At 39.5% G+C, this 72,089-nt stretch overlaps 1 protein-coding gene across 1 annotated transcript; it reads right to left on the bottom strand.

Moving 5' to 3' along the window:
• Positions 1 to 34,573: 34,573 nt before the first annotated feature.
• On the bottom strand, positions 34,574 to 36,980 carry LOC149186173 (heat shock cognate 70 kDa protein-like). Its single transcript, XM_089412570.1, has 2 exons — positions 36,702 to 36,980; positions 34,574 to 36,457 (listed from the first exon to the last, which is right to left on the bottom strand). The coding sequence occupies exons 1-2, from the start codon at positions 36,904 to 36,906 to the stop codon at positions 34,710 to 34,712; spliced, it is 1,953 nt and encodes a 650-aa protein (XP_089268696.1). The 5' UTR covers positions 36,907 to 36,980; the 3' UTR covers positions 34,574 to 34,709.
• Positions 36,981 to 72,089: the final 35,109 nt, after the last annotated feature.

The following is a 72,089-nucleotide window of genomic DNA, read 5'->3' on the forward strand; positions in this document are numbered from 1 at the left end:
CTCAATGCCTTTATTTATAGTGCTGTAAAGAGGTTATTCAGGTCCACTATCAATGGGATCATCCCCCTCTATGGGTGGGATAGCTCCCTTATTGATGGGATAAGTTCCCCCTTAATAGAGATACATGAACCAACTGGAGGCGCATCCATTTCATCAAACCGACCTCTAGAATGTTCTAGAAGTAACCACAAGTAACTTTTTCAAGATAAAACTCGCGCATTTTGCCTTTTACAGAGGGACGCACCTGTCCCTTAACATACAGAGCGTCCATGGACGCAGATTTTGTGAACATGGTCAGCGTCCCCGCAGGTAAGGCTAGAGAGAACCTGCGACCCCAGAGATAAACATAGTTTTTACAAGACTTTCTCTCTTCTTTGAGTTTGAGATGGATAACAGAGGCATGAGACTTGCCTAAGAGGGTAGCATGACTGTTGATTTGAGCCATACTAACTGTAAGTAGTCAAGGTGACATTTTTTAGTGTAACAGATTGCCCCCTAAAGTGCGAAGCCTGGAATAGAATAGGGTTTTGTAATTCTAGGAAGGGTGAAGCGCTTTATCATTTCAAGGATTGCCTTGTGGATGGCCTGGTTGGAACCTGCAATTTTCAACACAAAATACATGGATAAGATTATATCATCACTGAGGTAGGCATTCCCATACTCAGATTCAAAACTTTAACTAATGGACTAACTATTCTGATACAGGAATGATCTTGCAGTACATCATTTTTATAGACTTTTGTAGACACAGTATGGACGCAGCCATCTGTTTATGATTAGTCTACATAGATAATGAATACAAAACTCCTCGCAGCCTGGATGGTAGAAACTAGATCCAGGGTCTTCACTTCTACTTCCCGAATTGGTACGATTCTAGCCATGTGATTAAATGATTCGATGTCGAACATGTTAGAAACCACTTGATTACCAGTCAATGATGTAAACTGTTAACAAGCGTGAGAGAAACCACCAGTAATGTCAATGGTTCTCAAAGTACCAAGCACAACCCGTGAAATGTGAATAGATGTTTTGATGTCGAACACTTCACGGAATCCTCTGATCGAAAGTCAATGATGTAAACTGACGTCAAAGGCGAGAAACCTGCCATTGATGCATGCAGACTTCAAGGTACTGTCGATTCCTAAGTCATCTTTCTAGATAATGTGTCGATGTCGATAGAAAGCGACCCGTTGCAGGCAAGCCCGCAACACGAAATCATTGTTCAAGTTGAAGAAATGTTGCTGTAAGGACTGACTCAGGGATGGTCAAATGGATGACAAGTATTTTGCAGATGAAAGTTTTTGCTTGCAGACCTCTTGAACACATAACGACACAACAGATGGCTTGGTGACGAATAACTCAAAGTTAATCCCCGAAACCCGGTTAAAGACTTTCAAAGTGATTTGGTCAACTGTGAGGTAAAAGATTTCCCAACCCAGGTGAATGAAAAGTGTCGTGTTCAAGAGTGGTAATAAAGTTTCTTCTGAGACAAAAGGTGACAAATAGGTTCATTCTTCTCTCTTTTCCCCCACCATTTCTGGCAAGTACCTCTTTATTTTTAACAAGCTTGAGGAGGATAACATATGCTTGATTATAAGCTCATCCTTCGGACGAGTCCAACCTAGTTTAAATTCGAACCCTAGGAAGGAGTGGTTCGTTCCTGTTTGTAATTGAACAGGTCCTCTACTGTAAAAGTTTAACGAGCCCAGTATAGGAGAAACTCGGCGTTTTTCAATTTTAGAGAGTCTGAAAAAACTAAAGGAGACTCCACGTTGAACTTTTTCGTATATTTGTGTCCCTCAAGCCCGAAAAAGTATAAAATAATACCTGGGGGAACCGCTTGATCTTGCGACCAAGGAGTACTTTCATAATAGTGTCGTTAACCTGAAAAGTAAAAAGCGATCAAGGACACGTCGTTTTATTTCCTTATCGAGTTCGAAACGACAAAAACCCGGCAATCTTTTCCTGATTTTGCGGTCAGAAAAGAGCTAAAAGGGGACCGTCTTTTAATTCCGTTTTAACGAGTGAAAAAGAAACACTCGGCGATCTTTTCATGTTTTAGGAGTCAGAAAAGGGCTTAAAAGATGACTCTGATATTTTTGTTTGTGAAAAATTACAATTTCCCTCGAAATCCCTTTGTCCTGCACAAAAGCAACACATTACTCATACCTGTTTAAAATAGGCAAAAATACATTCAAAAACATCTTTTCATGGTAAAAAATGAACTAATTCATCCAAAAAACCTATAAAAAGACCTTTTACCATGTCATTTTTACCGTTTCACTGTTGAGGTTGAAAAAGGAGCTTTTGACAAGAAACTTCCCGTGGTCGCTGCGGAAAATCTGACCGTCGGAATCGAACGCCGTCTCATCCAGGTATTTTACACATCCTACTCTGCATTTCTATCCGTTTAGAATCAATTTTTAGGTTTTAGTTTCATTTTTTGGGGGGTTTTGGTTTTGGAATGCGCCTCTCGGCGGACGCAGGTGCCCTTCGGGTGACCTGCGTCCCCCGACTTTTTCTCATACGGGAAAACGGTCGGAAGACGCAGCCCGCCTTCAGGCCAGCTGCGTCCGGGCGCCCTGTGCTACAAAGCCGGGGTGCGTCCTCCGAGAAACGCGCATTTCAAAACCCCAACTCTCTCAAAAAACCACCAAAAATTCCCAAATCAATTTCTAATTGCTATTTTTGATATGCAGGGCATTAATCATGTTAGACTGGAGAGAAAGAGAGCATGTAGAGGAAGATGAAGCTGCAATAAATCATCAACCTTCCCTGGATGCCCTAAGAGCATGCGGATTATACAAATATTGGACCATACCGGGCATGAGGGGCCAGGTAAGATTCTTGGAATGGCTGGTTGAGCGATGGAACGTACAAGAACAATGCTTTTACATAGGAGGGCACCAGCTCGAGATAGAGCCCTCGGATGTATACTTTCTCACTGGCTTGCCAAACAGAGGTGAGCAACTCAGTCTTGCGGGGACTAGGCCGGGTGGCCAATCCCTTGATAGTCTCCGCGAGAATTGGTGCACACCTGGGGCTCACCATTCAAAAGGCATAGAGATAAAACACATCACTCTACCGGAACTCAAAGTCATAGCGTTCACGGTTACCAGAATTTGCGGCGCGGCCGCTTTACACATTGCTTCCGGATCCCAAATGCGGATGGCAATTGACTGTTACCAAGGCACCATTTTCAACTGGTGTGAAGCTGTGTCGGCTCATATGAAGAGCCAACTGACCAAGGCAAAGAACGGACGACTAAAGACTTTTGGATATGGGCCTATAGTCGTGAGCTTTGCCTTGGAGAGAATTCCAATGCTGATCCCTCAGCAACTCACTGTTGATATCTTGGGTCCTCAGCAGCCAAAGCTGATACGATGGGTTGCGGTGATGGCCCGGCATCCTGACGAGGGCGCGACAGTAGTTCGATTCTCAGATAGTTATTTTGACTGGTTAGAGGGCCAGCTTTTTGTGATACAGGACTTTCCGTATGCCGGAATGGATTTCAGAGGTGATCCGGACATGGTTCTTCCACAGGGAGAACAATGGGACGACAGAGGTACTTTTTATTTTCACAAGTTTTCTAGTTATGTATTTTTTGTATTTTTTATATATATCGTCTCAAAACTAATAGTAAATCTTTCAAAATGCAGATGTTGGTCCACAGCGTCCAGCCAACCTCCGGCCTTATGATAGACTACATCCAGCTGCACCGGTACCGGCCCCACAGGATGCGACAGCAGAAGTACTAGCTGAGTTGGAGCATGATCTAGAGCGTCTCACGGCAGATATACCTGAGACTACTATGGACGACATTCCTATCAGGCTTCAGCGCTTCGTAGTCGCGGTCCCTGGACCGTTTAGGAGATTTTTGCGTAAGGTAGCCCGCGCAGTGGTGTCGTACAGAGAGCACCACCAGTGATTGACTAGTCACTTTTGTAGTCACATGTGACATTTTTGACTTTTTGTACTATCATTTTGCCGATCATAAGGTGTTTTAAACCTATGATCGAAGACGATGTATATATTTTTTGACACACTTCTATCTATATATATCACTATTACCGGCTTATCTTGTTTAACATATGTGATGAAATGTTTTTAAATTTACTTGCATGATTATCGTAAATGTCTGTCCAACATTCGAGAAGCAATTGCATCTGCTAATGTATTCAAAGACCTTGGAATATGTTGATATTCAATGTAATCAAATTCACGTTCCAAGAGACGCACTCTCAAAAACAACCTTAATAACACAGGATTTCTAATGGCATAAACTCTATTAAGCTGTAATACAACAAGTTCAGAATCTAACCTCACTATCAAACGTCGAATTCCAAATGAAATAGATTCGGATAATAATTCAACCACTGCACTGTATTCTGCAATGTTATTCGTTGTTTGACCGAGGCTTACCCCATGCATAGAAACTAACTCGTCAGAGGGCGAATAGATAACCCAAGCTGCGGAAGAGATATTCCGTGTATTACGACAAGCACCATCAGCAAATCCAATGTATGTTTGGAGAGGCGTCGACATCTACAATATCAAGAGTAAAACCAAGATAAGCCAGAATAATGACGAAAAACCACACTCGCTAAGCTAAGCACACTGACTAAACTAACACACTTGCTAGCTAGAAAGGAAATCTAACCTATCTAAAAATTTCTCCATACCCATCATTTTAAGCATAATACCTCTTTAGGTAAAGTCCATTTCTGGGTTTACCCAAAGAGTCCCCATCAAAATCAACTAACTCATAAGCCCCTTTTGCTAGCTTTCGCTTTACAATGTAGGGCCCATGCCACATGGGAACGAATTTTCCGGCACCTAGCTTATCGTTAGCTTGATCATATAATAGTACTAGGTCTCCTTCCGAAAAACTTCGAGGGGTTACATTTTTATCGTACTGAGCTTTCATTCGTTTCGCGTGAGTCTCGATAGCTAAAGTAGCGTCACGTCGAGTCTCATCTAATTTAGCCAAGTATAATAACCGTTTCTCCTCTTCGGAAGTAGCTGGAAGTAATTCGACAGCCATTTGAAGTGATGGGATTTCGCATTCAATAGGTAACACAGCTTCTAAGCCATAAACTAGCTGGAAAGGGGTGAAACCTGTTGAATTTTTCACTGAAGTTCGATATGCCCATAGCGCCGAAAATAACATGTTATGCCAATTCGTTCGATGGATACCAATGATCCGTCGAATCATGATGACTAGAACTTTGTTGATTGACTCAACCAAACCGTTGGCTTGCGGATAATAAGGAGTAGAGCTATCGTGGCGCAAACCAAGCTGGCTTGTAAGCTCAGTCATCATGACGTTTCGAAAATGGCTCCCATGGTCAGTAATGATTGCTTGTGGGACACCAAACCTAGTTATGATATGATTGAATACGAAAACTGCAGCTGTCTTGCCGCTTGCGTCGAATGTAGGCATCGCCTCGGCCCATTTTGTAAAATAATCAACCGCGAGGATGATATACGCATGCCCCCCGGCCGAGTGAGGGTTACAAGTAATAAAGTCAATGCCCCATTTGGCGAATGGACCAGCGGCAATTATAGGGTGGAGAGGAGCAGGTGGAGCGCGCATCTTTCGATCAAACACTTGACAGTTGTGGCATGTTCTGACAGCAAGGATACAATCTTTAAACATAGACGGCCAGAAATAGCCAGCGCGCAACACCTTCTGAGCTGTGGCATACCCAGACATATGACCGCCACATGCTCCAGAGTGACAATCATTCAAAACTCTCTCAGCCTCTTCGTGAGTTAAACAACGTCGAAAAACTAAGTCTGCCCCCCGGCGATAAAGTGTATCTCCAATAATTCTGTATTGCTGGGATCGAAACCGAATTTTTCGACGGTCTTCCTTGGAAGCTTCAGGCCGAAAGGTTTGGGTTTGGAGATAGATGATTATATCCCCATACCACGGATCTAAAGTGCTAATAAGAAACAAAGATTCGTCCGCAATGGACTCCTCTGCCACAGTCTCTGTGTCAGCACTCGGGAAATCACACATCAATTCCGCAAAAACTAAAGATTTCTTAGACTTGGACTTCTCGAACTCCAAGTCGAACTCTTGCAGGATAACAATCCATTTAGAGTACTTGCCCCCTAGCAGTTGTTTTGTCAAAATATAAATCATAGGGTTGCAATCCGAAATAACTGTAGTCTTGCGGAGAAGAATGTAGTGACGAAAACGCTGGACAGCTTGAACGGCTGCCAGGGCCAATTTCTCCACATGCGAATATTTTAACTCAGTGGGATTTAAGGTTCTACTAAGATAATATATCACATGCTCTGCTTTGAATTCATCTTCTTGAACTAACACCATTCCAATGGTGGAATGCGAAGCTGCGAGGTATAAGAAGTAGTCCTGGTTGTAGTTGGGAGGATGCAATAACGGTGCATGGGTCAACGCGTGTTTCAGTGCATCAAAAGATTGTTGGGCAATCTCGTCCCAAAAGAATTGTGCGTTCTGTTTCAACAACCGTGTAAAACCTTTAGTGACCTCGGCGTAGTTTGGGATGAATCGGCGTAAAAAGTTCGCTTTCCCTTGCAAACTTTGGAGTTGGCGCAAACTCGAAGGAGGAGGCAATTTGATGATAGCCTCGACTTTCGAGGGATCGACGCGAATGCCGGCTTTTGAAACAACAAATCCCAGCAATCGACCTGTTTCTATACAGAAAACACACTTGTGGGGATTCAACCGAATTCGATAATGCCTACACCTCATAAAGATTGCTCGTAGGTGGACAAGGTGATCAGCTCGTTGTAAAGAATGAGCAGGCAAATCATCGAGATAGGGTTGCACAATGTGCTTGATGTCATGAAATGCATAAGACATCGCCCGTTGAAAAGTAGCGCCGGCGTTCTTAAGCCCAAAAGGTAATTTGCAATAAGCAAATGTCCCCCATGGACAAATGAATGCCGTTTTTGGTTGATCGGCAGGTAGAATATTGATTTGATTATAGCCTGAGAAACCATCCATGAAGGAAAACATCTCACTTCCGGCACAATCATCAATAATTTGATCGATATAAGGCGTAGGATAGTTGTCTTTTGGACAAGCTCGATTGATATCCCTATAGTCGATACAGATTCTTATTGTTCCTTGTTTTTTATTGACGGGAACAATATTCGATACCCAATCCGTTAACGGGATCGGATAAATGAAACCTGCTTTCAACAGCTTTTCGACTTCTGCTTTAATCGCAGCCGCTTTTCGAGGGTGAATCTGACGCAACCGTTGCCGAATGGGTTTAGCATCCGGGTAGGTTTTGATTTCATGAACAACAATGGCAGGATCAATTCCCGGCATTTCCTCGTAAGACCAGGCAAACACGTCGCGGAATTCTTGGAATAGGGCCTTGTAAGTTTGGATTTCTTCTTCAGTACATGCGGCACCTATATGAATGTTCTCCTCGATTCCGGGCTTCACTGAAATATCAATGGGAATAGTACGAGAAATATTCCCTAAATTCAGCTCTGAATCAGAATGTTTCGTTGGATCCTGAGCGTCTTTGACATATTCAGCGGTAAAGATAGATGAAAAATCATTTTCAAATGCATCATCCTTAGGTAAAAACGAAGATCTGTGATGGAGATCTTCCCATGGTAGATCATCTACACTTAGGATTTCGCGAAGTTGTTCGTCAGATGACACTTCTTCGGGAAACGTTATCCGTTCTAAGGGTGAGGTGAAAAGTGACTCTTCACTGACCACATTCATTTGGTCGGTTTCGGTTGAATGAAAGTCGGTAAAAGACATAAGAGCTTCATAAGCAATCTCATACGGACTCAACGGCATAACATCACCGAGTGAGTCTAGCTCAGAGTCAGAGGGAACATACCAAGGATCATCATAAATAATGTTTTCTGACGTGATCATATGAATTGTTGCAAACGAAGGGTCTGCATTGAGTGGAGGGAGAGGAAAAGTTCCCAGTAAACCGGAATCCTTAACTAAACCTACACCAATGTCCCTATAAGGGATTGTCGTTTTACCAACATGCTGGATAGTTTCTAAAGAGGTTGGGTCGGATGAAAAGTATGTCAGCTGATCAATAGTCACGATCTTACCGTTATGTGGAAACTTAATGACTCTGAAGACCGATGAAACGACCGCTGTCATAGCATATGACCAACTTCGACCCAAAAGAAGGTTGTAGTCTAGAGGGGCATCAACCACTTCCACATCCAGACTAACGGTTTTACCTTCGACCCCTATAGGCAATTCTTGTAGAATACCAAACGGACGGAACCCACGGCCATCAAAGGCCTTAAGGATGGTGGGGGATTGGTTCAACGAAGGAGAACCAAGCGATCTCCAACATTGAATCGACATAATACACGTAGAAGCTCCCTCATCAATCACAGTCCGATGAATAGGCCTGTTTTTGACTATCACTGGAATTTGGAAAGCCATTTGATGGGGGAGACGCGGTGTACTACTTTCTAGATCAAAGATCATTAGGTTCGGGTCCTGAACATCGACAGCTCCAATAGCCGACAAAAGCAATTTTCGTTGCGCTGGACATGATTGCAGCACTTCGAGTGCCGACATTGCTGAAGGTGAAACAGCTAAGTCTTCAACAATGTTGTAATTCTGGGCTGCTCTCGCATGTGGATTGAAAGCAGACCTTCGAAGTACACCCTTGGCGGGCGGCTTAATCACTAAGTCTGGGTTAGGTTTTTCGATCTGTAGTGGATCGGAACCAGGAGCTGAGGTTGATGGGTTAGAGTGAGAAGATTCTGCTTCCTTACCATCAACAGGAGCCTTACTACCATAATCTTGCGATCGAGTCGCAATCCTGACATGAGACATCATCAAAATGGGTTCTTCACTGGCATTCGAAGAAGAACCTATCATCTTATTCTCCTGCTCTGGAAATGGATTTTTTAACACAGCAGGAGTGGGAGAACCTTTGACTATTTTCACTACCTCGGCCCGATGAGGGCAGTCTCTCGTAAAATGATCTTCTTCACAAATAAGACAAGGATATCGAGGTTTGCGTTTTTCGTCATTGGTTTCCGACTTTTCCGTTTTCTCCTTTGGAGCCTTGTCTGCTTTAGCCTTCTTCTTTCCTTTCTTCTTTCCACCGTTTTTGGATTTGGCCGTAGATGACTCTACAGCGTGAATGTCGGCGGTAAGTTCAGGAGGAGAAGACTCTCCTGTCGGAGAATCAGGCAAAGTGATAATTGGAGTATTGGAGGTCTTGGAAGACTTCTTCTTACTCTTCGTAGTCACGATACCAATCATACCATCAGCGGCATGAGATCCCGAAGGAGCAGCAGCGATTTGGTTTGACTTTGGAAGATCCGGAATTTTCTCGTGTAACGTACCCGACTGAGTGTAAACTAAGTCAAGGTATTGTGCCTGAGCAATGACTTGCTCCTCAGTAACTACTCCGGCCTTAGCTACATCTTCAGTAATTCTTGGTAATAATGATTTGACAAACCATTCAGCTAAGATTTGGTCCGGGATAAAAACTTTCACTAATCTCCTTCGACGTCTCCACTCATGGATGTGATCAGAAATGTACGTGGATGTCGATTGTTTTAGCGAAGTTAATAATTCTGTACCATTATCGTATCTGACTGGTAACTGAAAATGAGTTAAGAACGAGGTAGCTAACTGGCTAAAGTTGTAAAAAGAGGCCCGTGGTAACTCAATGTACCACTTGGCTGCGAGACCAATGAGTGTACGCTGGAAAAGACGTAAGCGGATGGAATCATCTGAGATGGAATTTGATGCACACCAGAGGTGGTAAGTCATCACGTGATTAGACGGATCCTCTCCAGACTTACCTTCGAACTTGGGTATATCGCTGGGCAACTTATTTGGCATTGGCGGCCAGAACTGAAGATATTGAATTGGATCGTTCGTTAGGCGCGTCAAGTCGGGTAAATCTAAAGTCGCAATAAACGGTAACTGCCGGTTAGGATCTCTAAAACTCTGAGTCACAATACCAGCCCCAGGAGGAGGATATCCAGGATAACTAGGAACAGGAGTCGCATTTGGGATATTATATCCTCCTGGAAAACCAGGATTAACCGGACCGTACTGGGGTTGCTGAGGTGGTTGATAAGTGTACCCAGGATACGGTTGATACTGGTAAACCGGTTGTTGGGCAGCTTGCCCAGGTTGATACTGTCCCTGGTACGGAGGTTGAACAAATTGAGGTTGAGTAGTAACAACCGTACTTGTACCAGGTTGGCCTGCAGGCATCTGGACTGTGGTTTGAACCGTGGGTCCAGACAACGGTACAGATGTCTGAGGAGTGGTTACAGGGACAGTAGAAACCGGAGCTGCCGATACTCCAGAAGTAAGCATGGTAGATGAAGCGGTAGTTGCTGCAGCCGTGTGAGGTGGAGTACCAGGTGCAATTGGCGGCTGAGTAACTACGAAGTTACAGGGGTCTGAACACTTGACTGGACAGGTTGCGGTTGCTGGGGTGGACCAGGAACTGCAGGTTGTCCTGCTTGAGGTACCGACTGTATACTTGGTTGCGACATCTGTTGACCCTGTGACGGATCCCATGTTAACATTCCAGGGTATTGACTCGTAACAGGTTGAGGATACTGAGATCCATAGCCGTATTGAGGATAGGGTTGATAACTGTAAGGTGCAGTCCCATATGATTGCCCTTGAGGTGGTTGATAACCTTGACCAGGGTATTGACCCGTAGGTTGATAACCTTGAGGTAAATACGAATACTGGGGTTGACCTTGACCTTGAGGTTGGTATCCTTGAGGTTGATACCCTTGGGGTTGATACCCTTGGGGTTGCCATCCTTGAGGTTGCCATCCTTGAGGTTGATATTGATACTGAGGTTGACTTTGGGGTACATATTGAGGCTGGGGTTGATACCCTTGGGGTTGATACCCTTGAGGTTGCCCCCCAGTCACGAATGAAGTACCTTGAGGTTGCCCCCCAGGCGGTAATTGGCCACCTTGAGGTTGGTTAATGGGAGTTGAACCTGACATCATATAAACGTCACCTATACTCAATGGTACATTACCACTGTTTCCAACTAATAACCCATGATCAACGGGTTGAGGAGATGCTCCCGCAAAGGTACCAGAAAGTGATTGATACCCAGTAGGAACAGAAGGACCGCCATGTAAAAATGATTCAGGACTTTGTGAAAACACAGATGACTGACCAGACATATTTACAGGAGAATGAATTCCTCTAGGTGGAACCGGAGTACGAGGTGTAGAAAAACCTACTGAGTTGTCTAAAAAATTGGTTAATGCAAGGTACCAAGATTCACTTCTAGGAGGACTGTAAAAGATGGATTCACGCTCCCTTAGATCAAGGGTAATTAGATCTTCAGAATCAGAAACGCCTATTTCTTCCTCTGGAACAAGTTCTTCTATAGCAATTAATCCAACAGGAAGATTTTCGGTGATAATTCTTTCTATTCTTGGTGAATCAGGAACACTAGGAGTTGGAGTAACAGGTTCGGAAATTTCAGGTTCTTCGCCTGTTTCACTGGCAGATGAAAAACTACCAGCAAGCTCGGAAACTGTAACAGCTTCGGGATTGTAACCTGTTTCTAAACTTTGGTAATCTGGATGGACTACCAAGGAAAATTCTCCTTCTTCAGGTGATCCTACTCTACTGCCACTAGGAGGAGTTACAAGGACCTTTAACCCTTCTAAATGACCCGGAATGTCTTCAGGAGATTCACCCCGCGATTTACGGAGTTTTCTTAACAAATCTATTCCGGTAACAATCTCAGGAGACTTGCCCCGAAGTCTACGGGACTGTCTCGGTAATTCCGCCACAATTAAAGATTTTAACTACAACACACGAAAACAAAGTAAAAAATTTCAAATCAAACCACCTAAAGTCTTCTAAAGAAGCAAACAAATTTGAAGCACACGCCTAAATAATCTAGAGCGTCAAACCACACACAAACAGTAGTCTTCCGGACCAAAAGCGCTAGTTGGTGATTAGGCCCAACCTCGCAGGATTCAGTACAGAAATGGTGGGTGGAACAGTTACCCCGGCAACCTGCTTAATGAATAGACTGGACCAAGTTCCTCCACTTTAACCGTCTCGAAGTGAAGCGAACCCCCCAGAAAATCCAAGTGAGTATAACCGACGTCTGCTCCAGGTACAGTGGGACCTTCCCTCCACCGTCACCTTGGGTAGAATCCTAGATATTATGGCCACTAAGGTTACCAATCACAACAATTACACCTGGGGGAACAGTCTAAACTCCGACAGCACGCAAGGGCAGAGTAGCAAGCTCCAATCCCCTTACCGGCTCCTTGACAACAATCCAAGGTTTACCGATAAGTGACCCCTGGCTCCTCGACAATGGTTAATCCGAGGTTTACCGTTTGTAATACGTACTGCCTGGCGTCGTTCCCAACGAGGGAGGAATGATCCCCTCACTGGTTCGGACACGAGCTCGTGCTTCTCCTTTAAGAGGAGCTTTCCCAGAATGTAACTGAAACAATTGGATTTGTTCTACTCAAGATAGACTATCTGTTTGGTTTTGTAGTCTTGGAGAGTTAAGTACTCACCTACTCCAAGACCCTAGCCTAAGCTATGTTGGTGCTTCAGAGCCCTAGAAAAATAAAGATTACTAGATTGATTTTAATTTAAGCGTTACTTTTAAGGTTGTTTCTTAAGTCAAAAGGTGATGGAAGTGAAACTAGTGGTGTGTTGACTCGACTCGAAACCACTACAAAATGCACCTAGAATGATTTATCCACTACTTTACTTTTTCGATGAATTGCTTAACTAAAAAGTTGAGAGAATGCAATCTTTATAAAAGCAACTTCTTAATTGAAGACAATCAAAGAAACAATTCGTTTGTCTTTTCCAAGCATAAAAACATAACCTCTCTTTACATGCACGAAAAAACTCTTTTCTTCTTTCGAAAACAAAAAGCTACTTGAAACAAGACTTTTTAAGAAGATGTTTTTGTATTTTTCTTTTAATAAAGCAAATAAATCTAATATAACCAAAAATCAATCTTAACAACTCTTAAAATCTATGAAAATGCACTCATAAGCAAACTAAAGGCAAATTTACTCTAAGCAATCTTAACGAGGCCAAAACTAACAATGATTATTTCTAAGGTGTTTTACTTGATCACAATCAAATCAAGGACTAGCTTATTGCAGAATCAAAAACTAGCCAAAACAAAACTCTAATCTTTTTGTTCTTTTTGTAAAATGGAAATCAATACTTTATAAACAAGTAATTCGAAATTTGACCCAAAACAACTCAAATGGCAAGTTGCTCACAAAAGGAGACTTTACGACAGGCCCGACTTCTAAGAAGGTTGACTAACCAGAGAGATCTAAGGCTGGACAACTTTCTACTATCAAAGTCACTACAAAGCCTTTCCAAAAATCAAACCCTAGGTCTAAACTTCGTTGAAAACCACTAAAACACTCAAAGCTCACAAAACTAGTTCAGGTGAAAATTCTTGACAGGGTACTAAAGGATCTGGGCAGAAAACACTAAGGAAAAACAAAATCTAAAAGCAATTTAAAGCAAAAATGGAATTTTCTTAAGTTTTACAGGAAGACGCAGGCAACCCGTTGTCACAGGTGCGGCCCCGCTCTGTGCAGACGGCAACAGCGCGTCCAAAGACGCACTGTGCAGTACTCAGAGGGTGCGTCCTTCTGGAAAAATGAAGAAAAACCAAATCTAACTAAATCTAAAGCTAAGCCACCCAAATACTAATTCTCACAGTCAAAAACCAGAAAATAAAAATGATTTTCTCAAAGCAAAGTTCATATAAAGGAAAAGACTCTCTCATTAATGGATTCCCCAGCGGAGTCGCCAATTTGTCACACGGAATCTGTCAAGGGTGCGGACACGACTGACCTTCCTAGAAGTCTAAGACATTCTAATGACAAACAAGACAAAATGGAGTGATCTTTCTCTAAATACACCTTTTACAACATGAAAACTACAAGTGTTTAGGCTTACCTTATTCCAAAACGCTGTTGTTGAAGTCCGTTCTTGACGATCCGGATGAGCTCCTCCTTCAAGTCAATTCCTGCAACCACAAACAATCAAACAATTACCAAGCACTTGCATTTCATATAATAAAACATATATTCAACATGCAGACCAAGGAACACATGAAATAACTCATTAACACAAGCTATTGAGAAAAATAAACCAGTTTGTATTAATAACGAAACAAAGAAACTCTTACAACCTGGCCTTGGTGTTGTGCAAGTTCCTCCCAGGGTCCATCAAGGGTTTTCCTCTACTTTGACAAAGCTCACCCTCTCCCAAGTAGAATCAAGTGAAGACAATCTCTCCTCACAAAGGCTCTAATGGAAGACCTAAATCCTGCAGCATTTACCCAAAGAAAATGTATAGCTCCAACCTCCTCTCCTTCTGGCTCAATGCCTTTATTTATAGTGCTGTAAAGAGGTTATTCAGGTCCACTATCAATGGGATCATCCCCCTCTATGGGTGGGATAGCTCCCTTATTGATGGGATAAGTTCCCCCTTAATAGAGATACATGAACCAACTGGAGGCGCATCCATTTCATCAAACCGACCTCTAGAATGTTCTAGAAGTAACCACAAGTAACTTTTTCAAGATAAAACTCGCGCATTTTGCCTTTTACAGAGGGACGCACCTGTCCCTTAACATACAGAGCGTCCATGGACGCAGATTTTGTGAACATGGTCAGCGTCCCCGCAGGTAAGGCTAGAGAGAACCTGCGACCCCAGAGATAAACATAGTTTTTACAAGACTTTCTCTCTTCTTTGAGTTTGAGATGGATAACAGAGGCATGAGACTTGCCTAAGAGGGTAGCATGACTGTTGATTTGAGCCATACTAACTGTAAGTAGTCAAGGTGACATTTTTTAGTGTAACAATCAACAGTTGGAAGCTTAATGTATGCAATGGTCTGCACAAGGCCTGATATTGCACATGCAGCGGGAGTTGTAAGCAGGTACATGAACAATCCAGGAAAGGAACATTGGATGGCAGTGAAATGGATTCTAAGATATTTGAAAGATACCACAAATCAAGCATTATGCTTTGGTGGTTCAAACATTTCTCTACAGGGATATGTTGATGCAGATATGGCATGTGACAAAGATAACAGGAGGAGCACTAGAGGATATGTATTTACTATTGGTGGAACAACTGTCAGTTGGGTTTCAAAAATCCAAAGTGTTGTTGCACTTTCAACAATAGAAGCAGAGTATGTTGCTGCTACAGAGGGTAGTAAAGAAATGATTTGGTTACAAAGGTTTATGGGTGAATTGGGTAAGGAGCATGATATGGGCACGTTATACAATGATAGCCAAAGTGCCATTCATCTTGCAAAGAACTTAGCATTTCATTCCAAGACTAAACACATACAGCTCAAGTACCATTTCATACGAGCAGTGATGGAAGATGGAGAGTTGAAGCTGGAAAAGATATACACTAGCCAGGATCTTGCAAATATGCTAACAAAAGTTGTAACCAGGGAGAAACTGAGAATATGCTCAGTTTCAATTGGTCTTCAAGGATGACAATGAAGATGAGAAACAACCAGGTCCAAAGAGGAGTCATTGTCAACCAAATGAAGTAGCGGTGGAGTTGCTACAATCATTCTCCAAGTGGGAGATTGTTGAGTATGGAGCATGATTATTTAGAGGTCCTTGTTTCAGCCGGATGTATACCCCAGGAAGTTTGTACACCCCTCCACGCAGGGGGGTGCGGGGGGGAATTGTCCCCCCTGGGGTCTGGGGGGGTTGATCCCCCCCGACTGGGGGGTCTGGGGGCTAGCGATCCCCCAGCAGGGGTTTCGGGGGCAGCGTCCCCGAAGCAAAAAATAGATGTAAAATTTCCTTGTAAAAGTATAGTAATTTCTAGTCAATCTAGGCCGTTCACTAGGCGGATGATCTAACGGTAGAACTTATGTTTAGTTTAGGGTTTTTTTCCCTAGAAGGAAACCCCTCTCTTTGTATGAGGGCATTGTATTTGAGGTTGTGTAATAGATGTGTATTCTACGGAGTGAGAAACAGAGAGGTGAGACTGTGAGAGAAAACAAAGGATATTACAGCAGATCTACTGTAGGTTGTGTCTCTTCATTTTGCTAGATAATAGAAAGGAAGGACTGGTTTCTGGACGTAGCCAAAACTGGGTGAACCACGTATATCTGTGTCTCTCTTGATTTATGCATTTTCTGTGTTTATATTTCTGCAATATTTTATGTGTTCCATTGCTCCGTAATATATAATTTTCTAATAGTGAAAGGGAAAGATGAAACTAGGACCTTTAAGAACATGTGTTGTTATTAAATTTTCCTTTATGCTCTCAAATGATTTTTGACATGGATTTGTCGAACAAAACTAAACATCTTTGGTTAGAAGGAAAACAAAGGAGAGGAAATTTTACTAAAATCATTCATAAGCCTCCTATAGTATCCCGAAAGATCTAATAAACTTATGACATTTCTTTATTTTTGAGGTATAGGAAGGTGGTTGGTGATTTCTAACTTACTGGGATCCATTTGAATCCCTTTTAAGGAGAGAAAATGTCATAGAACAACTCCCTCATTCATTAGGAACACAAAACGTTCATAGATTAAGGAGAGGTTCATCCCCACATATTTGGAAATATATTTCTAAGATTGGAGAGAGATTCTTGAAATTCATTCCCATACGGTGTGATGTCATCCATGTAAATTTCTATTGAATCATATAGAATATCATAAAATGTGCTTAGCACAACCCTTTGGAAAGTGGGAGGGGAATACATAAGCTAAATGGAAGGATGTTATAAGAAAAATCCCTCCAAGGACAAGTGAAAGTGGTCTTATCTTGATCTTCAGGGCTAATTTGGATCTAATTATACCCACTAAACCCATCCATGAAGGAAAATATATTTTTCTTGACAAGAACATCAAGGACTTGGTCTATGAAGAGAAAGGGAAAATGATATTTTCTTCTGGCTTTATTAAGTTCCCTATAATCAACACAAATTCTCCATTTTCTATTCTTTTTGGGAATAATAACCAAAGGATATACCCATTCATTATCTGAAATTGGATAGATGAATCCTACATCAAGTACTTTATGCAGTTTTCTTTAACAATGCCCTTTAAAGAAAGATTCATTTTCCTTTGATGTTAGTGAATGGGCTTATGATATTCTTTTATGTATATGTGATGGGTGTATAAAAATGGATGTATACTTTTCATACCCTTGTAATCCCATGAAAATGCATTAATGTGTTGCCTTAAGACAATGAGCAATTGATCCTATTTATTAGCTGAAAGTGAGGAGTTGATATTTAATAGTTTAGAGGGGTTGGTTTCCACCATTTTTATGATGTTCTAATTAGAATCAACAATCAATAATTCTTCTCACAAACTATCCTTGGAAAAACTACGTTTTCCTAGGGATAACCCCTCTTTCAGCCCATTAATTTTCATAGCAATAGGATATTGATTTTGCAAAAAAAAAAATCAATTAAGTCATCTTCACCAACCTGCTTGCTGCTAAGAGATGTTTCTATGGCACACACAAGATAGGGTGACGAAAGGTCACAATCATCATCTTCTTATTATACAACCCATGTAGGTAAATCATCTTCAATGAGACGTTGAGTTGGGGGATATGGTACAAGCTATTTTCGAGACTTTATAAGCAGTTTTACTCTAGAGCTTTATTCTCTTTCTATTTTTTTTTTCCAAACTCAATGACTACCTTCTAGAGGTTTTCAAATAATAAGCATGTCTCAAGTGCCTCAAAGGAGGTTTTCACTTAAGACTATTATTTTTCTTTTTTCTTTATTCTCTGTTGGTCAAGAGATGGATGGATTGAGAGAACTAGTGCTCTCAATAACATTTAGTTAGTTACTTATTGAAATTGTAATTTCAGCCCTAGAAAGGGGCTTCTTGTAAACTTTTAATATGTAACCATTCACTACTAGTGGTATTTGCCCCCAATTTATGGTTTTGATCCTAATCGAGTCATTGTCATATAATGTTTCCACCAGTTAAGATCCCAAACATTTGGTTGTGAACTTTCCTTTAAATTCCTTGAACCTAGATTCATATAAGAGAGCCGAATCACCCTCTTGGAAGTCTCTAGTTCTGATGCATCTATCATGCCCAATTTTTCTTTGTAGTTGCATGAAACGAGGCCTACATCATGTACTCATCCAAGGAATTTAATTGTTGTATCCCTTCAGTTTATGCATCAGTAAAATCCATTTATAATTGAGATTACATCCTCAAATTTTTTATTTAAACTGAATTGATAAAAAAATGTTCTTTCTATAAACTAGCCCATATGGAGTGAAACCAATGGTGGTTTTCAAAGTGGTATTGTAAGCCCAAGTAGCCTCATCAATACTTTCTTCCCAACCATTCTTTTTGCCACTAATTACCCTAGAAAGAGTGTTCTCTAAGGATCAGTAAAATCCCATTAGGAGGAGTGGGTAGGCGACATTTATGGCAAATATATTTGGATATCTGCCGCGAAATATGCATTTATAATCAAGAAATGGAGGGAAGAGTCAGATTTGAATTCGAAATCACCTATAAATCTAGCATGTTGGTCTAGCGAAGAACACTTTGCGTTTTGAAAGTTGTGTATGAGCCCTCTTGTTTTCGCTCTATGAATCGACAGACTTGGGAGGATTTAGTTTCAAGCCCGACATTTGTGAAACTAACTGAGTGGAACCAGAAGATTATCTTTGAACAAATGTCTGAGCCAGTAAGTTTCGAAGCCACTGTCTCTCAAGCAGAATTCCCTAAAGTTCCATCAATGGAAGACACACCATCCGTGCCTACGACATTGCAGTCACCTAGGCCAAAGCAATATGCTACTAAGGTGAAGTAAAAGAAACCATAACCTATATCGGTGAGGCGGTCAACGAGGAAGAACCCTGTAGAGGTTCGACAGAAAGAGAGGAAGGACAAGGCAAAGCAGCGAAAGGAACTCGTGGATTTGGACACAGAAGAACTCCACGATGGAGTTGAGGAATTGGATGCTGATGAGAGCGAGCCTATCACTAGGCTCCCGACGTATATACCTCTACGGAAAGGGAAAGTGAAGTTAACCAAGGACCCAGATTCAGGAAATTTCACGATATCTAGGCCATAATTGACGGAAGAAGTGGTATTTGAGGACACACACTTTGCGCGTATCCTTGTGTTAAAACTAGAGGATTGAGATCTCGTTGATCATGAAAAATTTCTGTATTTGGCCACCAATAAGTACATGACCAAGATTTGCTATGGAGATACTTGGGTCACAAGATTGGAACCGATGAAATGGATAAAAGGCGTCGATCAGGCCTGATTGCTACATATGTTGTGTGTGCCACAATTTCACAGGTCAATTATCAATAGTGTCTGTGTGAGCCAATTGCTCAAGTTAGTGCACGATGGGTGTTTGTGGTTAGGCGAACCCATCCCCATAACAGACATGCTGATCCATAGAATTATGAAGTTTCCCTATAAAGGGGTGGATCCAACGAAGGAATTTGGAGGAAAAAAGAAAGGAGAAGGAAATTGCAGATAAAATAAAAAATGAGTATGGACTGGTCAAGAAGTTGCACAAATACTCTATCCGCTCTATTGCAGACCCAGTGGTGCACTTTTCCGATCAGATTTTGGCTGAGAAGGTAATGATAAAATGTGCGGATGAGGTTACATCACCAGTAATTTCATTGGCAGCACAGTGTGCAAAGGGGGTGCAGTACAACTGGGTATAGTACCACTGCAAGGGATTTTTAGCTAATTGTTGCGAAGTGTTATCAGTCAGAAATTTTCCCTAGAAGTTATCAGAAGAAGCACAAGGCCGAGGTAACTACAAACCAATCTTTTAAGTATAGGCTCTAGCTAAGCATGACTCAGAGAGGGCTCTCTCTATATGTTTTAGCTTTGTTTGCTGAGATTTTAGGCTAGTTCTTAGAGTTCAGGGGGGTTTGGATTTGTATTGGAAGTTGGATGGTGGAATCCTTAAACAGATGGATAGAATGGTGTCTCTGGCTATTGGGCTATGGAGTCAAAGAAGGATAGCAGGACTGGTCTTAAATCATTAAAGGGAATGTTCAATGGGTAAGCTAGCAGAGTGAAACACAGGTTTTCAAGTCGAATGGATGAAATGATCTTAACTAGGGTGAGAGGGCACTTAAGAATCCTCATACTAGGACTGAGAGGAGGAACAGAGGATGATCATGAGAAAAGGGCAGTTAAGAATCTTTTACTATAGACCAGAGGGAAACTATCTGAGCTAAGGAGCACTCAAGAATTCCTTAACTTAGATAATTTTAGCAGAAAACATACAAAATGCCTAATAGTCAAAACAGAGTGCAGTGAAGCAAGTTCTGAGATATCATTCCATATTAAGCACTTAGATTTCAGATACATTTAAGATTATGGAAAAAACTTTTAAAGAAAAGTGACAACTCAAAAGAAGATACTTGTCTGTATTTCGCACTACACATGAATCCAGTGAAATGTCTTTTCTTTATTCAATAATCCAACTTGCTGGTCCAATAGTGGTATAATAGCTTACAGTCTTTGATCAAGAAAACTATAGAAATGTCTAAGAATCCACCCTACATACTTCGAATTGTGAAGTATTTATACAAAAACTTATTAAAAAATATCTCAAAACAACTTCAGATTTATTTGAGGGAATACAAATATCTTCTTGCAAGAAGATAGAGACAGCGAATGAACTGTTTCTTGCTGATGGTTTTGGTCTAAAGTGTAAAAACCAAAATAAATCTCATTAGATTCCACTTAATTTAAAGTGTTATGAGGGCAATTTACTGGAATTGGACGACTGAGTGGGTTTTCCACGGTTAAATACTTGGAATTGGGCGATTTTCACTGTAACTGGTAGTTAAAAAAGGTTTTGCAGGGGTCTGTATGGCTCTGGTATGGATGCATGACTGTGTCGGACTGTCAGCAGCTTCTGTGGAGAAATTATGGAGGTTCATGAGATATTTCGGCAGTTTGCAGGAGTTGCAATGATGTTGTGAGTTCTCAAAGGCAAACACGTGAAAAAAACAAAAAGAGGGGTAATCAGGCTTTTATAGGAAAACAATTAATTTTGGTGGGTTTTTACTAATGGATGAATAGTGGTGGTTTTCGGTTGGAAAGGAGAATCAGTTTGGGAGGTCCAACGCACCGCTTTTGTGGTGAGGGCGTTATTCGGGAGGGGCCGCCTGCTGAAAAATGGCAACAAGAAATGCTAAAAATAGAAGTGCTAAAAATAGCACTGCTAAAAATAACAGTTTGGGTACTAGTGCTGGATTGGGCAACAGGGAATGAAAAATGGAAGTACTAAAAATAACATTCTATTTTTAGCAGTTCAGGATGGATTCCTATTTTAGTCAGTCCCTGGACTAAAAATAGGAAGTAAAATTCAAATTTGATATTAACAACAGTTTGAAAATTAATTAATTAATTCATCTTGAGTTAATTAGTTAAGGAAAATCAAAGTTGAAGTCTATGTGAGGACATGCAACAATTTATCTATTAATTGAGGAATTTATCCATCAATTAAAGAGATAAGGATGAGTTCTAATTTGAGTAGTAATTAGTTCCCTCCGCAGGATGAGGATTCAGAGGAGGCAACAAAGTTCGCTTCATTATGGGTAACGAAGGATCCAGAGAGGATCACAGAGTCAAAAGTATTTTGGATATTGGTCAAGATGGACCTCGGTACAATGATAAGTTAGAGGCCAAGGTTGTCTCCAACCTTGTCTGAGCAGTTGCGGGCCTTTGCGGAATTTAAGGCCAATTTTCATAATGTATCTATTCATGCAAGGCAAGACCCTAAGAAGATATGGCACAAGTTGCCATACCTAGTAACAGAGGCTGATGTACAGGAGATTTTGGGGTCACGACCAGCGGAGTGGCGAAAAACCACAGATATTGGCGTAGGTACCAGTAAAGGAGGAGAACACAAGCAGCAGCACGAGAGTTGGCCAAGAAGAAGAAGAAATAAGTCACTACTAAAGCAACTGCTACTAAGGCAACTATTGATAAAGAGTGCGCTGCAAAAGAGGCCACAGTAGAAGTCGAAGCATCGACTTCCCAGCATACTAAAGAGGAGGAACAATCCGAGCTAGAAGGAGGCAGGGGTGATGAGCAGAGCACTCCATTTAGGCTGACAAAGTGATAAAATGAGACAACTACCGGACCCAGGAAGAAGAAAAAACTAGACAAACAGGCACACGCAGATCCAATGGTCCTCACTGAAGGGGACTTGGATGAGAACGGGGACAAGGTTCGAGATACAACAACGGAACTATGGAAATAGTTTGAGAAATAGTACATGCAGACGCTTAGGAGCGTCTAGAAGGATCTTCGTGAGTTGTAGATTCAAGCAGTTAGAATTCAGGCGAGCGTGGGACAAGCGAGTGGGGTTCAAGAGAACCTGCAGCGCCGAGCGAGAGCGTAATGGAAACAGAACGGACTCTAGACCTCAGAGTCATTTCCTTTCCAGAAGGGACATTACACATAGAATCAGAGGAAGATAGTTCTCAGCTCAGAAAGGTCAAGGGTGTGGGTATGAATTTAGCCATGCTGCCCCTTCAGACCCTCCACGCACTTCATCAAGGGGTCTTAGATGAGCTTCAGATCAGAGAACAATGCGTGCTATTGGTGATTAGTCAAGTTAAAATGAACAATGAGAAGATCTTTGCTAAAAAGTTTTAGGCTCTTAAGGAAAAAGAAGAGCTAGCAGCGCGAAGCCATAGCCTAGAAGCAATAATTACACAAGCATGTAATTTAGTACTGGAGTTACACATTCCAGAGGATGCGACCACTTCAGCAAAGGTTTGGAAATTGGCCGCTGCAGTGTGAAAGTCAAAGGAGGAGGTAGGTAGAGTTACTTTTGATTTTCAGATGAAGGTCTCAAAACTACAATTGAAACTGCAACCAACTACTCCACCAGAGGTCAGGGAGCAGAGCGGCACAGCCATCCAAGAACACATGTCTAGCTTGGATAGTGCAGTAAAGGGTTGTAATTACCTCTTTGAAAATGCAATGGAGCTATGGACCATTTTCTAGGAGGACTCAAAACTTGCATAGATTAGGTACAAAGGTCAGAGGGGATAATATATAGTGGATGAGATGGGGGGGGACTATGCGCATTTTAGTGCCAGTCTAGTGCTTTGTGCACTTACAAGAAATGAAGGTGCTGCAGGCACAGGTTGAGGATATGCAACACACAGAACACATTTTTAAGGCTCAGATTCAACCATGGATAGAGGAAGCAAGCCAAATTACTCTGTTTATCCAAAATAAGCTAAAGACTTTCCATGAGACACAAAGGACCATGTGCCTCGCGATGGAGGGGCCAACTACAGAGGAGCTGGTCGAAGAAGTGCAGCAGACCGCCGTGTAGAGCATAGTGGACCTTGAAGTTTTGAAGATAGAGTTCAGTGAAATCCTCCATAAAGTGGAGAAACCAGCTGAGTGACTCGAGCGTAAGTCACCATATTTGTGTTGGGGGCCTGTTGGGATGGGGTCCCTGGGGTCAAATTTTGTCAGTTAAGTCAATTTTTGTAATAGTTTTTGTGAACAAATGTAAAGTCTCTGTGAAATGTGGAAGCTGAGCGTGAAGATAAGTAAGAGTCAAAGGGGAATTAGTCCCTTGTATGGGTAGGTGATAGGATGGTTTTGAGCCTCACCCATGGTCCATGAGCCATGGTATTGTAATGAAGAGGATATATATAGTTGAGTCATAGCGAGTCTAAGGAATAAATTCTGATAGAGAATCATTATAAGGGCAAGGTGCTAAGGTGGGAAAAGTCTATTTCCTATACTTAGGTGAAATGGGAAGGCTCCTATAGCTGAGTGCGCGGAGACCTTGGTAAGTCTGCAGATGAGTGTGCGGGTCCCTGCAGTTGTGTGCACAAGGATAAGAAGTCTGTATTTGAACATTTACATCTTAATAAAGACTGTTTTGAGCCGAATTTTTGCATATGTGCCTTGTTTATTTATTTTTGTTAATTATATATATATATCTTCGCTCGGTGATTTGTTTTATATGAATTAATGCTTAATTTCTGCGCGAAACGGATAGATCTGTAATATTTATGCATAATAAGTATAATTAACCACCTTCGCAGAGCTTAGGAAGTTGTTAAATAGATCTGATGTAGTTAACTACTCGAAAAGAATAAATCTTCGCGAAGGCAGATCTAGGTCATAAAGGATTAAAAATATACATTTTATTGTGTGAAAGTAGTGAATATGTATCTTTTATGCATGTCAAGTACAATCAAGTACCTTCGCGAAGGTCTAAAGGTCATTTCGGTAGAGTTGAAGTAGTTGAAAATAGGAAGGAATAGATCTGTGTGAAGGCAGATCTAAGCTATAATATCCTTAGAAAGACCATCACACAGGCCTCTGGATGCAGAAAACTGGTTTTGGCATCCCCCAATATTGCTTCTGTTTGGACTACAGCCTGCATTATGTAGGTTGTTTCTGAAGGAGCCAATAGTTAGGTTTTTGTTGGTTGGCGCGAATAACTCTGAACCTGGGTTAGGCCCCCTTAAGCCAACAACATGCACTAGTGCTAAAGATTGTGGATCAAGACAAGGAGTTTGTAGTGTGTACGGATGATTGCAAGAGAGGATTTGGTGGAGTTCTCATGCAAGAAGGGTAGGTAGTGTGCTATGAGTCACAAAAATTGAATGAGAACGAGAAACACTATCCAACGAACTATCTTTTGCTAGCAATGATTATGTTATGAAACCAGCTCACAAAAATATAGAAAAGAAAGATCAACGCCTTACAAATCAACCTCTTCGAGGGGGCAACCTCCTTTATATTACACAAATGAACAATTCTTCGATGATACAGATGAAAAGACCTCCTTTCTATATATAGGAGTCTAAGGGGTCATAATGTAATCATAGTTGACATAACAATAATAATGTAAGGGCACAACAATAACAATAGTGGGCTTCTATGGGGCACAATAATAACAATATGGAGACTACATGGGCACAACAATATAATAAGGGGGTTGCACTAATAAAAATAAGGGGTTACACTAGTAGTATAGGGACCTAACATTCCTCTCTCCTTCAAAAAGTGTTGTCCTCAACACTTGAGTAGTTATCAATGCTTCTGTATAAAATTCTCGTCTTCCCATGTGGAATTTTCAGTGGGCAAGTTCTTCCACTAGATAAGATACATTAAAATTGATCGATTTCGTTGTTTTCGGGTTCTTGTTTCCATGACTTATTCAGGTTCCAATATGATTTTTATTTCCTCATCAAGTTTTGACAATATTGTTTGAACTGGGAGCTTGTCACTTATAAACTTATTTAAGCATGAAACATGGAAAACTGAGGGCACATGGGAAGATGTAGGAAGCTTCAATTTGTATGCCATAGTACCAATATTTTGCAGCGCCTTGTAAGGAACATAGTACTTTGGTGATAATTTATTATCCTTCTTAGCTTTCTTGAGGGACATTTGTTTGTATGGATGTATTCGTAAAAGTTCTTGGTCTCCCATATCAAAACTTCTTTCGCTGTGATGTTGGTCTGCCTATTGTTTCATTTGATTATGTTCCAAAGTGAGGTTATCCTTTAAGAGTTGGAGAACTTGTTGTTGTTGAGGGTCTACCTTAACACCTTCATGAGATAAAATATGACCCAAGTATTGCACCTCTTGTACTCTAAAGAAACATTTGGAGGTTTTTGCATATAATTGTTTCTCGTCCAATAGTCTTAGCACTCTATCAACATGTTCAACTTGATCCTTCCAAGACTTGCTGTAGATTAGTATATCATCAAAAAAATACTAACACAAATTTTCTAAGGAAGGGTTTGAAAATGGAATTCATCAAACCTTGGAATGTAGAAGGTGCATTGGTAAGGCCAAAAGGCATGACCAAAAATTCATAATGACCCTCATGAGTTCTAAATGTTCTTTTCGGAATGTCTTCATTCTTCATTCTAATTTGATGATATCCTGCATGAAGGTATGACTTGCTGAAGTAAATTTCCTCATGCAATTCATCCAATAATTCATCAATGAGAGGAAAGGGAAATTTAACTTTAATAGTGAGCTTTTTGAGCTCTCTATAATCCAAACACATGTGCCATGATCCATTCTTCTTGTGCATCAATACTACTGGAGCAAAGAAAGAACTTTGACTAGGTTGAATTATACCAGCCTCTAGCATTTCTGCAACCATATGTTTAATTTCACTCTTTTGTACAAAAGGATATATGTAAGGCCTGATGTTTGGAGGAATACTTCCTGGAAAATGAATAGCATGATCATGATCACAAATAGGTGGGAGGCCTTTGGGAGTCTCAAATACCTTGGAATGATTGTCCAAGACTTTTTGGAGATCTGGAGAAATAGATGATTTCGGCGTGGGAACCTCTAGCGAAAATAATTGTGTAATTACGCCACATTGTTCTTCCTTTAGAAGATTTGTCATGCTATTAGAGCTGATTATCTTTCCTGGTTTCCCTGCGATACCCCTTAATTCAACTTCCTTTCCTTCTGAAAAATTTTCAAGAAGAGTTCTTGAAAATTAAAAGTTATAGATTTGAGGCTTCTGCGATCTTCATTTTGTGTAGTGATGTCTTCTGGAGTCATCACATTCATGATCTATTGTATCGACGTTTCGAACCAACCTCTGTGGTTCATCATCAGGATCAGATGTGTGAAAGTTATCGTACCCAAAGATTGTAGCCATTAGACTCATAGTACAACATCAACACCACCCATTGGAATGGAAAGCATTGGACTATTCAAAACACATTCTCCCATGGATAGCTTGATATTATAGCACTTTCCAGAGAAATTTATGGTTCTTCCATTTGTAACCAACACTTGACACTCTGGTGCTGGATATAGGAAGCAATTCAATTCCTTCACTATCTTACAATGAATAAAATTATGGGTACTGCCCGAATCAATCAACACTATTACCTTTTTATTCTTGATATGTCCTTCTATCTTGATAGTTTGACAAGTGGTAATTCCTGCCAATGCATTGCAATATATGGTCGAATTCATTTCTTGATGCTCGATGTGATCTTTCACTTCTTGAATCTTTTTCTTCTTGATATGTCCTTCTATCTTGAGAGTTTGAGAAGTGGTAATTCATGCCAATGCTTTACAAGATATGATCGGATTCATTTCTTCTTTATCTGGGGTTGGTTCCTGGTGTATATCCTCTTCTTTTGATGTTTCTTGATCCTTTTCTTCCTCCTCTTCACAATCTATGTAAAATAATTTCTTCTCAACACACTTATGACCTTTAGTGTATTTACTATCACAAATGTAACAAAGCCCTTTTTCTCTTTTTTCTTCCAATTGTTGTGGTGTAAACCTTGTAGGTTGTGGAAGGCTAAGAGCAAAAACACTTCCATATTTATATTTGTGAGTGGTAGGATTCCTTGTTTCTATAATTCCACCTTCAATTTTCTTGCCAACTTGAATGCCTTCTCTAATGAATCAGGTTCCCAAAGACGAACCTCATGTTGAATGTTATCCTTTACAGTCCCTATGAAGACATCAATCCTTCCCTTATATGGAATATCATTTATACTTATATTTAATTTTTGGAAGTCCTCAATGTGCTCTTCCATTGAACCCTTTTGTTTGAGATTTATCAATTGGATAAAGAAGGTGTTTCTCTTTGTATCCTTATAATGTGCTATCATTTCCTCCGTGAAAATTGACCAAGTGACAAGTGGTGTACGAGAACAAATCCCTTTATACCATAAAAATTGATTCGGTTCTAAATATAAAGATGCAATACGTACCTTTTGTAACAGTTGTACATCATGTAGATCAAAATATTGTTCCATCTATAGTATCCAATTTACCGGATCATTGCCATCAAACTTCCTCATGTCGCCTTTTCTTAATTTTGGGTCATCCAGGATATCAAAAGACGTTGATGGTGTTGAAGAAATTATACTATTGGATGAATCTGAAGAATGAAGTGGCGGAGTTTGTGGCTAGATGTTTAGATTTTCAGCAGGTCAAGGGGGAATGTAAGCATCTAGGTGGTTTACTATAGCCTATAGTGATTCCATAATGGAAATGGGAGGTCATTCCCGTGGATTTCATCATAGGTCTTTCGAGGAAAGTGAGGCAGCATGATTCTATTATGGCCGTGGTTGAAAAATTGAGAAAGGTAGCTCACTTCATTCTAGTAAAGACTACATATTGATCTAGTGAGGTAGTATAGGTTTTCATCAGAGAGATAGTGAGACTGCATGGTGTTCCAAAGAAGATTGTATAGGACAAGGATGCAAAGTTCACTTCCAAGTTTTTGAAGTAGTTATTTGTAGGTTTGGGCACAAAGTTGGCCTTCATCACAAATTATCGTCCACAGACAGATGGATAGGCAGAGAGGGTCAACAGGATCTAAGAGGATATGTTGAAGATGTACGTGAGGCACCAATAGAAGAAACGGGAGCAGTATCTTAAATTGGTTGAGTTCGCATACAATAATGGTTATCAAGAGTCATTAAGGATTAGCCCTTTCGAGGCATTGTATGGACGGATTTGTAACACTCCCATCAGCTGGAGTGATCCATTGAACAAGGTACTTATTTGACCAAACTTGTTGGTAGACATGGAGCAGGAAATGTAGGTTATAAAGAAGAATATAGAGGTAGAAAAGGATAAACAAAAGAGTTATGCGGATCAACACAGGGTTTTCAAGGAATTTTAGGTTTTGGAGCATGTGTATTTGCACATCAAGCCCAAGAAAATCTCTTTGAGGATTGGTTCATGTGCCAAGTTGGCACCATGGTATTGTGGGCCTTTCGAGATCATTAAGAAGATTGGACCAGTGGCATATCGAATTGTACTACCCCTAACAGTGAAATTCCATGATGTTTTCCATATTTCATTGCTTAAGAAGTATATAAAGGATGGCGATCATGTTATTGATTGGTCTGTATTTTAGTTTGATCAAGAAGGAGATTTCCATCCAGAGCCTCAGTGCATATTGCAGTGGAAACATCTCATGATCAGGAAAAAATCCATAGAGAAAGCTAAAATGTAGTGGAAGCACTTTGGGCCTAAAGAAGCTACATGGGAGATGGCAGATCAGATGCGAGCCTTGTATCCTTCACGGTTTTCTAGTTGAGGCAAAACAGTTTTGGTTTAATGTTGGTATATGTTTGGCGTATGTTTTGCTGATGTTTTGGTATATGTATGTATATGTATATGGATGTAAATATTGCCATGAGCTAAGTTATAAAGCTCCAATAAGCCGTATTGGTGTCATATTATTATGGTTGTTATATTGTCATGTTGTCATGATGTTTTTCTTTTAAGCAGGTCTTTCATTGTAAATATTACAGTGAACTAAGTTACAAAGCTCCATGGGCAGTATGTTTGGTTTTCAACATTTTTTCTGAGGTCATGGTGTGGTTTAACGTCGAGGACAGTGTTCCCCAAGGGGAAGGGTTCTATAACAACCCTGGTGAAAATTTCATGTAATTAAGGTTAATAAAAGAAAAATAAGGCCATGGTTAAGGGACACTTATTCCAAGTTGAACGTTTGGAAAATATATCTTATTGGGTGTCACTAGATGTGTGTTTTGGCTAAGGAAAATTGGAAAAGGCTAAGGCAAAGGGATTATAAGGAAAAAAGGAATTTTTGCCACATTAATTAATGAAAATAAAGGAAAATAGGAGAAAAAGAAGATAAAAGGTCATAGGTTGCATGGGAGGAGGAAATTGAAGGAAAATAATGGAAAATGAATAAAATAGAGGCATCATTAATAAAAAGGATTTTGAAGATCAGTGGGCAAGCTTTTTCTAACCTTTTATCAGTTCAAGTTTGGAGCTCTCTCATTATTCTCTCTCTCTTGCTCACTCTTGATCACTTAGAGTTTTCTTGGAGTACCCTAGCTTTGGATCAAGGAAGGAAAAGAAAGCAATGGGAAAGGAAGGAAACCAAGGATCAAGGAACAAGAACAAGATCAAGAAGCTTCAACAGAAAAAAAAATGTAGGTAGCCTTTTGCATGTGTGATTTCCTAGCTAGTTTGGACATGCATGGATTTGCATGTTGGTGTATGGTTCTCTTACGACCGGTGGCATGGTTTTGTAAGGTTATGACAATGGTTTCAGCCTAGCCTTGCCTTTTTCTAGATGCCATGGTGTTGGGATGTTTATTTCGGTTTTGATCTTTGGTTTGCTGGATTGGTTTCAGAATCTTGGGCGGAGGTGGTCTCAAGGTTCATTTCCCAAAGGCATAGGAATCCCTTGACTAGTTTTGGTGGGATACATGGAAAATCCTAAGGGAGAAGTCTTGGTTTAGGGCCTAGTGATCCGGGTTTGGATTATGGTAAAGCGTGAGACATTGGTCTCGGTTTAGGGCCTAGTGATTCGAGATTGGATTGCGGTAATTCCTGAGAGACAAGGAGACAGAAAATTCCTCAAGGATAGTGATGGATTCCAAATGGCATTCCAAGTTCGGTTCAGTTGTGATCGGAGAATCGGTTTGGGTGTGATCAAGTTTTGGTGGTTTAACCTCTAGATTCCCCTGGTTGTTCTTTGATTGGTTTTTCTACGAGATCCCACATTCATGCTTGGAATATGGCACAGGGGTGACTGGTTGAAAGAGAGATTTGGTTCAACCATGTCTATGGTCAGGTGGTTCAACCATGTCTATGGAATCAGAGTTTTATTGTGCTTTGATGCTATGTTGCTGCAGTGCTCATGTTAATCATGGAGGAAGTGAAGGCATGGAGGATTTTGGTGTACTGTGATTGGCAGATTTAGGAGATGGAAGAGATTTCTATCCAATGGTGGTTGGATAATTCGACAGAAATTGGGCGAGGCTCATTGGTCGTGATAGTACCAGCATACTGGAGTCTGTAGAGTCATTTTTACAGTGTAATCAGCAAGGATTGTTGATCGTGGTGGCCTTTAGCAGATGGTAGTTCACAAATCCGTGTGATAAACATTTTCCTGTCTGATAGTGCCAACATACTATGAAAGAATTTGAGTCTTCCCGCTCATAGAAGTGAGTTGTTCCATGTATAATTTGCTTGATAAATTAATAGAAGAATTGAGCAGCGCAACAACAACATGGTGGTTTTTTGTCCGGGATAAGTTTTCCACCGAAAACAATTGTGTCTATTTGTGATTGCCTTCATGGTTTCTGAATTATTTTTGATGCACTAATATCTAATTATGTGTTTCAGTTTATGCATGTTAAAGATTAAATAATAGGAGAAAAATTGTATAAGTATTCACACCATTGATTCACCCGCCCCCTCCCCCCCATCTCCAACCCCCTCCCCCTCTCAGTAGTGATCTAGTTTCCAACAAGAACAACTACCTCACCAAGGGTGGCTCTTTATGAGAGGAACTATGTGGACTTGCATTCATAAGTTTGGATTTTAAATGAAGAAGTACTACAATACTTGAGGAAAGCAATTTTGATTATCTTTTTTAATAGAAATTTATATTTTTTTTCTTTAGAAAAAAAGAAAGGAAGAAAAGACTAAATTAAAGTCCTTAAAAATTAAAAAACGAAACAATAATAATAATATAAATAATAAGCCACAATAATTGTAAAAATTTATAATAAAATAATAAGTTAACCTACATCTATCTTTGCCTTAAATAAATCTTTTAAAATTTGACATGCCTTTATGTTCCTTGTTTATTTTTATTTTTTTTAGACTTATTAAAACATTCTCGTTCAATTGTTAGATGTGTGTTAATAATGCTTATTAAAACATTCCCTTTCAATTGTTGGGTGTGTGTTTATGAAAACGCTTTAGTTTTCCCATAGTTTTGTAGTTTCAGTTATGGAATTACGGTTTGATTGAAAATTCATATTTAGTAGGATTTATATTGTATTTAATATATTGTACAAAAATATAAAGAAAAAAACTTCTTGGTCTTTGGGTTTCCAAGTTAAAATTTATGTAAATTTGTGTGTGCCATTCTATTTTTTTTGTTTTTATTAAGAATCTATTTGCAACAATTATTTGTACATAATTAAAACTTACATCAATATGATAAAAGTTTTGGTCTTGTAAAAAATCAAATTAAGACCCAGAAAATATTTTACAATATTTTTCTAATTTTCATTATCATATATTTATACTTGTAAAAATCTATTTATAATAAGAACTTTATCACTTTTATTGGAAACTTAAGCACAAGAAAACATTTTCCTTAGTATAAATGAAAATTCCAACCTTCTCATTATGCCTCCCATTATTATAGATAGAAAAACATTATACAGCCTCCAATTCAAGGTGGCAAATTAAATTCAAAATGGCAAGTTAAACATGTTTTTTTAATTTACTTCAATTTCATTTCCAACAAATGAATAACCATAAATCAATAAAAACACCTTTCATTTTGGTAAAAGTGACTTGCTCTTTACAAATTTAATTATTTTTTTCATTTTTATTACCAAATAACATCATATATGAGCCCAACAACACTATAATAATTCAACATATGAGTAGCTATAGCAAAAGTGGTTAGCTTTTTACAAATTTAATTATTTTTTAATTTTATTATTAAAGAACATATTTAATATATGAGCCCAAAAACATTAATAATACACCGTTCGCTTTGGCAAAAGTGATTTTCTTTTTACAAATTTATTTATTTTTTAATTTTATTACCAAAGAACATATTTAATATGAGTCTAAAGAACTAATAATATATTTCCTCAAACATAAGAACTTCATTTTTAAAATGCTTATACCCTTGAATCATTAGATTATTCAATAATAAATTAAAATGGTCTAGTATGAAGCTAATGTGATTTTGGATTGCTCAAGTGAATGGAGAGTTAAGTAATCACCTTGACTTCAATTTAGTTACAGTTTGCTCTACAAAGATTAGGATGAATAGTAGAATATGTTTGTTTTACCCAAATAGCATGTAGAAAACTGACAAATGACAAAGAATATGAAATAATTAGCAAGTTGACATGTTTATGACTTTGTATATTTGTTATTCCTTGTTGAAGGATATTTAGATTTCCATTTAATTGGTGGCAAATTTTCCCAAACAATGACAAGGAATTTCCATCAAATATAAGAAAGAATTACTATGAAAAAAAGAAGCATGTAAAATTGAAAACTTAACAAATAGCTAATCCTAAAATCTTTTAAAAATTGATGCTTTTATAAGGATATTTGTAAATGCCACTTTTGTTGGAAACTTAAGCTTTAAACTAAGATTTTTCTCTTTTTAGTGTAAATAGACGTTGTGGTACTCTTACTGTCTCTATTTTTTTTCCATCCTAATTTCATTTTGGATAGACACAACATAACCTCCTATAATTGTTTTCCATAGTAATTTCTTTTTAGACACAACATAACCTCCTGTAATTGTTTTCCATAGTAATTTCTTTTTATAGACACAAAATAACCTCCTAATCCCAAGTTAACATACGTATGCTTTTGTAAATGCTTGGAAGAATCATACTGGCAAGTTAACCTCCTTAACGTTTTGTCTATGCTTTTATTTGCTTGGAAGAATAAGGATAAAGGCTTAGGTTTCAATTTTGTTGGTGACAATACTTCAATAAATCATTAAATTTCTCTTTGACAGAAATGGTTAGGTCATTATAATTATTTTGCATCTTTATTACTCAATATATTAGACCATTTCATTATGTGAAAGCAAGACAAACCATATCATAAAATAGACCATTTTAGTTATCAAATTTTAAGTGGAATAGAATGCAACTTATTATATTATGAAATATAACAAATTTGTAACAAATATTGACTTTTTTCCACAATGTCTAAACATAAGAAAATATTGTTCATATCATTACCTCATTAAATTGTTGAATAATGAACTAAAATGATATGTTGTGAAGTTAATGAGGCCTTTGTTTTAGTTTTAAAGTGGATGGAGAGCGATTACCAAGGCTTCATTTTAGCTATGTTTTGCTAACTTAAATAGTAGATTTCATTTGAGATATGGTTTCCTCCATTTAAAGGATACATTTGCCTAGTGTACCATGATACTTGGAAATTTAAACCTCAAAATTTCATGTATTATACCAGGTAACTTTTACCATGTAATATCAATTAAAAAAAACAATACAAAACCAATAAACTAATAAAAGAATATTGAAAAAAAAAACAGCTCTCGAGTATTCCAACAAAATAAAAATCAAATATCCAACACAAATTCTCTTTTCCTTACAAGTCAAAACACCAACATTCAATTTTCATATCTAAAATTAAGATACAATCTACCTTCTAAATCCTCATTATTCCACCCTAACAAAAGTGAAATAGATATAAAATATTTAAAGGCACACAATACAAATCCTCATTATTCCAACATAATAAAAGTGAAATAGATATAAAATATTTCAACACAAACTGTACTATTCCACTTCTAAATCTAGATTTGTAAGAACCAAAAACACCCATACACAACCAATAAAACAATATAAAAATTTAGAAAAAATGAAACAGCTCTAAAGTATTCCAACAACATAACGAAGTAGAATATCAACACAAATCCTCATTTCCTTGCTGCTCAAAACAACAGCATTCAATTCTCATATCTAAAATGGAGAGACAATCCACCTTCTAAATCCTCATTTCCTTGCTGCTCAAAACAACAGCATTCAATGGAGAGACAATCCACCTTCTAAATCCTGATTTGTAAGGGTGCTGTATCATCTTCTAACACGGTTAAAACAAAAAGAAAAAAGAGAAAATTATTTAATCAACTTCCTCAATTTTAGGCCCCGAGCCTGCAGCAGCAGAATAACCCTGTTCAGGAGAGCCAGCAGCTCCATAGGCTCCACCAGGTATATCAGCACCAGCGCCTTGGTACATCTTAGCAATGATAGGATTGCAAGTGTTCTCCAGCTCCTTCATCTTGTCATCAAACTCGTCAGCATCTGCAAGCTGGTTGTTATCGAGCCATTGGATAGTCTGTTCAAGGGCATCCTCAATCTTCTTTTTATCAGATGGATCTAACTTTGCCGCAATCTTATCATCTCGAATGGTATTCCTTACGCTGTAAGCATAGTTCTCCAAAGAGTTCTTGGCCTCTAACTTCTTCTTGTGCTCTTCATCTTCAGCCTTGTATGTCTCAGAATCACGAACCATCTTCTCAATCTCCTCCTTACTCAATCTACCCTTGTCATTTGTAATGGTGATTTTGTTTTTGTGACCAGTGGTTTTGTCCTCAGCAGAGACATTTAGAATACCATTGGCATCAATATCAAAGCACACAGTGATCTGGGGAACTCCTCTGGGAGCAGGGGGAATACCAGAAAGTTCAAATTTACCCAACAAGTTATTGTCCCTGGTTCGAGTTCGCTCACCCTCATACACTTGAATCAACACACCAGGCTGGTTGTCTGCGTAAGTAGAAAAGACTTGCTCCTTCTTTGTGGGGATGGTAGTATTCCTGGAGACGAGAACTGTCATAATCCCACCTGCAGTTTCTAGCCCTAATGAAAGGGGAGTAACATCTAGAAGCAACAGATCTTGCACTTTCTCACTGCCCTCTCCACTCAAAATAGCAGCTTGCACTGCAGCTCCGTATGCAACAGCCTCATCAGGGTTAATGCTCTTGCAAAGCTCCTTGCCATTGAAGAGGTCCTGCAACAAGGACTGAACCTTAGGGATCCTGGTAGACCCACCAACAAGAACCACATCATGGATTGAGCGTTTGTCCATCTTCGCATCCCGCAGGCATTTCTCAACAGGCTCCATGCACTTCCTGAACAAATCCATGTTCAACTCTTCAAATCTAGCCCTAGTAATAGTGGTATAGAAGTCAATACCTTCATATAGGGAATCAATCTCAATGGTGGTCTGGGCAGTTGATGAAAGGGTTCTCTTAGCTCTCTCACAGGAAGTTCTGAGTCTCCTGAGGGCTCTGGCATTACCACTAATGTCCTTCTTATGTTTTCTCTTAAACTCTTGTACAAAGTGGTTCACCAATCTATTATCAAAATCTTCACCACCCAAATGTGTATCACCAGCAGTGGCCTTCACTTCAAAAATACCATCTTCAATTGTGAGCAGAGACACATCAAAAGTACCTCCACCCAAATCAAAGATAAGAACATTCTTCTCACCAGAACTGCTAGCCTTCTTGTCAAGCCCATAGGCAATAGCAGCAGCAGTGGGCTCATTGATGATTCTCATAACATTCAAACCAGAGATTGCCCCTGCGTCCTTGGTTGCCTGCCTTTGAGAATCATTGAAGTATGCAGGAACAGTGACCACAGCATTCTTAACAGTGGTCCCAAGATAAGCTTCTGCAATCTCCTTCATCTTAGTTAAAACCATGGAAGAGATCTCTTCGGCTGCAAAATGCTTCTCCTCCCCTTTGTATGTTACAACGATGCTGGGCTTATCGCCAACCCCTGAAATGACCTTGAAAGGCCATAATTTCGCATCGCTCACAACGGAGGGATCAGAGAACCTCCTACCAATCAACCGCTTTGCATCTGCCATAACATAGAGAACTGATTTAGATTGAACACAAATGCAAATTCTACACAAACAGAAGAATCTTACAGCTGCAAATTCAAGCCTTCATATCAATCACCTTCAAAAAACTATAAGCTGAATTATGTCCATCCCGGTTCATATTCGAGAATGAAAGGGGAATTAATATACAACAACTGAATCACATATACAGAAATAAGCAGTGGAATAAACTCCCTCAAAAGAGTGACAGAGATTACTAACCGAAAACAGTGTTGATAGGATTCATGGCGACCTGGTTCTTGGCAGCATCTCCGATGAGACGCTCTGTATCAGTAAAAGCGACATAGGAGGGAGTGGTTCGATTCCCCTGATCATTGGCGATGATTTCCACCCTGTCGTGCTGCCACACTCCCACACACGAGTACGTCGTCCCCAGATCGATTCCGATCGCTGCTCCCTCGCCCATATTGACACTCTCACACACAGAACGCAGAGAGGGAGTTAACTAAGGAAATTGGGCCGAGAGCGATCGAAACTGTAGACGAGTAATGCAGGCCAAGAAGCACGAGAGGGGGAATGTTCAAAATAGTTGTTTCACACTTGAATTCCCTTCCCTTGACCATATTTTATAGTCGTAGAAATACTTTCAACTTAACTTCTCCCTTGGGATAAAGTAAAAAATAGGGGTTGGTTTTTCAACGAATTGCCCCTAAACCAATCCAATCCGTCATGGGTATTTATTGTGATACAGATCTATTTTTTTTTTTTCTTTGGCAAACTTTATCTATCGGTTTTTATTGTTCTGTAAACCCATAAATTTATTTTTCTCCTTCCAGAAACTTCATTTACCATTTTTTTTTATTGTTATACTAACTTAAGTTTCTCGAAAGAGAAACTTTATTAACCGGACTTTGGGATATTATTATTATAACGGTTTTCATATTTCATATTATAAGTTTAATGTTCTAATTTTATAAATTTTAATTTGTGGGCAAAAAAATCAATCTTAAATCAATTTCAATCTAAAAAAATTCAATCTTAAAGCAATTTCAACCTAATTCGAGAAAAGTAAGTTTTAAATAATTGCCACACAAACCTAATTCACTTATTTAAAAAACTCCATTTAAAAGTTTTATTGTTGGATAACCGGAATTCTCTCCTTCAAGAAACTTCATCTATTAGGTTTTGGGATTTTATTGTTATGGTTTTCATTTTCCAACGTCATAATTTTAGTGCTACAACCTTAAAAGTTGAATTTCTAACAATGAAACGGGTATGTTAACCTCATAGGTCGTACCTTGATTCGTTATTATGAGATTTTTTTTATTAAAAGCCCATATCCAAGTGTAATTGGTCTAAAAATATCTATTGTCTACTTTGGTCACCCACAAAAAAATATCTCATAGAATCAACTATCTCCACAATGTGAAATTAAAAATCAGCCTTTTATTCAAGGGTCACCTTACTTTCTAATGAAGACAAGAAGAAGGAAGAAGTTATCCTTACATCCTCTATCTTTCCATGTTTCTATGAGAGGAAATTCTTGATGTGAGCAAAATTACAATTCTCTTTGGTTGTATGTATGCCCTCTTGGATCATATGTTGTTCTTGATTTCTTATAAATCAATATAAATGCTTCTTATATTTGAAAAATAACTAATGTATTATTCATTTCTTTTGCATGTTTTTTAGTGGGGAAGCACGCATGATTTTCTTATATGGATTCTTGTGAAGAGTATTTGTTTTCGAAATGAACAACTATGTTGTGTGATTCTCTAGTGTGCACATTGTTGGCATGGAGTGCTATGATTTCTTTGTGTGCTTTATGTTTACTATTTATGCATCCTTTACATTTATTATGGGTGGGCTCCTCTGCATGTGTGACTACTCCACTAGACTAATGTGGTTGAACTCTTGGCTTCACATTGCTTATGATGGGCAAGATTCACATCTTTGGTTCAAGCCACAAGGTCCTCAACTATCATTAAGATAATGTGTGTTATATGGTTTTGAATACAACACATGTTACTTTATAAGGTAAGTCCTTTGTAAGAAGTTTCCATTGGTGCTTTTACAAATAACGCACACACACAAAAGAAAAAATTGGTTAGTAGTTGATAATAAATATATGATTTACAATGGAAGTATATATTTATAGTCACAATGTGAAAGGGTGTGATCTATGATTCTTCATTATTATTACTAATGCTATATGATACAATTGTATTAATTATTAGTTATCATTCCTACACCTATACCTATATGTGTATGTCACGTTGTCTCCCCCTTCAAATGCTTCATCCTCAAAGTATAGATAAAAGGAATTACTTTGTTCACCCAATGAAACCCAAGTGGAGAATCATCATTTATGGGCATCCATTTGCCAATGATTGAATATTTTGTTTTTCTTCAACACTGATAGTGGGAGGAAGTAAATAGTAGTCCTAGAGTATTAAGTACATGGTCACTCTCTACACCAAGGTATATTTCATTAGTTTTTATCCAGTTTGCACTAAAATAACAAGCTCTATGCTCTATAGCTCCCTACCCATGCTTGTATACCAAATAATAGATAACTTTTATATGATCAACAATTAGAATGAAATATTCACCACACTAAACATGGAGTGAAAGCATATCACCATGTATTCACATTCATATTGTAACTATCACAAAGTCTCCTCAATATCGTTCATCTATACAACTCAATCTTTCCATTGATTCTTGCAAATAACTTTCCATTAAATGCGATGAGATTGTATAAAAAAATCTTGTTTCATTCTCACTACAAATGGAAAATGATCAAGTTGACTTGTTTTGATGGAAAATATGATAAGGATGTTCTTTATTTTGTTCAGTTGCAATTCTAATCCTTTCCAACACTTAACCCTTCAGGATAGTTGATTTGTTGATTTTAATAATAGTTCGCTTTAAGCATTGTTGCCAATTTCCATCATTTGTTGTTTCATCATTGTCACATTGCATATGAGAAAAATAAATTGTGCTAGGCAATTGTTCAGCTTGTTTTTCCCAAGGTTCATACTTAACAATGGAATCAACCTTCATTCTTTTCATTTTGTTATGTTCAGTTGACTTATCTCCCTCAAAATCCATTTCTAACCCAATATACGCTTTTGGTTAAGCCTTGAATTTGTTTCCATTACGCCATTGGTTCTTGGTTTTTCCAGATAAATTTGATTTAAAGTCTGAAATTTCTTCATTGCTTGAGATAAAAAGACCAAATAACTTATCTTGACCTTCAATACCAATAATTGCACACCTATATTACCCTCGATTGTTGGTTTCTAATGCTTGAATGATAGAAAAAATGTTATTTTCACCAACATTTGTCTAATTCAACATGGCATCAAAGATATTATCCTCATATGTAAAACACGATATTAAGAAGCTATGTAATATGGTGGCTACTCATATAAGACTGCACTATCTTTCTTAGTTGCTAGAAATTATTTATTTTTATTTTTTTGGTGAATTTTCATTGCTTTGACCATCTTGTTTATTATGCCCATATACTTTGACAACAGTTGAATTATCTTTCATTGTTGCACCAATCCCTTCAACAATAGCCTTCTTACTTAAAAAAGTCGAAAGTATGTGAGTAAAAAACCCATGTTGTAACTCATCAACTTTCATACCATTGATACCAATGTATTTTGTCTTTTGGAAGAATCTATCTCAATATCATATTTGAGTTTAGATGTTTTCTCTAAGAAGGGTTGTTTTCACTTTTCACCCACCACTGAATTTGTATTTTAAGTGTTACTCTAAAATTTCTCAAATCTTTGTCTTCATCTTGGAAACCCCTATTTGTGGGCTCATTACTTTCCTTATCACAAACAACATTTGTACTATTTCCATTTCTATTTTATTTAGTAGTACAGTTGCAATTTTATACATAATATTATATGTCTCTTAATATAGATTTTTTTTTTTTTGGTCAAGTAAGAATGGAGCTTTCTATTAACCGAACAAGTACATTACATATATTACAGGGTAAACCAAAATTCCTTTTGTATACCAAAAATGGTCCACATAACCTATCAGAAGCGTTATTTGCTTTAAACCTTTAAAACTCGGAACCATTCACTCTATCGGAAAAAAGGATTACACAGGAAATACACAAAAGATCAGAATTCAAAAATAATACAACTACGACCATTAAAAGCGGCAGGTCCACACTTCCGGGTGCAACGCCCTCCCACTGTGCTCACTGAACATCGATCTCCGATCGGCCTGAAAACTGTCGTCCATCTCTTTCAATGATCCAACGACTAACGTTGAATCGCTAAACCGCATAACGGCGAATTGCAATTCCAACTCCACCTCCTTCCTCCAATCACCGATCAACCACTTGCATGACCAAACCTCCATCGTTGATCTACCCTTCGTGGATCCAATGATCCACGTTGATTTTGGGTGGACAAGTAGCACGAGGATTAACTGCCCGAAAAGCGGTTTCCTCTCTCCTCCTCGCTGCTATGTGTCGCTTGAAGAGTGGAATCGGAGGCCAACCTTGAAAAACCGGTTACCACTTAGACCCCACCCGAAATACCACTTGTGGTTCGTGAAACCATTTGTGCGCGAATTAAGTTGTGTGCTCTTCCGCCAAACAACAGGCAGATAGTTTAGGCATCCCTATCCTCCCGCTTGTCTCCTGATCCTCTTCGATCTATCCTATCAATCCAATTCTCCCTATCTTTGGTAGCCTGATAGAGACAGTCCTCTAACAGTTTACTTGGGGGTAACAACTCCCAAACGTGCCGAGCATCCCTTTCCTTATTAGTCACTCCTTCATTCGCCAAATGATCAGCTAACATGTTAGCTTTTATTTTCACATGGACAAAGCTTACAGTTTTAAAAGTTTGCAGGTGGGTGTAGATACTGTGAAAGACCTGCGATAGCCTCCAATGTTTCGACACTTTATCTGGTGATGTACCATTACATATTTTCTTGGCCGCTCTAATAATCAATTCTAAATCTGCTTCAATGATGACATTATGTGAATTTGAATCCACCAAGATTTCCAAGCATTTCTCTAGGGCCATGAGTTCCGCCATGTTATTAGTGGCCTTCCCCAAGTGGCTATGAAAGATCTTCTTTATTTGACCCTGTTCATCTCTTATAGCACCCCCAAAACCAGCTAACCCTGGGTTGCCCTTAGAAGCTCCGTCTATATTGACCTTTAAGAAACCATGTGGAGGAGGCTTCCAAATATTTATATCTGCATTTGTTTGGCTCACACCCTTGATTATGCCCTGTGGGCTTATAGACTGGAGACCCAAATGAAGTAGAATACTCACATCTTGGGGCAAAGGAGGGTACTTAGAAGGTGTCCTCAACAAGCTACTAATTTCATAGTTTGTTGTCCTCGATCAAGTGTGGCTTGAGTTATTGGGTTGTTTGTGTAACCGAGCCCACCACCCTATGACATGAGAAACATTAAAGTATGGGGATGGTGTGGCCACCCCCGTGCATGCAGAAGCATGCAAATTTATATTTATGTGTCTCTCGAATGTTCAGTGGTGGTAACCAGAGGAGAGAGCGACAATACTAGTTGCGTCACTACCTTGTTGAGAGTTGGAATGTCACCATAGTTAGAAGGTTTTGGTTTATATTTCAGAAAATTGGCGACCTGAAAAGAGGCACGTGTTTCAGTTGGTTTTGAAAGTTTGGTAGCCTACTATAGTTGAGCGACCGTTAAGTGAACTAGACCTATAGAGTGCATTCCCATCACACTAGTGACACAACAACTTACATCGTGGACTAGAGAGGTTTTCCCACAGCTGTGAAATTCATACAACTTTTCTCACCGTTCTTCATTTGGAATTTCTATCTTAGTTACCCTACAGTAGATTTCATATACCTCAGTATACCAGGAAAAAGTGGGTTTTACAGTGAAAATTTGTTTTATCTCATGTTGAATAAAACATATGTTTTTGATGGCTTCGTAAAACGCCTTGCATGTCATGGAACCTTTGATGTTGGAGGACTTGGTTGTGTCCCTGGAAATGTCCTAAAGCTTCTTGAAGTATTCTTCCTTGGTCATTAATTTATCATTGATTACAAACAGTGAAGGCAGACCCTTCTTGTTCAATGCATCAATCCTTGTGAAAAATCTGTTGACTGCTACTTCAAGAGTGTGACACTTCTCTGTCAACTGCACTACTAAATTATTTTTGGTCAGAACTTTCTTCACCTCCAGAATAGTTTCAGTCATGTCATCCACTCCTAGATCATCCAATTCATACCTATTTTTAGAATTAAGAAACTTTATAATGTTGTTGGTTGTAGCAGGCATCTCTCCTAGTTGAGCATTTATATTGGCAATTGTCTGCTTTTCCTTTTCCATCAACTCCTGCTAAAAAAAATTTGAATACATGGCCAGATTTCATCCATCTCCTCAATGATGTTGTTCCATATAATTTCCTTGACATTACCCAGAGTGTGGCCAATGGAAGACTCATCTGCTGAATTTTTCCATACTTCTATATGATTTTGAGCTCTCTGAAGCTCTACTACATGAAAAATATCAGATTTCTTTTGATGAACCTCAAGAAGTTTCACTTGGTCATGTAGTTTCTTAATTTCTTCATTTTGTAGAGACATAGTTTGGACTGCATTGGCCAGTTGATCTGTGGCATATCCTGCACTTGCTGTAGCTGGTATGGTTGTAGGAATGACTGTGATAGGAAGTGCTTCTAAAGTGGCAGTCTTTTTAGCAACTTTCTCCTTTTCCTTGATCAATTTCTCCATCTCTGTCTCCATTTTCTTAAGTTGTTCAGTTTGCTCCATGACGAGTTTCATCATATCTGCATTTTGAATCTTTGTCTCTGCAATATCCTTAGCTAGAGGATCTTTAGTAGCTGGCAGTTTTAACTGCTTCCTCAATGCCACTATGTCCAAATTCTTCTTTTTGACTAGCTCCTGTTAGAGTCGGTCTGGTCATCCCTCCGTCAGAGATCATTTCTCTTATTGCATTTCATTTTTAGGTGTCTTGCTCAATTCACTCAACTGCATTCCGCTAGGGGCATGCCATAATATGATGGAAGGGTCTTGTCATTCATTATCCCTCATGCCTTATCATTGCTGGCTCAGGTTTGTTCATCAAAATCAAGTTTTAAAATCACTTATAGTCCTGTTTTAGTCTATTGATCTACCATGATTTAATTTTGGGCACATTTTTACTTGTTTTGGTAGATTCATTCACTAAAAAGTGAAAAACAACTGAATGAATCAGTTTCGTTTCATATAGGGGCAAGTTGTTTCATTGCCTATTTTTCAGTTCCTTGTTTAGAATTGGTTGAAACAACTCCTAGAATGATGAGCTCGACCCCTAGAGGCATGGGAAGGAGTTAGGCTTGTCTATATCATGTAATTTCTCAGTCATTTTCAGGGTTGGATACTTGGGATTTCTTGGCACCCTATTGTACATTTCATTTCTGTAATTTTGGCAAAGGAAAGACCAGGGTTTTGCAGCACTTGTTGGGATCCATGTGGCTCTATGTTTTGATGGTGTGTTTCTCTATCTATTTGTAAGTTCACTGATGTTTATGTGTATCATTTTCCCTTCTCTTGTCTTTTGCAATTAAACAAATGAGTGATTAAGGTAGAATTCATTGGACTGCTATGCTCTGCCTGGATATTTTGTTTAATTCTTCATGTTTTCATCTGTTTGAGGAGGACCCTTGAGACCCTCTTGCCCTCCTTGGCTCCTCACCAGTCTGATCCACCCATTCATTCAATCCAAAGCATCAAAACTACTGCCTATCTTGCCCCTACCTGAACTCTGCAAAAATCTGGCCTCATCCCCGAACCCAAAATTTGCCTGTCCCTTTTTTTCAACAAAAACCCCAAAAACTCAAATCAAAACTTTTCACTTTATACCTAGCCTAAGATCAGTTGTTAAATCAGTCATCTCAAGCCCCATCGATTATCTTTCGCTGAGATTGACCCGAAGAGATCCCTCTCCTATCCTCATAGGGCTAGCTACAAGGCTGAGTGTGGTTTAATGTGGACCTAGAATCTTGTCTTTTCAGCCTGAGGCAAATCTAGGCTCTAACATAGTGGCGACCATACTGGGGAAGAAAATGGTTTGCTTGTTGATGTCATTTGTTTTATAGCTACAGACGGAGCCTGAAGTTATGTCAGGTAGCCTTCGAAACGCTTTTGCTTTGCATTAGCGGAAGTAGATAAACGCTGCTTCAGTCAATCTCTGGTCTAGCTTGTAAATGTGACATCTAACTTGTTAATTGCCCCAGTACATGTATCAAGTTCAGATCTGATTGTTGATGGTGGACAACGATTAGAAATAAGAAGGCTGAAATCATTCACCTGGCGACTCCATTCACTGAAAAATCCAGAAATCAATGCTTCATGGTGACTCCACTGCAGGAAGATCAATAGCTTTAAGATTTTCAAGATGGAATGGGTTGCAAAAAGATACGCTCCCATGAGCCGAGATCACATTCCAGGTTTTCCAAATAAAATTCCCAAGGTAGATTGGCAAAAGAATTTGCCTATGTTTAAAGATGATGATAGGAAGGATGTTGCCTTACATCTGGTTAGATTTCACATACATATTCGCAAGTTGAAGGTTGATTTTCCTGAAGATTGCTTGATGAAGATATTCATGGCCACTCTGGAAGGTGAAGCCCGATCTTGGTATGAAAGTTTGCCGCCTGCTTGTATTTACTGTTTGAAGGATTTTCATACCATGTTCTTTGAAAGGTATAAAGAATATTATCCATCATTAAATTTAGTTCAGAACTGTTGCAAACATGCTTATAGTTTTATTGAAAGCCTTGAGAAATATTATGAAGATGATGAATTCATGGATGATGAGATCATGGAAGCCTTGTACGAGAATCCATTTCAACAACATGAAGAGAACCTAGAGGATTCCCATCAAGATGCTCAGGAAGCTTTGCAGCAGGATCAAGATCTTGGTACAATGGAAAATGATGAAAGAGAAGGTTTTGTTTCAGATCTGTCTATAGAGGGAGACGATATGCAGGAAAGTCGAGTTTCGATTTCAGAAGGTGATAAAGTCAAGTCAGCTATTTCAGATCTAGATTTAGATAGTGACGATCAAGAATACCTTGTGCTGAATCCCATGAAGGAGAGCTCTGCTGTTGAGATCGTTCTCAGTTCATTAGAACACAGCCTTCATGAGGAGGTAATCTAGTAAGTCCATGAAAAACAGAATGAGATCTTTGTTTGAGTAAGTGATAAATCTTCTTTCAATAATTCAGTGATAAATGATAATCTGATTGCCATGTCATATGAAAACAATTACTGTTTGAGCAAAAGAAAACAAAAAGCATTATCTCCTTTGTCTGAAAATGAGATAGATCGACTCTTGAAAGGTCAAGTTACAGCCAAAGCTAATGCAGGTCTGCAGTGTGCACATGGTCAAGAAAGTGTTGGTGAAATTTATTCCACTTTTGAAAATAATGATAGTCTTGAAATTATCTTTATTGATTAGCAAATAGATAATATTTTCTTTCATGAAGATGATAAGGCTATCATATTTGATGATCTTGAAGATTGTTTTCTGTTTAAGAATGACCTAGGTCATGAAGTTGAGGAATATGAACTTGAGAGAGACAATATGCCAGAATTTCTCATGGTCAAGGAACCTACAGCTAACACTCAGATGGCAAAAGCACATACCTCTCTGTGCATTCCTATCCCTTGGAAATCAATTGTTCTTTCAGAGCAAAATGGAGGAAGTACTTGTATTTTTGCAGCTGGATCACAAGATAAGCCAATGCTTCAGGATTTTCAAGATCCCTTCGGCATTCTTCTGCAAGCATTAGAAAAGATCAATATTTCCTGGTTCATTATCATAAGCTTTGGTTTCAGTGGTTATTTTGAGTTGCCTACAGGTTCATCGTTCCGCCTGCTCGAGAAAAGTGAGAGCAGAAATTTGGTATGTAGCCATCTGCTGGATTGGTTACATTGGAAAGCTCATTACACATGATTGTACATATTTCATTAGTATGCAGCTGGTTGTCATCATGATTTGAAATCTTGATGGACTGCTGCCCTTCAATAAGCTTTGTAAGTTCTTGTTTTAGTTAAGTCAGTCATGAGTAATTTGTGAGTCAGTTTTCAGTCTTGTTGTTAAGTTAGTTTGTGTCGGTTTTCAGTCATGCATTTTAGCTTGAGTTTTTGACTCCATTGCCCAATGGCACAAGACACTGTCTAGCTCTTCTAGAGATCTGTCGTTCTTGGCACCTCCCAGGAGCTACCATCCCCATTGGAGCCAATGTAAGAGTCGGTCTGGTCATCCCTCCATCAGAGATCATTTCTCTTATTGCATTTCATTTTTAGGTGTCTCGCTCGATTCACTCAGCTGCATTCCACTAGGGGCATGCCATAATCTGACGGAAGGGTCTTGTCATTCATTATCCCTCATGCCTTATCATTGCTGGCTCAGTTTTGTTCATCAAAATCAAGTTTTAAAACACTTACAGTCCTGTTTTAGTCTATTGATATACCATGATGTAATTTGATGACCATGATGTAATTTTGGGCACATTTTTACTTGTTTTGGTAGATTCATTCACTAAAAAGTGAAAAACAACTGAATGAATCAGTTTCCTTTCATATAGGGGCAAGTTGTTTCATTGCCTATTTTTCAGTTCCTTGTTTAGAATTGGTTGAAACAGCTCCTAGAATGATGAGCTCAACCCCTAGAGGCATGGGAAGGAGTTAGGCTTGTCTATATCATGTAATTTCTCAGTCATTTTCAGGGTTGGATACTTGGGATTTCTTGGCACCCTATTGTACATTTCATTTTTACAATTTTGGCAAAGGAAAGACCAGGGTTTTGCAGCACTTGTTGGGATCCATGTGGCTCTATGTTTTGATGGTGTGTTTCTCTATGTATTTGTAAGTTCACTGATGTTTATGTGTATCATTTTCCCTTATCTTGTCTTCTGCAATTAAACAAATGAGTGATTAAGGTAGAATTCATTGGACTACTATGCTCTGCCTGGATATTTTGTTTAATTCTTCATGTTTTCATCTGTTTGAGGAGGACTCTTGAGACCCTCTTTCCCTCCTTGGATCCTCACCAGTCTGATCCACCCATTCATTCAATCTAAAGCATCAAAAATATTGCCTATCTTGCCCCTACCTGAACTCTGCAAAAATCTGGCCTCATCCCCAGACCCAAAATTTGCCTGTCCCTTTTTTTCAACAAAACCCCCAAAAACTCAAATCAAAACTTTGCACTTTATACCTAGCCTAAGATCAGTTGTTAAATTCGTCATCTCAAGCCCCATCGATTATCTTTCACTGAGATTGACCCAGAGAGAGCCCTCTCCTGTCCTTGTAGGGCTAGCTACGAGGCTGAGCGTGGTTTGATGTGGACCTAGAACCTTGTCTTTTCAGCCTGAGGCAAATCTAGGCTCTAACAACTCCTATGAAGCATTGATGTTTGCAGGATCATAACTCGGTTTGATTACCAAATCCTCCAAGGTTTTAATCTTGGTGTCTTTGGCAAGAGCATAAAATTTCTCCATCTTTAGCTGTGACTGGACATTTTCTAGTGCGACCTGTAATTTGGACAAAGTCATGGCTATGTTAGTGACAGTAGAGAAAATCGTTTCCCCAAGTCTTCTTATGTATCTCCATTTGGTCAATGGGATGTATACCCTTGACATCAAACTTAAAAGATGTCTTTTTGTAGTCTGATGCTCCCTTGGGTTGAGGAAATTGTGCTTGAAGGAATGCCATCTGCATTTCCCCTTCTCTAAGTCAAACGCTGACACCAGCCTGCTTTGGGCACCAGAAGTCTACTTCCAGAACTAGTTGTAAGTGTTAATCTTTAAGGCTTCATTTCTAACTTTTATTTCCTTGAAGATATCCATTATTCTCTTCTCTACCTCGCCTGAAGTAGATTTAATTGTTTGCATTATTTACTGCTGCCCTTGTCAAGTTGAAGAGGTAGTAGGAGACTGTGTAGACTGATCACCCACTAATGAAGAAACAAGTGGCTCATTATTGGTGATAATGGTCTGCTGCTCTGAATCTTTGGTAAGGCTTAGTCTGGAACTAAGCTTAGCCTTCTTTCTGTACATAATTTTAAACCCCACACTAAAAATATCAGTCCCTAAAGGGGACTCTTCCTCTCTTCTCCTCTTGGTTGTCTTCTCCTGCATGGTAGGAGTCTGCACTATTGATGATGAGACCTGTTGTTCTTCTGCCTCCTGTAAAGTGTTCTCAACCCACTCTAGCTAATTTTTGTATTTTTCAATTTCTGGCCTGGGTGTGTGAAAGTAAGGAGTAGACTTGGTTTCCATCCTTAGTTTAGAAATTACCCTAATGGATCATAAGACTAGGTAAAACTGAGATTGAACTGCATTTCCTTCAAAATCTTAGCTGCCTCTTCCCCTACTGCTCTGCTGTTGCAAATGAAAGGGCCAACCTGTCTTTTTATCTTAATATGGGACTTTTTCTTGGCAGCAATGAAGTGGATTTCATCCATATTGACCATCTGCCTTATGTATTCTAAGGCAAAAATCCTCATTGGGAGGAATTTTGGCAGCTTGTAAGGTGGGAGCTCACATCCAAATATCCTTATTTCTGAATAATTTTCATACAGGTACCAGTCCCCTGTCTGAACTTGATCTGACAGTTGTAACACCCTTTTGATCTCTTGAATATTCTTCGGTTCTATTCTGTTGTTCATGAGACCTATTACTGGGTGAACAAACATCTCTGTAAATTGTTTATAAGTGTACTCTTTTTTCTCTTTCATGACCAAAGTAGTCCAAAATATGACTGACTGTTGGGTATCAAAGATTCTAAGCTGCATCTGGTACTCAAATATCGTGACTGCCTACACAGATACATCCAGGAAGAGATGGAGTTCCTGAACATCTCCTCGCTCAGCACGGTGTACCGATACGCTGCCGAAATTGAGCAAAAGTTCAAACAAAAGAAACAGGACTTTGGATTTGCAAATCCGAAGCCCAAAGGACAAAGCCAAGGCAATGGACCCAAGACAACCCGTCGAAGCCGTAAGGAAAGAACAACACCACGAAGCCGAAGAAGGACACAGGAAAGTGGTGTGAGTTCCACAAGAGTCCCACTCATAACACAAGTGAGTGTCAGACCAAGCAGTCGCTGGTGGCCGAGTTGAAGGCTTTTGAATCAGATGCATGTTTTGACCCTGAGCCAGAACTCGACAAGGGGAATGGCAAAGGGAAGCAAATCATTGATGCGGATCCTAGCGCCACTGTTGCCACTGCCAAGATCCAGAAGAATGAGGCCGAAGACCCAGAGGAGGGGGAACGTTTTTTCCACTCACAGATGTGGGTGAAGGGTTCGCCGCTGCAATTCATTGTCGACAATGGCAGCCAAAAGAACCTCATTTCAGCAGAGGTCGTGAAGCGGTTGGGCCTACCGACTACACCACACCTGTAGTCGTACAGTATCGGGTGGCTTCACGAAGGACAAGATATTAAAGTTCGCCAATAGTGCCACCTTCCCTACAGCATCAAGCCCTTCACAGACGAGGTATTGTGTGATGTTACACCTCTGGATGTTTGCGATGTACTATTAGGCCAGCCGTACTTGTGGAGGCGACATGCTGTGTATGAGTCAAGGCCTCGCGCTGTCATTATTTCTTTGGATAATTCATTATACAGGATAACGGAGGTAGCCCCACCTACTGCCACCTCTTTGATCACTGCCAAGAAAGGCAGCAAGCTCATCTCCCAGACTAGGAAATTCATTTTCTGTCTGGTTCTCTCCCAAAGTAAGGGGAAGATCGTTGCTACATCCATGACCCCCGCAAAGGGTTCCTCCATGCAGCAGCAGCAAAGGGATACGATCATGACAGAACACAGGAACAACTTCTCCTCACCCACAGGGGTACCACACAAGTTTCAGGTGAGCAACAAATTTTGGTTACATCTACAGAGAGAATGCCTTACCAGAACCCATCAGAAACTCAGACCACTCCGACATTGTCCTTACACCAGTACCAAGGCTATGGGCAATTGTCAGGCCAGACAGTAACTCCATTAGGTAGAAAAGATGATTCGATTTATTTCATTAGGTATGCTATTGATATATACAAAGGGTGTGACTACTCAATTCATCTCCTGATGACTGTTCACATTCCTAATTTAACTATTTACATAAATTCACCCAATCACAGAGGATTAGGTGTCAACATTCCCCCCCTTAATCTGAAGGGATGTTGGTGAGTCCAAGCATCGTTCTGAATCTTTCAAGCTTTTCTCTTCCAAGCGCTTTGGTGAAGATTTCTGCAATTTGCTCATTTGTGGAACAATGACGGAGATGGATTGTTTTTGCCTCAACATGATGTCGGATCAGATGATATTTAGTATTGATGTGCTTTGTTCGATCATGGAACTTTGGGTTCTTGGCCAACTTTATTGCAGAGGTGTTGTCAATCATGAGTGGAGTTGATTGTACTTGTTTTACCTGCAAATCTTCAAGACTTTTCCTGAGCCACACAATTTCTTTTGTTGCTTCAGCTGCTGCCACGTATTCTACTTCTGTTGTGGAATCTGCTGGAACTGATTGTTTGCGTGATCTCCAGGAGAAAGCTCCTGATCCAAGATTCATAGCATATCCTGAAGTAGATACCCCAGTTTCTTTGTCTCCATCGAAGTCTGAATCAGAGTATCCAATCAAGCTGAAGTCGTCCACCTGTGTATACTTGATCCCAAGGTCTTGAGTTCCCTTCAAGTACCTTAGAACTCTTTTTGCAGCAGACCAATGTCCCTCACAAGGCTTTTGCATAAACCTGGAGAGGATTCCAACAGCAAATGAAATGTCTGGTCTGGTAGTAGTGAGGTAGATGAGACTTCCTACAAGCTGTCTATACTTTGTTGCATCCTCAAATTCCTTTCCTTCAATAGATGTGAGCTTTAAGTTTTGTTCCATTGGAGTAGTAAGAGGATTGCACTCTGTCATGCCAAATTTTTTTAACAAATCTCCACTGTATTTCTTTTGAGAAAGAAATATGGACTTTGGATGTTGGGTTACTTCAATGCCAAGATAGTAATGAACATAGCCCAAATCAGTCATTTCAAAACTTTTCCCCAATTCCTTCTTTATGGATGCAATGTAGCTTTCATTATTCCCTATCATTAAAAGATCATCTACATATACCACAAGATATACAACTGTTTTGCCAACTTTCTTGACAAATAAAGTTGCATCATCAAGATCAAAATGATTGAAGTTGAGTTTCAGAAGATGCTCAGTTAGTTTTTCATACCAGGCTCGCGGTGCTTGTTTGAGGCCATACAAGGACTTCACAAGTTTGCATACTTTATGTTCATGTCCTTTCACAACAAATCCTTCAGGCTGGGACATAAAAACATTCTCTTTTAGATCTCCATTCAAGAAGGCAGTTTTTACATCCATTTGATGGACTTTCCAACCGTTCTGAGCTGCTAGTGCAAAGAGTGTCTGGATGGTGGCCCATTTTGTTGTGGGGGAAAAAGTTTCCTCATAATCGACCCCTTCCTTCTGTGCAAAACCTTTTGCCACAAGCCTAGCTTTGTGCTTGTCAAGTGAGCCATCAGCTTTGTACTTGTTCTTGTAGACCCACTTGTAGCCAATTGGTTTGGTTCCAAATGGAGGATCAACCAGCTTCTAAGTGTCGTTCTTTATGAGGGCATCATACTCCTTTTGCATCACTTCTTTCCATTCATCATGAGAAGCAGCTTCTTTAAAGGAAGTTGGTTCAAAATCTGTAGACAAGTTCAATTCACAATCATAAGAAACATCCATATCAACAGGTGAATTAGAGTCATCTACATCACCTCCATTTTGTCGGTTTGAATTTCTGGTTCTTGTTTTTCCAATTTCATCAGGATGAACACTTTCAAGTGTCTTTGTCAGCCACTTTGGGGGACCTTTCTGAGATGGTCCAGGCTGCTCTGTTGATTGAGTTGGGACTGAATCAAGATTGAGTCTCCCAATTCTATCAATTGCATCACTTAAAGCATCATCTGTTGTTGGAGTTTCATTCGGGGGAGAGTGTTCTTCAGAAGAAGATTCCACATATTGATCTAGAATAGGAATCCCCCCTTCAAGATGTGGAATCTGATTATCAAATTCTTGAAATGATTTTGTTTTTGCGAATCTATTCAAGCGATCAAGTTGCCGCTCAACAACATTGTCAGTTTTGGATGATTCAAGAAAAATTACATCTCTAGATACAACAAACTTTTTATTTACTTCATCATAGAGGCGGTATGCTTTGGAGGTGTTTGAATACCCCAGGAAGATACACTTACGACTTCTAGCACCAAGTTTGTTTCTATGTACCTTTGGTATCAAAGCATAGCAGGTGGAACCAAAGACCCTGAGATGCTTCACCGAAGGAACATGTCCATACCACATTTCATAAGGAGTCTTGTTTCTTATAGCATTAGATGGACATCTATTCTTTATATATGCAGCACATAGAACAACATCAGCCCAAAACATTATCTTTACATTTTTGAAGAAAAGCATGGATCGTACCATATTCAAGATTATTCTATTCATTCTTTCAGCTACACCATTCTGTTGGGGATTATAAGGCACAGTTGTTTGATGTTTGATCCCATGTTGGCGAAGATAGTTTTCAAATTCATTTGATGTGTATTCTTTTCCATTATCAGTGCGAATAGACTCAATATGAGATTGTGCATCATTTTCAATCCATTTATGAAAATTCTTGAATGTTTGAAAAGCATCAGATTTGTTCTTTAGTAAATAAACCCAGCACATTCTGGTGTAGTCATCAATAAACGTCATGATATATTTATTTCCATTTGCAGAAGGAACAGGCATTGGACCACATAAATCTCAATGAATGAGTTCAAGTTTCCTATGTGCTCTTGAATGTGAATCATGAAAAGACTGTTTGCTATGCTTTCCTAGAATGCAAGCATCACATTGCTTAAGTTTCCTAGGAATTGTAGGCAAACCAGCAACACCATTTTTCTTCAATAAGCGGAGACTGTCATAGTTTAAATGTCCAAATCTAGCATGCCATAATAAACTTGATGGAAGTGTACCTTCTTCATGATGAGAAATATATGAGAAATGTTGTGCATGAGCAGAGGTTCCTTGCAGTTTGAGAAGCTTTTCTTCTTCTATTCCCCTCATGACAAGTGAGTGGTCAGATGCTTTTCTTACCTCAAGCTTGCCATCAAACATATGAATGGAGTGACCTTGCTGGCGGATGTGGACCAAGGAAAACAAGGTTCTCTTTAGCTGTGGGAGATATAGAACATGATCCAGAAGAAAGTCTGGAAGACTAGGCAGTTTAAGCCTGATTGTGCCAAGCCCTGATGGCTTGATTTTTGATTGATCTGCAAAGTATACTGCTCCATCAACATTGTCAGTAAAATCTTCAAAAAAATATTTTCTATGAGTCATGTGACAGGTTGCTCCTGAATCAAGCAACTAATCATTTTTCCAGGAAGCAAGTGAAGCATTAAACAAATCTTCATTTACTCCAATGTTACATTGTGCTTCAACATAGTGAGTGGATTCAGGTGCTTTACCTTTGTCTGTATCATCAGTTTTACCTTTTTGTTGGTTTCTTTTCTGCTCAATTTTGTCCCATGGTAGCTTGCATGTAGAGGCATCATGTGATCCATTTATTTTGCAGCGAATACAGTGTAAATCTGCCTTTTCTCCTTGAGAATTTCTGCCCCCCCTGCCTCTGAAATATCTTCCTCTTTCTCTTGAATGCATACTGTAACAAAAATTATTTCTGCTGATAGAAAAATATTTCTGCCAATATACAGTAAAAATGTACTCAAAAGGGCATTCTCAAAGGGTATTATCATCCATTAAAACTTCTAACATAAGATTTTCATGTACCCATTGAATCACTGCCATCACAACTTCAATACACAGAGAGAAAATGTACACGGCTACCAATGAAAACATTCAATGTATACTCAGTATACGACCTCTTTTAAAAGGGCTCAACGCATCATGGATGTTCTGCCTCCACCAAATATTCTGCTACAAATTTTTTGTCATCGTTCAAATGTATGGCTTTCAACTATTGAAAGGATATTAGGCCACGCATTAATACAATACTAACACTGACATACAGCATGAACATACACAGAAAAAGCCAAGACGAGGGATCGGTCCCCTCATTTCGCTTCCATCATGTATCAAGAATAGAGCCTCGGGCTATTGAAGAAAATAGCAATAATGAACAGGCCAGCGTTTAAATACATGAACAGTCAGCATTTAAATATATGAACAGGCCAGCGTTTAAATACAACAACATGCCAACGTTCAGCGCATCGCCTTAATAGCATACAACGTTAGCCTTTAAATACATGAACAGGCCAGCGCTTAAATATATGAACAGGCCAGCGTTTAAATACAACAACATCATTCGAACTTATTTGAAATGGCATCATTCAAAACATATTTGAAATAAACAGCGGCATTTAAAATCATGCTCACAATGGCGTCCACAGTTGTGTAGAATGCGAGCAATTTAAGTCTCCTGCCATTTACTCGCAGCCATATTCTACAATATTCTAAAAAAGCTTATGGAACGTTCCAGATCATCAAAATGCAATGCTTTCACTGTCCGAGTATCCTTTCCGTGGGAGGAGAAAATCTTTACTCTTATCATATTCCATCCTCTCCGAGTTCTTTCCAATTCGGCTGGAGTTTAGCTCCATTTTCTGGCGGCATGGCGGCAAATACTTGGAGCTCAAAGTTTGGAGGAGCGAAATTGTTACATAGCGGGGTTGCTGGGAATGGAGGTGGTTTGAGGGTACACAGAGTGTGCAGAAGCTCGTATTCACCGTTCAGATAGATGGAGGGTAAGACGAGATCACAGCTATTGAGTGAGGCCAAGGTATGACCCTGCTGACTCTACGACAGAACAAATCTGTTACAAACGGATGCACAATTTGATGGAGGGTAGTATAACAGTTCACCAAAAAGCAGAAAACATATATCATTCAGGCGTTAACCAAGCAACAAGGAGGAGCGGTCAGGCGTTGAGGAAATGGATCACAACGCAGAGGACAGAGGCATTGAGGACAGTGCTCAGGTCAGAACGAAAGAGGACAGCGCTTAGTGGACAGTGCTCAGACCAGCGTACAGTCCACAGTAGCAAAAATGAAGGGAGTTACAACTTATTTTGAGAACTGGCTCTGATACCATGTCAGGCCAGGCAGTAACTCCATTAGGCAGAAAATGAAGGGAGTTACAACTTATTTTGAGAACTGGCTCTGACACCATGTCAGGCCAGGCAGTAACTCCAGCGTACAGTCCACAGTAGCAAAAATGAAGGGAGTTACAACTTATTTTGAGAACTGGCTCTGATACCTTACCAGAACCCATTAGAAACTCAGACCACTCCGACATTGTCCTTACACCAGTACCAAGGCTACGGGCAACTGTCAGGCCAGGCAGTAACTCCATTAGGCAGAAAAGATGATTCGATTTATTTCATTAGGTATGCTATTGATATATACAAAGGGTGTGACTGCTCAGTTCATCTCCTGATGACTGTTCACATTCCTAATTTAACTATTTACATAAATTCACCCAATCGCAGAGGATTAGGTGTCAACAACAACAATGCTTTGAAGCACAACATTCCTCCATTCCTTGGCCTGCACCCAGTGTTCAATGTGGACCGCCTTTGGCCATACTTTCCACCATTGCTAGACACATCCGACATTGCAGAACAACTCACACCCACAGAATTAAATCCAAATTGCATGGAACAAGCTGCAACTGATCAGATCATGGACACACAGATCAAGAACACTCGCCAACAGAATATCCAACTGTATCGAGTTGTCAAAGCAGGCCAACTCCTTCACCAGGGCAAGTGGCTCACCAGGGACCAAGTTCAGCAAAAGTTTCCTCATCTCATGGAGGAACTCAACGCAATGGGGACCATTGCTTCCTAAGGGGGGAGGAATGATCCAGGTGGATATTGGTGGCCACCTGCCAAGTACACCTGGACCCCCACCATTATTTCTATTAGCATTTTCAGTTTCCTTAATTGTAGCACAACTTACTATTTTTAGCAGTTTTTCGGGTCCTGAACTTCTGGAGCCATTTTGAGGCCCTAAACGACGTTTTTTTGGAAATCTGGGGGCAAAATGGGTCCATGGACCAATGTTGTTCTTCCCAAAGTCGTAGTGCTTGGATAGATCTTTCTAATGAGCTATTGTACGCGTCAAACGGAGATCATATGCAAAAGTTACAACCCTGGGAAGTTGATGTACCAATTTACCCAAACGGGGCCCACAGTTTGGCGTTTCATCTTCTAGGGTTAGGTTTTGGAATGTTAAGGGTTTTCCATTGTTTCTCAACAATAAATAGGCCTTCGAGCCTCATTGTAACACAGTTCAGAGGCATGTAGCCGCCACATCTCTTCTCAGAGATAAGCTACCATCGCCCTAGCTAGTTTATTTCCATTACTGTTTGTAAGCATATTTCAGTATTTTACATTAATGAAATGAAGTATTATTTCCACTGCATATTTGTGTTTATGGTTATCTCTGTAATTTGTTGCGTTCCTGTTTAAATCCAGATCACCATAGCTGGATATCATCTGATTTATCAATATATTTGTCCTCTAGCCAGCAGTACCTCTCGAAGAGGTCAAGTTCACAGAGTGTCTCATGATTTTTGTAGTCTCTATCAGCCATAAGGACGTGGTGAAGATCTACAGGAGGATAGATTAGAGGATTGACAATTTCCTCTAGTCCTTTGTCCTTTGGAGGCATCTTGGCTATGGCTGAGAGCATGAGTGAAAATGGATTGGGAGGAGACAATTCATAGATAAAAGTCAAGTTCTGGAGACAGGAACATAAGGAATAAACTGGAAATGATCAGAGAGATAGTGTCGCTAACTATTGACAATGTTGGGGTTGAGTCCAGCAACCTGTAATCAAATTAATTAGCAGTGATAAAACATGAATTCAATAACCTGTTTATAGATGGGGATGAGGTTTATATAACAATATGGTTTTCCGTTGGTGGCGCGGGTCTGTTGAATTAACGGCTAAGCCAATTGAATGCTTAACGGGTTAATTCTAGAGGGAATGAATGTGATTTGATGGAGTTTAACGGATGGATGAGGTGGCAAAAGGTGAATGGCAGGAGCGCAACGGTTAGGTAAGCGATATTGGGAGCAATGGAATCGACATTTCAGAGGGGGGTTGAGTGGTTTGTGGTTTCACTCATGGGGGTCCAAAATGCCGAGAAGTTGACACGTAGGGGCAGGCGCAGTTTGGTATACCACCCATTTCGGACCCCCCCCCCCCCCCACCCAACAACGGTAAAGCTTGGATGGTGGGGGGGGGGGGAATTGCATGCAGGCCGTCTAATGTGGGAAGATGGACGGAGATGGATTGTTACATGGCAGGGAATTAACCGTGATGTGACAAGATTGCTCGGTGGGCTCGGGAATTGGTTTAATGCAATGTTGGGGAATGCAAGATATAAGAGGGGTATTAAACTTAGGGAAATGAGAATGAAGGGAATAATGAGCAGAGGGGTAATATGATTTTGGATTTTAATACTTAGGGATATGATTAAAACCCAAAATTAATATATAAACCTTTAGAGTAAACCTTTACTCTTCTGTATTTTTCTTTTGCACATGAAAACACATTTGATGTTTGATTGTGGCACATTTATACTAGCAGCCTGTGCATTTACAAAAACATAAAATGAAGCCTTTCTCTTCTTTTTTCTTCCCTAGCATTTTATTTTCCTTTGCCTTCTTCATTTAGGGTAGCTACCACCTAACATTTTATTGATCTGGATGCCTATAAAACATCAAAATTTTCCTAACATTTTAACTTTTCTTTCTTTTTGCATCCATATCCTAACTTAACATTTTAAAATTATATTGACTAATATACTAACTTTTCAAAAATAAATAATGTTACAACACCCTCCATTTTTTTTTATCATAAATGCATCTTTGGTGATAGATATCCAAATATTTTCACCATAAATGTCACCTACCCGCTCCTCCTACCGGGATTTTTCTATCCAATCATGAAAAGTGACTTCAACGGCTAGTTTTGGACCTAGTTGCGCGGCACCAACCCCCATGGCATAGCTTTTCCATCGCAGCTTCTTCTGTTGTACCCCTTGCGTACGTCATGCAATCTCCTTACTACATTCTCTTCTTCTTTGGGAAGTGTAGTATAGTCCCACTCTCCCTTGCAACTGCTTGGAGCGCTAACACTACCCTGCTATCATGCAGTTATTGCGCAGGGGCAACATCCCCTGTATACAACTTCAACTGGCTTCCATTCACCCTTCCAGGGAACAATTCACCATTCAGCTCTACAAGTTGAATTGCGCCACCATCTGTGATTTCCTTAATAACATATGGGCCTAACCAATGCATTTGGAATTTTCTCGGAAACTTTGTGAACTTACTATCATAGAGCAGAACCAAATCATTCACCTTGAAGGTGCACAACTTAATATTCTTATCATGTCAGGCCTTATCACATTCATTTTGCACTCGCTAGTCAAATCCAACAAGAATCTGGTCTTCTTCCAACTCTAGTAACTATGTGAGGCGCTCCTCCATGGTCTCGCGATCAGCCATCTCAGTCAATGTTGCGATCCATAGACTTGGCACAATATACTCCATCGGCATGACTACTTCTATCCCATAAACCAGTCTGAACGGGGTTTGTCATGTTAGCTTCTTACATGTCATCCTATAGGCCCATAGGACTACAAGTATGCGTACATCCAAATCGTTCCTCTTCACATTACAAACCTTTGTCAACGCATTCTCCAGAATCTTATTGAACGCTTCCATTGTACCATTGGCTTGGGGATGATAGGGCGTACTCTTTTGATGGTACACTTGGTATTATTCAAGCATCACAATGATTGTTTCATTCAGGAAATGTGTACCCCTATCACTCATAAATACCTTATGGCACCCAAACCGTGTTAAGACATAATCAAACAGGAACTTCGCAGTGGTAACAACAGTACAATCTTTCACCAGCTGTGCTTCTGCCCATCTGGTTAAGTACTATATCGTAGTAATAATGTACCACGATCCTGTCTTCTTTCCTAGTGGTTGTATCGGATCTACAAAGTCAATTGACCATTTATCAAATACTTGTAATGAAACCTGAGGTTTTAAGGGCAGTTCATCTCTTTGTGAAGGCTTTCCCGTCCTTTGACAAGCATCACATGCTTTACAAAATGCCTTAGAGTCTTTATGCATTGTCGGCCACCATAACCCTGTGTGCAGAATCTTCTGCGCGGTCGCTCTTCTTGCATAGTGTCCTCCCGCAACTCCTCCATGTGCTTCGGTGAGGATACTAGTGTGCTCAAACTCCGGAACATATCGGTGAAATATTTCATCTATTCCCATCTTATACAAATGTCCCACTATAATAGAGAAATCAACAGCGCGGGCCACCAAATCCTTCTTTTGTTGAGCTGAATAACCTTCCGGAACTATTCCAGGAGTCAAAAACTGAATTATATCTACAAAATGATCATCTACAATGTGCGAAGATAAGAGTTGTGCCTCCAGCAATCCTTCTTCCAAATTGGTTGGTTCTTCACTTGTCTCGATTTGGCTTAGGTGATCCAGTCCTGCGTTCAATCGTCCAGGCTTCATTATTACGTCAAAGTCATACTCTTGGAACAACAACAACCACCTACAGATTCCCCCCCCCCCCCCCCCCAACACAGGCTTGTTTATCAGGTACTTGAGAGCAGAGTGATCTGTGTACATTTTGAAATGTGCGCCCAACAAATAATGCTAAAACTTTCTCAATGCGTAGACCATCGCCAACCCTTCACGCTCTGTAGTGGAACCATTGTTTTAAGATTTTGACAGTTTCCTACTGGAAAATTCTATTGGATTATCAATATCACCTTCGCCAGGCTGGGTCAATACCACACCCAATGCAATACATGAGGCATCTACATGCCTATGAAATTCTTTCTTCCAATCTAGAAATACTAAGATGGGCGTAGTCACCATCTTGTCCTTTAACACATCGAGACTTTGTTGACACTGCTCATCCCAACAAAAAGTCGCATCTTTCTTTAACATTTTTTCCATCGGCGCAGTTATCTGGGCATAAGACTTGATAAACTTCCTATAGTAGCCTGTGTGGCCCAACGTTGCGCACAACTACTTAACATTCTTGGGATCTCTAAGTTCACAATTACTGCTATCTTCGCGGGGTCCACCATCAATCGTGCTTGCATACTACCTTAGTATACCGGGAAAAAGTGGGTTTTACAGTGAAAAAATGTTTTATCTCATGTTGAATAAAACATATGTTGTTGATGGCTTCGTAAAACGCCCTGCCTGTCATGAAACCTTTGATGTTGGAGGACTTGGATGTGTCCCTGGCAATGTCCTGAATCTTCCTGAAGTATTCTTCTTTGGTCATTAATTTATCATTGATCACAAATAGTGAAGGTAGACCCTTCTTGTTCAATGCATCAATACTTGTGAAAAATCTATTGACTACTACTTCAAGAGTGTGACACTTCTCTATCAACTACACTACTAAGTTATTTTTGGTCAGAACCTTCTTCACCTCCAGAATAGTTTCAGTCATTTCATGCACTTCTAGATCATCCAGTTCATACCTATTTTTAGAATTAATAAACTTTATAATGATGTTGATTGTAGTAGGCATCTCTCCCAGTTGAGCATTTATATTGGAAATTGTCTGCTTTACCTTTTCCATCAACTCCTTCTGCTAAAAAATAATCTGGATACATGGCCATATTTCATCCATCTCCTTAATGATGTTGTTCCATATAATTTCTTTAACATTACCCAGAGTGTGGCCAATGGAAGACTCAATTGCTGACTTTTTCCATACTTCTATATGATTTTGAGCTCTCTTAAGCTCTGCTGCATGAAAAATCTCAGATTCCTTTTGATGATCCTCAAGAAGTTTCACTTGGTCATGTAGTTTCTTAATTTCTTCATTCTGTATAGACATATTTTGGACTGCATTGGCCAGTTGATCTGTGGCATCTCCTGCACTTTTCGTAGCTGGTATGGCTATAAGAATGACTGTGATAGGAAGCGCTTCTAAAGGGGCAGTCTTTTTAGAAGCTTTCTCCATTTCCTTGATCAATTTCTCCATCTCTGTATCCATTTTCTTAAGTTTTGCAGTCTGCTCCATGATGAGTTTCATCATATCTGCATTTTGAGTCTCTATCTCTGCAATATCCTTAGCTAGAGGATCTTCAGTAGCTGGCAGTTTTAATTGCTTCCTCAATGCTGCTATGTCCAAATTCTTATTTTTGACCAGCTCCTATGAATCATTGATGTTTGCAGGATCATAACCCAGTTTGATTACCAAATCCTCCAAGGTTTTAATCTTGGTGTCTTTGGCAAGAGAAGAAACTTTCTCCATCTTTATCTGTGACTGGACATTTGCTAGTGTAACCTATAATTTGGACAAAGTCATGGTTATCTTAATGAAAGTAGAGAAAATCATTTCCCCAGTCTGATTATGCATCTCCATTTGGTCAATGGGATGTATATCCTTGACATCAAACTCAAAAGATGTATTTTTGTAGTCTGATGCTCCCTTGGGCTAAGGAACTTGTGCCTGAAGGAATGCCATCTGCGTTTTCCCCTTCTCTAATTCAAAGGCTGACAACATCCTGCTTTGGGCTCTAGAAGTCTTCTTCCAGAACTGGTTGTAAGTGTTAATATTCAAGGTTTCATTTCTAACTTTTATTTCCTTGAAGATATCCATTATGCTCTTCTCTGCCTCGCCTGAAGTAGATGTACCTATCTGCATTATTTGTTGTTGCCCTTGTGAAGTTTAAGAGGTAGTAGGAGAATGTGTAGACTTATCACCCACTAATGAAGAAACAAGTGGCTCATTACTGGTGATAATGGTTTGCTGCTCTGAATCTTTGGTAAGGCTTAGTCTGGAACTAAGCTTAGCCTTCTTTCTGTACATAATTTTAAACCCCACACCGGAAGTATCATTCCCTAAAGGGGACTCTTCCTCTCTTCTCCTCTTGGTTGTCTTCACATCCAAATATCCTTATTTCTGAATAATTTTCATACGGGTACCAGTCCCTTGTCTGAACTTGATCTGACATCTGTAACACCCTTTTGATCTCTTCACTAATCCTCGATTCTATTCTACTGTTCATGAGACCTATTGTTTGGTGAACAAACATCTCTGTAAATTGTTTATAAGTGTACTCATTTTGCTCTTTCATGACCAGAGTAATCCAAAATATGACTGACTGCTGGTTTCCCTTCTCATCCAGCTTTTGCAAATATAGGTTAATATTGTCCCCCTAAAAGTATAGGAACATGTAGACTAACATAGAGGCATATTTGAATACCTCCTTAGTTGGAAATCTAACAAGTTGCTGATGAATCAACTCTGCAAGACAACGGCTGAAATTAAACACAATTGAGGGCTTAACATCAACAAAGAAGATGGACAAAAATCCTATAATGGCCTCATCTACCCGTTGGTCAGAGTAATAGCCAAGAAGGTAGGAAACAACAATGATAATTTTCTTGGCTCTCTCAGGGAATGTGGAGGAGGGATAAGGGGGATTTTTCTTTGGTAATGCAACATATTGTGTCCAAAATAGTTCAAGAGTTTGAGCTCTCTTGGAAAAGTCTAGTTTTTGGTATATTTAAACCAGTGCTTCATAAGAAAATGGGTAGCATTGTCTACTGTGGGGGCTTGCATCATCTGACCAATGGCCTGAGGGGTTACGGTAAACAAAATTTCTTTAGTGGGGGTGACTATGGCCCTTTGGCTTGGCAAGTATGAAGCATGACATTTTCTAATAAAATCAGGGGTGTTGTGGGTACGAGGAAAGATGTAGTGAGGTAGGTTTGATTCCCATGGTTGGATATCATCTGATTTATCAATATATTTGTCCTCTAGCCAACAGTACATCTCGAAGAGGTCAAGTTCACAAAGTGTCTCATGAGTTTTGTAGTCTCTGTCATCCATAGGGATGTGGTGAAGATCTACAAGAGGAAAGGTTAGAGGATTGACAATTTCCTCTAGTCCTTTGTCCTTTGGAGGCATCTTGGCTATGGCTGAGAGCAGGAGTGAAAAATGGATTGGGAGGAGACAATTCACAGACAAAAGTCAGGTTCTGGAGACAGGAACAGAAGGAATAAACTGGAAATGATAAGACAGATAGTGTCACTGGTGATTGAAAATGTTAGGGTTGAGTCCAACAACCTATAATCAAATCAATTAGCAGTGATAAAACATGAATTCAATAAGGAGGTTTATATAGCAATTTGGTTTCTGTTGGAGGCGTGGGTCTTTTGAATTAACTACTAAGCCAATTGAATGCTTAATTGGTTAATTATGGAGGGAATGAATGTGATTTGATGGAGTTTAATGAACATATGAGGTGGCAGAAGGTGAATGGCGGGAGCACAACGGTCAGGTAAGCGGTATCGAGAGTAATGGAATTGAATTTTCAGGGGGGGTGAGTGTTTTTTGGTTTCACTCATGGGGGTCTAAAATGCTGAGAAGCTGACACTTAGGGGCAGGAAAGCTTTGGTATACTGTGGATTTCGTACCTCCCCCCGACGGTAAATCTCAGATGGTGAGGGGGATCGAAATCGCATGTGGGCCGTCAGATGTGGGAAGATGGGTGGAGATGGATTGTAACATGGCAGGGAATTAACCATGAAGTGACAAGATTGTTCAGTGGGGTCGGGAATTGGTTTAATGCAATGTTGGGGAATGTGAGATATAAGAGGGGTATTAAACTTAGGGAAACGAGAATGAAGGGAAGAATGAGTGGAGGGGTAATATGATTTGGGATTTTAAAACTTAGGGATATGATTGATACCCAAAATTAATACATAAACCTTTAGAGTAAGCCTTTACTCTTTTGTTTGTTTCTTCTACACATGATAACACATTTGATGTTTGATTGTGGCACATTTATACTAGCAGCCTGTGCATTTACAAAAACATAAAATGAAGCCTTTCTCTTCTTTTTGCTTCCCTAGCATTTTATTTTCCTTTGCTTTCTTTATTTAGGGCAACTACCACCTAACATTTTATTGATATGGATGCCTTTAAAACATCAATTTTTTCCGAACATTTTAACTTTTCTTTCTTTTTGCATCCATATCCTAACTTAACATCTTAAAATTATTTTGACTAATATACTAACTTATCAAAAATAAATAATGTTACAACACGCTCCATTTTTTGATCATAAATGAATCTTTGGCAGCAGATATCCAAATATTTTCGCCATAAATGTCGCCTACCGGCTCCTCCTAATGGGATTTTTTCTATCCAATCATGAACAGTGACTTCAACGGCTAGTTTTGGACATGGTTGTGCAGTACCAACCCCCATGGCACAGCTCATCCATCGCAGCTTCTTCTATCACAGCTTCTTCAGTTGTACCCCTTGCGTATGTTGCACAACCTCCTTACTGCCTTCTCTTCTTCTTTGGGAAGTGTAGTTTATAGTCCCGCTCTCCCTTGCAACTGCTTGGAGCGCTAAGACTACCCTGCTATCATGTAGTCATTACGCAAGGGCAGGATCCCTTGTATAAACTTCAACCAACTTCCATTCACTCTGCGAGTTGAATTGCGCCACCATATGTGATTTCCTTAATAACATACGAGCCTAACCAGTGCATTTGGAATTTTCCCATGAACTTTGTGAACTTACTATCATAGATCAGAACCAAATCGTTCACCTTGAAAGTGCGCAACTTAATATTCTTGTCATGTCAGGCCTTCTCACATTCATTTTGCACTTGCTGGTCAAATCCGACAAGAAACTGGTCTTCTTCCAACTCTAGTAACTACGCAAGGCACTCCTCCATGGTATCGCAATCAACCATCTCAATCAATGTTGCGATCCATAGACTTGGCAAAATATACTCCATCGGCATGACTACTTTTATCCCACAGACCAGTCTGAACGGGGTTTGTCCTATTAGCTTCTTACATGTCATCCTATAGGCCCATAGGACTGTAGGTATGCGTACATCCCAATCGTTCCTCTTCACGTTACAAACCATTGTCAATGCATCCTCTAGAATCTTATTGAATGCTTCCATTGTACCATTGGCTTGGGGATGATAGGGCGTACTCTTTTGATGGTACACCTGGAATTATTCGAGCATCGCGATGATTGTTTCATTAAGGAAATGCATACCGCTATCACTCATCAATACCTTATAGCACCCAAACCACGCTAAGACGTAATCAAACAGGAACTTCACAGTGGTAGTAGTAGTACAATCTTTCACTAGTTGTGCTTCTGCCCATTTGGTTAAGTACTATGTCGTAGTAATAATGTACCACGAGCTTGTCTTCTTTCTTAGTGGTTGTATCAGACCTACAAAGGTAATTGCCCATTTATCAAATACTTGTAACGAAACCTAAGGTTTTAAGGGAAATTCATCTCTTCATGAAGGCTTTCCCGTTCTTTGACAAGCATTGCATGCTTTACAAAATTCCTTACAGTCTTTATGCATTGTCGACCACCATAGCCTTGTGTGCAGAATCTTCTGCATGGTTTCTCTTCCTGCATAGTGTCCTCCCGCAACTTCTCCATTTGCTTCAGAGAGGATACTAGCGTGCTCAAACTCTGGAACATATCGGCACAATATTTCATCTATTCCCATCTTATACAAATGTCCCACTATAACAGAGAAATCAACAACGCGGACCACCAGTTCCTTCTTTTGTTGAGTAGAATACCCTTTCGGAGCTATTCTAGGAGTCAAAACCTAAATTATATCTGCAAAATGATCATCTGCAATGCGCATAGAGAAGAGTTGTGCCTCCAACAATCCTTCTTCCAAATTGGTTGGTTCTTCACCTGTCTCAATTTTGCTCAGGTGATCCAGTCCTGCGTTCAACTGTCCAGGCTTCATTATTATGTCAAAGTCATACTCTTGGAACAACAACAACCACCTACAGATTCCCCCCCCCCCCTAGCACAGGCTTGTTTACCAGGTACTTGAGAGTGGATTGATCTGGGTACATTTTGAAATGCACACCCGACAAATAATGCCGAAACTTTTGTAGTGCGTAGACCATAGCCAACCCTTCACACTCTGTAGTGGAATCATTCTTTTAACATTTTCCTACTGAAAAATGCTATTGAATTATTAATATCACCTTCACCAGGCTGGGTCAATACTGCACCCAATGCAATACATGAGGCATCTACATGCACATGGAATTCTTTCTTCCAATCTAGAAATACTAAGATGGGTGTGGTCACCATATTGTCCTTTAACACATCGAGACTATGTTGAAACTGCTCATCCCAACGAAAAGTTGCATCTTTATTTAATAGTTTCTCCATAGGCACAGTTATTTGGGCATAAGACTTGATAAACTTCCTATAGTAGCCTGTGTGGCCCAAAGTTGCGCACAATTTATTAACATTCTTGGGAGCTTCTAAATTCACAATTATTGCTATCTTTGCAGGGTCCACCATCAATCCGTGCTTGCATACTACACGGCCTAGAAAAATTCCAAAAGGCACACAGAATATACATTTCTTCAAGTTTAGCATGATTTGGTATCTGCGACACGTATCCAGCATAAGGCGCATACTTTCAACATGGCGCTTTACCAATCCAAACACAGTCCAGTCATCAAAATATACCTCCAAGAATTTATGAATAAACTCCTTGAACGCCGCAATTACTACCCTGGAGAAGATCGCAGATGCATTCTTCAGCCCGAATGGCATTACTATGTACTAAAAGCAACCCCATCCTGTCACGAAGGTTGTCTTACTACGATCTTCTAGTGGGATCTTTATTTGATGGTATCCTGAGAAGCCATCATTGAATGAATAAGCTTCATGCCCTCCAACACTTTCTAAAACTTCATCTGTGAATGGTGTTGGAAATGGATCGTGCACACTTGCATAATTTAGCTTCCTCAGATCTACGCGTATCCTAATTTCACCTTGCTGTTTCTTTTCGTGGAAAACCATTGGGCTTAACCAATCAAACTCTTTGTAGAGCCTCTAATTTGCACCTAATTACCTATCATTATCTACAGCTTTTCCTCACTTATCCCTCTCTTTTGCCCTATTTTCCTCATAAACCTATCCAGATTATTACATTTGATGTCTTTAAGCATGATTGGTTAACTTTGCTAATGTTTGACTGTTTGTCTAGATTTTTGACATATGCACAGAGATTCCGTAGCTGTCTGGCAATTCCGCAGCCATTCAGCAATTCCGCAGCTATCTAGTCATTCCGCAGCCTTTTCATTGATCTCTATGTTCCACGTGTCATTTTGAAAAACGAATCACATGGGCACGTGGGAATGAAGGTGTTAAAGGTTCCTATGCTATTGGTTCGGTCAGCAACGCCACGCACACCTCCGGTCAACGTGGATCAAACTTCGGTCAACAAAGCCAGCTCAAACGGTGCTGCGTGAGCTGAAAGGTCACGTCACTCCAGATGGCGATTCCTCCACGCTACGCAGGTTATGGGAGACAGGATCCAACCTTGGATTCAACCTCCATGACGACCGTACCCTCCAGATAACACACGGACCTGTTTACGTGTTGCTGTACCATTTAATTAGCATGACTGTCAGTTAATTTCTAGTTTCATGTTTTACGCAGTAGGCAGTTGTTCATACGCCTATAAAATCCAGCGTCTGCGCACGCTTAAGGATTAGTTTTTGGTTGCTTTGTTTATGTAATTGCTGCAATTTTAATGTATACAGAAACTCTGTTTTGAAGCTGTTGTTTCAGCACTTTTTACTGTAATTTCTGCATATGAGTTAATAGAAGACTGTGCTGTTTTGACTCTTTCAAGTAGCTGATCTTTCCTTGGGTTTTGTGGATGGAGGGCCCCCATTCATAACAGCCTTTGTACAGTAAATTTACCTTTATGTTCTTGCCATTTCCTTCTTTTGAATTCAGCAATTTTCCTTTTCTTTAATACATGTACAGTTTTGATTTACTTTCATTTCCAGCATTTACTTTAACTGATCAGGATTGTTTTCTGCAGGTGTTAGCCCGGGATTGTGTGTCTTTGTTGTATTTGCTTTATCTCTAATGGTATTTTCAGTTGTCATATTCATAGTTGCTGCCTTTATTCTGTTTTTCTAGCTTGATTTCTAGTTTAGTTTCTCAAGTTGTATGCTAACATATTGATGGTCTCCTTATCATAAGTTGTTCATCTTTAAGAGATCAGAATACTAATAAATTACAGCTTGCTTTGAGTAGTTTTTGACTTATATCACTAACTCTTTCTTCACTTGTTACACATTACAATGTATGTTGGAAGCAGAATGTTGGAGAGAGGCAAAGTGGTGTTATACTTTGTCATCTTAGAGCTTGATTACTTTTTAGACTTATATCTAACTACTTCTTAATCGTGCTTCACATAGTACTATATGTTGGAAGCAGAGTGTTAGGAAGAGATGAACATTATAATTGGTCTTTAAAGTGGTTTTTCTTACCTTTTTATTGCAGCAGCATGAGTAGTGACTAGTGCCATTAGAAAGTGGTTTTTATGCTTTGCTTTCAGTTTCATTTCAAGTTATTTCTTTTAAGCTCTTTCTTTCCAAGTTTAGAAGGTAGTTAGAAACCACCAGTTACACACACTCACTCATTTAGAAACCACCATACACACACAAATCACTCATTTGTTTATAAAATCATCACTCCATCTTAGGAAGTTAAAGTGACCACAACACCCCCAAACGACAAAAAGATCTAAGAGGTTACTTAAGTACATACTGTACACCTTCACTTCATCAGCTTACGAGCCCCGGGTTGACAATTTATGATAGCAATTTAGACAACACTAAATTGACTAAACATTTTGGCGCCGTTGCCGGGGAAGTGAAATTAAGTAGCCATATTCTTAGAGAAAAAAAAAAGCATAAAATTTCAAGAAAAGAAGTTGATAACCTATCAAAGTATGCTCTCCTCTTGCACTTCAAAGTGATCTGGAGGATCAGAAAAGAGAAAGTTATTGATTTAGTAGTTTCTTGAGTATGCTCTCTTCTTGCACCTAGAGTGACCTGGAAGATCAGAAAAAGGACTATTAACTTGACTTGAAGAAAAATAAAAAAAATGACATGCATAGAGCTAGAGATTCTAGGGGAAGGTTTTTAGCTAGAGCTCGAAGTTCAATTTTTACAAGTCCATCTGCTTCAAGGAATAGACAAGAGACACCTCCCTCATCTCCAACCGACACTCCTAGCCCTAGAATTCCTGGAATTCAAGAACCAAGAATTGACTCTCCCACACCTTCTATTGAATTTGAACCAGGAAGAGACCCTTCTCTTTCTCCTACAGAAAGACCAATTGTAATTGAGGAAGTAGAATCATCTGAAGAAGAAGGGGAAATCTCTTCTCATTCACCCTTTGTAGAAGAACTAGAAGATTTTGAAATCCCTAGGGGAACCATCATGGCAGAGGAAGAAGGAGGTGGTAGAGGTAGAGGTAGAGGAGGAGGAGGAAACAACAACAACAATGGAGGAGGTAGAGGTCCCCTTGGAGGAGGAAATAGAGATGGGAATAACTCATTTGGGTTTCCTATTGTTAATGAGGATTCTCGAGCTACTATGAAAAACATATCGCCATCTATCCTCCCAAATTTCCATGGGTTAAGAACTGAGGACCCTGAAACATTTTTATTTGAGTTTGAAGTTGTGTGTCGAACTTATGACTATCTGGATGACTCTCAGAAACTCAAATTGTTCCCTTCAACATTAAAAGATCAAGCTTTGAAATGGTTCATGGGGTTACTCACTCAATCCATTAGGTCTTGGGATGAAATGAAACAAACATTTTTGGATAGGTATCTGGACTATTGTATGCCTACTAATCACAAGGACGAGGTATTTAAAATGATACAAAGAGAAGATGAGAGCTTAGAAGATTTACTTGAAAGATTTCAATATAACCCGAAAAGAGCAAAAATGAGTAACTTGGATGAAGAGACCTTAAAAGCCCTCCTATTAAAAGCCATTAGAGATGAATGGATAGATATCTTGAACATGATGGGGAAAGGGGATATATCTCAACTTTCACTCAGTGATATAGCAGAACTATGTATCCATCTCTCAAGGGGCAAATCAAAAAATCAAAAAGGGCCTAGAGATCCTTCTCTCCTTAGAGCAAAAAAATCTGCAACGGGATCAGTAAGTAGGGCTGAAATCGGCAATATGCTTGATGAATTCAAAACTGACATCTTAGGGAGTCTTAGTGAACAATTAGATACCCTTAAGATTCACAATAAACAAAAAGCAGAAGCTGAGGCTTTGGCCATTTTTTGCCCGAAATGTAGAAAGAAACATGCTTTAAGGGAATGTCCCTTGGATGCACACGTTGTAGAAACATGTGTAATTTGCTCAGAAACTCATGAGACCAAGGAATGTCCTTCAATTCCTGGCCTCAAAGCAGTCTTTCAAGAAGATCCAAATACACTTGAATCTCTCTATTTTGTTGCAAGGAGACCTTGGCAAGGGCAACAGAATCAAGGGTTTAACAACTCTATGAATTTTCAACCCCAACCAAATTGGAATCCTTGGCAACAGCCCTGGTCTCAACCTCAAAATCCTTTTCAATCATGGATGCAAAGCATGCAAAATCCTTATGGGAGATTTGCTCAATTCTATCAATATCCTCCATCTTTTCAGAACCAGCAAGCTCCACAACTTCCAAATCAAGGTCAACAACTATCATTGCCATACCCTCAACAACAACAACCTCCTCCACAAAATCAAAATTCTCAACTCTTGCTTCAATCCCAACAGAAGTCAAATCAACTTCCCTCTCAGCGATTACCAAATCCCAATAATAGGAACCCTCAAAATGCTTACATGATGGAAGGTCAACCATTCCCTACCTATATGGTTGTCCCTCTCAATGAAGTACAACTCAGATCAGGTAGAATCCTAGATCAACCTTCTACAAATGTTCAACAGCCAAGCATTTCTGAGGAAGAATCTCTTAAAGTCAATAAGGGTTCTGAAGTATCACTTCAAAACCAAAATATCCAAAAAGAAAAAGAAAAAGAATCAACTCCCACAACTCCCATAGTTGAGCAACCTACATCTTTAGCTACACCTCCTTTTCCTGAAAGATTACAAATTGACAAAGGAGTGGAAAAGCAAATTTGGTTGCCTGACTATAGTTTTCTAGATGAATTGAAGAATGTCTGTATCAAGATCCCCTTGTTACAAGCCATTAAGGAAATTCCCATTCTAGCAAAGACAATAAAGGAGTTGAGTTTGAAGAAAACAGGAAAGAGAACCAGAGATACCAAAAGGATACATCTGGTTGGAAAAATTGCAGACATTATGATGGGTAAGATTACCATACAAAAGTATGTGGATCCCGGTAGCCCTATTGTCAAAACTCATATTAATGGGGTTGAAATCCCAAATACTTTAATTGACTTAGGAGCCGCTATCAACATCATGAGTAGACAGACCATGGATCAGTTAAAGCTTCCTAACCTTCTCTTTACACCTACTTTACTGCAACTTGCAGATCGATCAATCATTAAACCTGATGGTGTATTGGAAGACATTCCAGTCTCCCTAGACTCTTGGGAATATCTAGT

Source organism: Pinus tabuliformis, chromosome 3_1, assembly GCF_031772625.1.
Source record: "Pinus tabuliformis cultivar Carrire ecotype Pingquan chromosome 3_1, CPIR1, whole genome shotgun sequence".
Lineage (NCBI taxonomy): Eukaryota > Viridiplantae > Streptophyta > Pinopsida > Pinales > Pinaceae > Pinus > Pinus tabuliformis.

Bases quoted from the DNA above. Each gene is read 5' to 3' on its own strand.
- LOC149186173 (XM_089412570.1), bottom strand. From the start codon at position 36,906: ATGGGCGAGGGAGCAGCGATCGGAATCGATCTGGGGACGACGTACTCG. The intron at 36,458-36,701 runs GTTAGTAATCTC...ATGTTATGGCAG, and splicing joins TCCTATCAACACTGTTTTCG to ATGCAAAGCGGTTGATTGGT.